Source organism: Leopardus geoffroyi, chromosome B1, assembly GCF_018350155.1.
Source record: "Leopardus geoffroyi isolate Oge1 chromosome B1, O.geoffroyi_Oge1_pat1.0, whole genome shotgun sequence".
NCBI classification, from domain to species: domain Eukaryota; kingdom Metazoa; phylum Chordata; class Mammalia; order Carnivora; family Felidae; genus Leopardus; species Leopardus geoffroyi.
This window is the reverse complement of record NC_059327.1, coordinates 119937387-120005029: the sequence shown is the minus strand read 5'-3', so window position 1 is coordinate 120005029 and position 67643 is coordinate 119937387. Positions and strand designations below refer to the sequence as shown.

Genomic DNA, 67643 nt, shown 5'->3' with positions numbered 1-67643 from the left:
ATGTTCTTTAAACGTGCAAGAATTCTCCTCTATTCATCTTGGGTTTTTTGATCCTCACTCATGCAACATCGAGCAATATTTACTGAGTCCCTAGGGGTCAGCAACTACGCTATATGACAGAGATACTGTATGTACAAGACTGAATCCCTTCCTCCCAATAGATATCTAGGAAGACAAATAAATAGAGAGGGAATTGCAAATGCAGCAATTTTCATTTCATTCTATAACTCAGGTGATGCTGACCAGCACATTCTGTGAAGTAATTATTCTTAAGCTCATTTCTGTCTTCTTTATAGTTAGCATTGTCCAGTCGAAATTTCTGTGATGATGGACATAATATATAGTTTCACTGTCCAATACAGTAGCCACTAGCCACATGTGTCTACTAAGCACTTGAAGTGTGGCTTAAGTGACAGAAAATTTAATTTTTTTAATGTTTATTTGTTTTTGAGAGAGCAAGAGAGCAAGTGAGAGCTGGGAGGGGCAGGCTCTGAGCTGACGGCAGACAGCCAGATGCGCGAAGCTCGAAGTCATGAACCGAACCATGAGATCACGACCTGAACCAATGTTAGACACTAAGCCAACTGAACCACCCAGGTGCCCTGAAAAATTAATTTTTAACTTAATTTCATTTTAACAAATTTTAATAGACTCCTGTGGCATGCGACCACCACATTAGACAGCGCATGAATCAAAAGACATCCTTGGTGCTATAATCATATTATCTGATTTAGTTAGAAATTAGCCTTTGAACTGTAGAAATCCCAGGGAACTAATCATTATAGGTACTGTGTAATACCAGGGAAGAAAATGCATCAGATGATTCACCAGGATCAAAGGCAGCCTCCTATCTGGATAGAATCTATAGATGTCTTCTGGTCTCAATCCATCAATCCATCATTGGGTTATACAGTATTGAAAGCATAATTCCTTTCCTGGATTCAGCTATGTTAAGGAAAAAGAACCTAGAATATACAAAAGTAAATAGTCTTTATTTTGCACATAATTCCTGCCATACCACCTCCAATATAATAGTAAATTGACGCAAGTCTGTACTCACTCGAAGTTATTGAGCAAAGAAATGTTTTATTAGGGAGCTGCTGAATGTTAAATGTGCTCTGAAAATAGAAACACAGGTCATCGGCCCAGGATTTCAACACGTAAACTACTCATAACCAAGGCACTGACTGACATGGTACCAAAAGAAAAAGACCAAAGGGACCTCAATAAAGGCAATGAATCAGCACAGGAGAGATAGGTAAAAATGCGTTATCTTGGGGGTGAGGTGATGGATTAACAGGCAGGGATGTAACAGGGGTATAGCCATTTAAGGTGGGTCTCGATTTGAATCCTTGCTCTGACGTTTATAGCTGGGTGCCCTTGGGAGATTTCCTTTAGTCTGCTCATCTGTAAAGTGAGTATATAGTATCTACCTCACAGATTGCTGAGAGGACCATAAATAATGTGTTCCAAATTCTTGGTGCATCTCAATAAACAGTATTTAATATTATTATGACAGACGTAACCTGAAGACTTATAGTCCCAACAGCCGGTGCCATTTGAATCCCATCAAGTCACTTTTAAGTTTAGGACTCAAGAACCTCTTTCCAATAAATGAGCATCTGTAAATAAAATCCCCCATCCACGCGTTTTATTTGTTATCATCAAAATTCCTTTTCCCAGCATTAAAACTCTCTCAAACTCAATACAGAATTATAAGAAGTTAAAGAAAGCAATGGGAAAAGTGACTGGCTAATCAAAGAACACTTGTTTTTATTTGAAATCCAAATCATATGCATTTTTTGGAGAGTATCATCTGACCTCAGAGAAATTATCTAGAAAAAAAGTAATGCTAGATTAACATTTAATGTGTTTGTTCCCACCATTTTTACCCTTTTGATTCTGACACTAGCTTGTCGCCAGACCCAGACATTGAGGAGCAGGACTGGAAAGCTGTTAACAGGACACACAGGTGACAGATGCATCTTCCTATTGACAAAGACAGGGAGACCTATAACCCTGCCCACAGCTCTTAGTTAGCAATCTTCCTTGTTTCAAATGTGGATCTTACATTTGTTTTACTAATAGAGAGTATTTCAGCAGGAACCAGGAAATGACAGTTTGCAGGGAAAGAGTAATGAGCACATAGGACCTCTGAACTACTTCTTCTGCACAGCCGTTCTCCAGACATTGCCTTATCTTCACAATTGTACCACGTTATTATCTTATTCTCAAAGCAGTTTGCATGAAACTCCCTCTGTTGGCACCCTCCCTGTCTCTCTGTCTCCACACACACTTATGAATACATGTGTGTAATTGTTTAAGTTGTAGGTAAATAAGATTCCCCCTTGAACAACAACAACAACAACAACAAAAAACTAAAGCATACATGTTTAGACTACTGATCAATTAAATACAAAGAAGTTGTCACAATGTATATGCAACTAGAGGTACAGGGTAACAAAGTGATATGAGAAAGATCTTGAGTTAAAAAAAAAAAAACTGGAATTAGATCCTGCCTTGGTTTCATTGTTTGTTAGCTAAGTGATCTTGGGTTAGTCATATAAGTGTCTTAAACTTCAATTCCTTCATCTCCTAAAAATGGAAACAACAATATTATCTATTTCATAAAGCCGTTGAAATGCCTAAAATATAATGCATGTAAAATTCTTTGCACAGAGGTTGCTGCCTGTGTTCTCCTCTAGGATTTTGACGGTTTCCTCCTGTCTCACATTAAGGTCTTCCATCCATTTTGAATTTATTTTTGTGTATGGTGTAAGAAAGTGGTCCAGTTTCATTCTTCTGCATACAGTTGGGCACTTGTGATGAGCACTGGGTGTTATATGTAAGTGATGAATCACAAATTCTACTCCTGAAACCAATATTACACTATATGTTAACTAACCAGAATTTAAATAAAAACTCAAGACATAAAAAAAAAAACCCTTGCACAGAGTCTAACATAATAACAACCAATAAATGGGTAGATATCATTGTTAATTATATGTAATCATTATTTCCTGCATGGTGAATAGGCAGATATGAAAAGTCATTCATGCTGGTTAATATATTTGGTATTATGTTTATGCAGCCAAACCACATCTTGTATTATTTCCCCAATATCTAAAATAAAGTGTGCCAAAGAAAATCAATAATAAAAAAATCCATATCCAAGTACATTATCATAAATTACAAGGGCATCAAAAACATAGTGAAAATTCTATAAGCTATGTCCTAGAGCGAAAGAACAGACAACCTAAAAAAGAACAATAATAAATTGATATCACGTGTCAGGGGCCCTGGATGCAAGACAAGGAAGTAATATATTCACACTGTGAAAAGAGTAGGTATTTGAACTTAGAATATATTCTGCTAAAATATTAATTTTTACTTTTTTAATGTTTATTTATTTATTTTTGAAAGAGAGCATAAGCAGGAAAGGGGAAAAGAGAGGGGGAGAGAGAGAATCCCAAGCACGCTCCACAATGAATTCACTTTTCAAATGCTCTTGAAGGAAGTACTCAGGAAAAAAGAGAAATCAACATAAAAATACTTTCATGAGATAAGAGAAGGATGAAAAAACAACGTAATACCTTTTTGGAGTGTAATGTAAATAAACAATTAGCAAACAAGAAGCAGAAGACCAAAAGATAGATTTTAAAAGAAGAGGAAATAGCCATAAAATCCAGCAAATCAAAGTCTAAAGGATAACAGCATCAAAAAAATGTACCTGAGTATGGAAACAGAACAAAGGCAGTAAGGACATGCAAGGATATGCCTTCTTTGGGGGGAAAAAATAAGCTGGTGTATTGTCCTTACTAACTTAGAGAAAACCAGTCAAAGAATAAACACAGAGTATGCAACTTTCAACTTACATAAGAAAAATTCACCTATTCAAGTGAAATGTTGAGAAAAAATATATATGACAAATAAACAATTATCAAATAAGATATCAGAAATAAGAACTAATGTAAAATTAATATAAGTAAACTAAATTTACAACTTAAAATTGTGACACTCAAAGTAGGCTAAAAAAGTAAGAAGCAGCAATGTATTATCTATATGATACAAATTTAAATGTAGAAGAATACAGAAAGGTTTACAATTAAGGGATTAATGAAGATATCTCAGCAAATTTGAACCAAATTTGAACCAAAAGACAGCTGTAAAGTAGGAATATTAAAAACAAGACATATGGACTGGCTGGGTGGCTCCATCGGTCGAGCATCCCACTCATTTTCAGCTCAGGTCATGATCCCAGGGTCGTGGGATCGAGCCTCACATCAGGCTCCCCTTGCGTGCTCTCTCTTTCTCCAAAATTAAAAACAAAACAAAAAACAGAAGACATGAAAAGCAAACAGCACCACAAAAATTATAATATACTGGAAGAGGAAATTTAAAATTTTATATATATTATATAATACATACTCCATACTATATTGTTATGTACTATATACTTATAATTCTATATTATACTGATAATATATAATGGTTGTAGACATATATGTATGTATGTTAGAAACAGGCCAGCAACAGCAGATGGAATTATGGGGAGAAATAGGCTAATTATCACTAACACAATCCTCTTCTTTCTGTCTAACACCACAATTTATTCTCTGTCTACTGAATCATCCCCATTATGTTACAAAATCTCTCTTTTTTTTAAGTTATTTATTTATTTTGAAAGAGAGTGCAAGTGGGGGAGGGGCAGAGAAAGAAAGAGACACAGAGAGACTCAGAGTCCGAAGCAGGCTCCAGGCTCAGAGCTGTCAGCACAGAGCCTGACGTGGGGCTCAAACTCAGGAACCGTGAGATCATGACCCGAGCTGAAGTCAGATGCTTAACCGACTGAGCCACCCAGGTGCCCCACGTTACAAAACCTCTTGATGCCACTTTCCTCTTTACCTTCTCTCTTCTCCCATTTACAGCAAAAAGGGGTTCCACACTCCCTGCCTCCCAACTCCTTCTTTGAATCACTCTTGAGCCTTCTCCAATCGAATTTACCCTCAACTCTCAGCCAAACAGTCCTTTCCCAGGTCCCCAATTACCTTCCTAGTGACATGTCAGGTGATCCAAATAGGATGCATCCTCATATTTGGCCAAAGTCGGTCACTCTTTCCTCCTTATAACAGTTATGTCCCTTGGCTTCCAGGGCCCTGCTCTTTCTCCTAGCTTTCTTTCCACTGCCCTGAGTGGTCTTTTCTCCATATCCTTTGCTGGTACCTCTCCTTCCCTCTATTAGCTAAACATTGGAAAGCCTAGGGCTCACTGCCTTGGCTTTCTTTTCTACCCTAGTTCTTGAGGTGATTTCATCTGGTCTCCTGACTATAAGTACCAGTGTTTGCTAAGAACTTCAGATTCCTGTTTCTACCGCAGACCTCTCCCTGGAGCTCCAGACTTCTACATCTGACTGCCTCCATGGAATCTCCACTTGCATCTCATCAACTTGGCCCAAATTAAATTCCTTATCTACAGCTCCAAAACCTGCTCCTCCAAGAGCTTTCCCCTTCCCCATCAATGTCAACTTCTATTTTCTTCCAGTAACTCAGACCCAAACTCTTGCTGCTTCCTTTACTCTTCTCATCCTCTCCCAACACACTCTCCTTATACCTGCACAATCTGTTTGCCTCACCTTCACAACAGATCCTGATTCCACTCACTCCTGTTCTCATCTAAGAAACCATCACATTGGGGCGCCTAGGTGGCTCAGTCGGTTGGGGTCCGACTTCGGCCCGGGTCATGATCTCACGGTTTGTGGGTTTGAGCCCCAAGTCGGGCTCCGTGCTGACAGCTCAGAGACTGGAGCCTGCTTTGAATTCTGTGTCCCCCTCTCTCTCTGCCCCTTCCCTACTCATGCTCTGTCTCTCTGTGTCTCTCAAAAATAAATAAACATTGAAAAAAAAAAAGAAACCATCACATCATCTCTCACCTCAAGTATTGAAATAGCACCCTAACTTACTCCCCTAAAATCTACTCTCACCATAATGGCCACAGAAATCCTTTTAAAATCTAAGTTAGATCATGTTACTCTTCCCCCTCAAAAATCCCCAATAGTTTCCTATATCTCTGAAAGTAAACCTCAATGTTCTTACAATGTTCTCTGGAATTCAATTCTCTTATTTCTTGCTCTGATTTTGACTATTACCACACTGGCTTTTTTGTTCTTCTGAACACATCCCTCCTGGTTCAGGACCTCTGCATTTGCTGTTCCCTTTGCCTGGAATGACTTTCCATTAGGTGCCCATATATCTTTGTGTTCTTCTGGTCTTTGCCCAAATGTCATCCTCCAGGGAGCCATTTTGCCTCAGGGAATTCTTCCAGATCAATTTATTGAAGAAAACACTGTACTCACCAGAGTGAATTCCTTACTCCTCAAACCACAGTTTCCTTATCAATATTCACTTCAAGACCTTTGCCTCACGGTGTTCATCAAACCTAAATCACATAACAAACTTTGTCCAATCTCAACCAGTCTCCCTCTTTGAAAGACCCATCTTAAACTGCTTCAGCCCAGACCCCTAAACCCTATAAATATCCCACCCCTGACTTCTCCTATGAAACACCAAGACTCTGTCAAAATGGCATTTTCTCCCTTACCACAGCAAGTTCAGGTAACCTTAGGGGGGTTTTTTGTTGTTTTTGTTGTTTTTTTGTTTTTTTGTTTTTTATGACAGGCTGTCTGGTAATATTTTGGAAATTCAAAACAGAGCCCAAAATTCTTATCCCAGGGCTCCTGGGTGGTTCAGTCAGTTAAGCATCCTACTCTTGATTTTGGCTCGGATGAGGATCTCATGGTTTGTGAGTTCAAGCTCCACATTGGGCTCTATGCTGGAAATACAGAGCCTGCTTGGGATTCTCTCTCTCTCTCTCTCTCTGCCCCTCCCCCACTTTCTCTCTGTCTCTGTCTCTCTTTCTTTCTCTCTCACTCAAAATAAATAAATAAAATTTTAAAAAAATTCTTATCCCATTCAAGTTGCTCCACCAAGCAGAAAAAGAAGGAAAGCTGCCCATCCATTTAAAAGGCCAATTCAGTGGGGCGCCTGGGTGGCTCCGTGTGTTAAGCATCTGACTTCGGCTCAGGTCATGTTCTCACCATTAGTGAGTTCAAGTCCTGCGTTGGGCTCTGTGCTGACAGCTCAGAGCCTGGAGCCTGCTTCAGATTCTGTGTCTCCCTCGCTCTCTGCCCCTTCCCTGCTCTCTCTCTCTCTCTCTCTCTCTCTCTATCAAAAATAAATAAACATTTAAAAAAAAATTAAAAGGCTAATTCAACTTTGATTCCAGAACCAAATGAGAATCTATATGAAAAAAGTAATATGCATCTAAATTGCTTATTAATATTGATACAAAATTGGTAGATAGAAATATCAAATGGATTCTAATAAAACGGAAAGAACTGTAAACAAATAAGGCTTATCCCAAACTGTTCTATTTTCATCTGCATATTTAAATCATATGTAAATATAATTTAACAACAGAAAATCCATCAGTAGAGTCATCACATCTCCAAAAGGAGAAAAATCACATAATTAACAATTGATCAGAAATGTTGTATGATTTTTTTTAATGTTTATTTATTTATTTTGAGAGAGAGACAGAGAGAGTGAGCAGAGGAGGGGCAGGGAGGGAGGGAGAAATCTCAGGGTCGCTGTCCATAGGGAGCCTGTCATGGGGCTTGATCTCAGGTATCATGAGATCATAACCTGAGCCAAAATCAAGAGTTGGATGCTTAACCGACTGAGCCACAGAGGCACCCAGAAATGTTCTATGATTAAAAACAACAATAACGGGGCGCCTGGGTGGCGCAGTCGGTTGGGCATCCGACTTCAGCCAGGTCACGATCTCGCGGTCCGGTCCGTGAGTTCGAGCCCCGCGTCAGGCTCTGGGCTGATGGCTCAGAGCCTGGAGCCTGTTTCCAATTCTGTGTCTCCCTCTCTCTCTGCCCCTCCCCTGTTCATGCTCTGTCTCTCTCTGTCCCCAAAATAAATAAACGTTGAAAAAAAAAATAAAAAAAAAACAATAACAACAAAGATATAAAACTAGGAATTGATCCTGAACTTGATTAGTCCTGTCCAAAAAAAATCACGTAAAATATTTATTTCCTTTCAGTTCAGAAAACAAGAATTCTCACTCTTATCTCTACTGTTCAACATTAGCTTGGAGAAAAAGTAAAAAGAAGTATTAGAATTGGAAAGGGAGAAAAACTGTCACTATTTGAAGATGATTTGACCATCTATAAAGAAAAGCAAACAAAAGCCAAAACTGCTAGAGGTAGTTAAAATTGATAAACAAGGTTGTTCGGTTCAAGGTCAACTTAGAAAACATTTCTTTTTACCAGCAATAACAAAACAGGGAACAAAACCGGAGTAAAAAACCATTTAAATAGCAACAAAGCTTATAAAGTGACCAGAAGTTACCTAACAAAGAATGCACATGGTTGTTATGAAGAAAAAGCAACTATATTTTGTTGCAAATATTAAGCAACATAGAAGAACAAATGGACAGCCACTCCATCGGTCTTGGATGAAAAAAACTTATTACTGTGAAGATGTCTTATTTCCCCCAATTAATCTTTAAAGACATTGCATTGTAAATAAAACATAAGCAGATGTTTTATACAGATTGACCAATTGGTTCTAAAACTTATTGGCCGGTGAATAGTTAAACAATTTTGAAAAGAAAGAGAGGAGGATTCATTGGTTCAGGAATCAGAGCATAGGATTTTGAAACCTGGCTCTGTTTTCCTGGTTGTATATCTTCAGGAAAATTGTTCAAACTCCTTAAGCCTTGGCTTTCTCATACACATGATAAGGTTAATAATACCACCTCCCTCAATGGTCTAATGTAAAGATTAAATGAAATCATGTATGTAAAGTGCCTGAAAAGCAGTGAGCACTCAATAAATTCAGGCAACTGTTAATATTATCTTAATGTATAGCTATTTGTGCATTGCAGCTTCCTTACAACTCCAGAATCCTTTAGCATGAGCACTAGCTACTATTCATTTTTCCCCCGTAGTGAATTGTCCTTACGTATGAGTCTGGTTTTGTTTTTTGTTTTGTTTTGTTTTGTTTTGTTAATGTATAAAAGGAAGAGGTGGGGGAAAGGAGAACTGTTTCTTCTTTACTTAACATAAAGGAACTGGAGTCAGAAATATTCTATTCTTTTTTAGCCTTGAGAATATAATCTCCAAAACCAAAAAGACAAAAGAACACCAAATACGCAAGGAGAGGGCTTTGCTGGGGTTAACGGATAGCAGAAATGGTAACCCAAAATTCTAAATACCCTGCCCCCATTAGAATTTGCTATGCTCATTTAGAAAGAGACAGCACAACCCGGTCAATAGGAAAATTCAATAAGCTTAATGACAAACCGGAAACTTTAAGGCTTAATAATGTGCTAAAATATTTATAACAAGTTACTTCCCTTCTCGTCTCTCGCTTTCAGTATCTGTAAAATGGGAATAACAATTCTCGTTTCCCAGCACAACTCCTGAAGGGATTAATGAAGATGACGGTGCTGTACAAATGCTTGTTTTAAGAGACAAATTGTGGTGGAACAGGGGTTTGGCAGAATTCCCGGTGCACTCTCAGGTCAAAAGGATTGCATATTGAAAAGTTATCATCTGAGTAGCTCCACCAGCAAATAACATCAAAAATCATGGATTTTTGCTCTTCTCTCATGGGTCAATTTGATCATTCCTACTTGTAGCCATCAGCTGCTAATGTCTTGGGTGATAGCTTTTCCATCCTTGGGGATTCACCCAGGAGAAAATAGAGTAAGACCCTTAGAAATTATATTGAGAGGTGTCTGGGTGGCTCAGTCAGTTAAGCGTCCGACTTCGCCACAGGTCATGATCTCGCGGTCTATGAGTTCGAGCCCCATGTCAGGCTCTGTGCTGACACCTCAGAGTCTAGAATCTGCTTGGGATTCTGTGTGTGTCTCTCTCTCTGCCCCTCCCCTGCTCATGCCCTGTCTCTCTGTGTCTCTCAAAAAATGAATAAACATTAAAGAAAAAAAAAGAAGAAATTATATTGAAACATGGGACACCTGATTGGCTCAGTCAGTTAAGCAGCCAACTTCAGGCTTGTTTCTTTTTTGTTTTTTTGTTTTTTTGTTTTTAATGTATAAAAGGAAGAGGTCATGATCTCAGTTTGTGACTTTGAGCCCCAAGTCAGGCTCTGTGCTGACAGCTCAGAGCCTGGAGCCTGCTTCAGATTCTGTGTCTCCCTCTCTCTCTGCCCCTCCCCTGCTCTCTCTCTCTCTCTCTCTCTCTCAAAAATAAATAAGCAATAAAAAAAGAAATTATATTGACACAAATGTATCCATTTGCTAAACAGTACATATCATGGGGGAAAAAACTGTAGTTATTTGAATAGCCACCAGGCATCATGGAAATTAAGCAACATAATCCAGCTTGATCTCCTTTAGTGATTTTCCCAACAGCCTGTATTTATGATGTTTCCTGGGTTTTTGTAAAATGTGTAGTTCGAGAGGGGTGCCAGAGGGAGTGGAAGCAGGCACTGAAAAGTGTGCAGGAGGGCTGTGCCAAGACTTCATAACATTATTACACCCACACTGACATTCAAAAAACACGACCCTTAGGCATTCAGGGTCCCCAGGGCCAAGTGTTCCCCATTTCACTCTTGTGAATGAGGTGATACCAAAGAGAAGCATGTGTTTACAAAGAGGAGCGCAAGCAACAGACAGAATGAAAGGGCAGCGAGTGAGAATAAATGCTTTCGGTGGAGGATGGAGCTCTGGCCCCCTGCTCAGGCAGTTCTAACTGTCCCTGTGGGGAGAGTGAGGAGATGCAGTGACGCAAAAGATCCCATCAGTTGCGGCCGCAATGACTGCTTTACAGCCAGAGAAACCCTCCCTGACATCAAGACAATCCCGGCTCCCAGCAGAGCATCTGCAGTCCTTCTCGCCCCTCAACACCCCACGGAGCCACCTGCGCTTCTTATGACACAGGCTGTCTTGTGTGTGGGTGTCCATGCTTGCTCTCACGTCTGCCTGCAGTTGCCGTCTCCACTCCCCAACCTCCCGGCTCTGCCCAACTTGTCCCTTTGGTCTCAACTAAACACCTCCATAGGGTACTTTTTACCGCCTATTCATACGGTTTCCCCCAGATGACCTGAATGCTCTAAGAGCTCGAAGGTCAAGCCCCGTTTTTCAGTCTTACACATAGCAGGTGCTCAATAAATAACTGGAACATTCAGTGTTAATAGGAGAAGAAGGCTGGGCAAATCTGTCTTTGTCCCCTCTGACACTTAAAAATTGTGTGACCTTGACCAAGATTAGTCCCCTTTCCTATAAGATAACACACAGAGTTGATGCACAGGTGAGCATTAGAAGGTAATATATGGAAAGCATTTAGCATGGTAGCTGACATACGCTAGAGTAAATGGTAGTTATTTTGATAGCAATATCATTAAAAAAGAACTAAAGTTGGACTTAAATGTATTTCTTTGTAAGCAGTGTTCATTTAAGTCCTAAATTTTAAGGGTTACTATAAATGCCTGGACCTGCTTTAAATTTTCCTCAAGGAAGGTCATTAGGCAGGTTTATGCTTTTTAATTTCATAACAGTATCTATTCTCTGGTTTCAATCAACAGCAACAAGTTACATGGAGTCTTGGTTAAAACAAAAACATACAAAATGGAAGGTAAAAGTAGGGTGAACAGAGAAATAGAATTCTCCATGGGGAGAGAAATCCAAAGAAATGCAGATTTTGAAGTGTATGTCCATGTTCACAGTTCCGGAAATCTTCAAGCTCCTTTTTCAAGATTTAAAGAGACAATTTTTTATCATGTGATAAAAATGGTAGCTTCTTAACATAGAATTTAAGCTTAAATTTAGAAATGGGAAGAAGCATATAACAAAGACAGCAATTTAAAATGACAGCCTCAAGGAAGGTCAAAGTGAAATTCCTTTTGGCATTTTCTGCCAAGTTGGTGGATTTACCCCTGACATAACATCTTTTTTTCTATCAATATTCAAGGAACAGAAATGCACTTTCTAAGGATCAGCTTACTGATCAGTTATTTAAAATGTTATGCTGGAGATATATATGTGTATATATATACATATACACACACATACACACACACACCACATATGTATGTTAATTTCAGTGAAGAAGTTTGGAGATTAAAATTATAGAATTCAATTTCAATTTGAATCCATATTAGACAGAGAAGCACTATGCTTTTCAAATGATTTGAAAATCAGTTTTATTTGTCCCTTTATTTTGATGGTGGTTTGATTTTTTTTCCTAAGTACAATCACTAAATTTGCACGATACTGGCATGGAAATTATCTGAGCTGTCTTGCATGGCTGTGCTTTAGCCAGGGTGCACATAGCTTAAATGACAAAAAAATAAGATTAAAGTACGAGGAAGTGTAAGTTCGCGCTGCCTCCTTAGAGAAGTTAGGGGCCCCTGAGCGGCTCAGTCGGTTAAGTGTCTGACTCTTGATTTCAGCTCAGGTCATGATCTCACGGTTCCTGAGATCAAACCCTGCATCAGGCTCCATGTTGACAGTGTGGGACCCGTCTGGGATTCTCTCCTTCCCTCTCTCTCTGCCCCTGCCTTGCTTGTGTTCGCTCTCTCTCTCTCTCTCCAAATAAATAAACTTTAAAAAAAAAAGAGAGAAGTTAGGTTCTTCATAAATACATAACATTATCATGCCACTGATTCATGAGGGGTTTAAATGAATTCTTTGGGGTGGGACACGAGAATTATTTGTGTTCATTTTCATCTAAGATCTTTGTTTCCCTAACATTCTTGGTCCTATTGAAACATTTCAGTATATAAAAATACTGCAAAGTTAATACCCAAGAAAAAAGCCATCATGATGTGTATGCTGGTCATTATGATGAGTGTGGCACAATTTTTTTTAAATAAACTATCATGCCCTTCAAAAAAATAAAATATTTTATGTCGGGACTTGCAGTTGAAAACATGTTTAAGGAAAGTTTTGCTTATATTCACTCTGGCATTTGTTCTGTTTTGTTGTTGTTATGTTTGCTTTTTTATTTTGTTGTTGTTGTTGTTGTTGTTGTTGTAAGGAAAAGCCATCTACCTCTATCCTGTCTTGTCCACAGTAAGTTATGTTCTATCGGAAAGCCCATAATTATATCAAGAATACCATGTTGAGGTCAGTGCAGTAACATGATCAAAGTACTACTTAATAGGTGTGCTTTTTCCATTACAGGGATTATAAATGATATGCTCAAAGGATAGAAATACAATTACATACATAGACAGTGATCTGTCATTGCTACAGGCATGCAACACACAGCAGAGTCCAACCGTCTTGGCTCATTAGATAACAAAGCCACGTTGGTCTTGTGCCCCTGCTAAATCCCTGTTCACAGCTCTGTGCCTGGCACAGAACTGATGTTTAATAAACATTTATGGAATTTGTCAAATGGGTTGTGTTGAGCAGGTTTTAAGTCTACCTGCACAACTTGCTAAAAGGTCTTGTCCAAGTTATTTAACTTCTCTGAGCCTCAGTTTCTTTACGGGTAATGTTAAAATAATACCAAATGCTCTACATAATCGTAGTGAGGATTAAAATGAGAAGGCATATAAAGCCCTTAGTGCAGGGTCTGGTGCACTAGGCGCTCAGTGTGTGATGCTATCTTTATTTTGATTCTTTCAGACATCAAGAATTAATCATGGAGCCCTTTGGACCTTGTTTTCAAACCATAGTAGGCAAATGAAACATATTAATAGTGGTAGACAGGCAATTATGACCACCTCAATCAGCCAAGATGGATGGATAATCTTGGAATAAAATAAGAAATACAGTGGTCAGCCTGCATTATATTTGAGAATTGGAGGACCTGTCCGCAGCTTGTGTAGAAATGGACCAGAACCCCAACTCTTGAAGTCCTACTTTGCTCATGAGCAGTCACCTCAGAGTTTGGATAAAGCTGCCTGATACATGGATAACTCTACTTTTTGTGGAACATTGTTTTACTGGTGACATCCTTCAGGAAAAAGAAAAACAACAATAACAAAAAACACTTCCGGTGTAACATTGCATACAGACTGAGATTATGAGCTTTGAAATAACCGACCAGAGTTCAGTCCTAGCTCTACTGCTAAATAGCGCAGGATACTATTAGGCAAGTTACTCTTCCTAAAACTCAAGTCTTTCATTTTTAAATTGGGAGTAATTGTTACACCCAGATTGTTGACAGCAGCAAATGAAATAATGTATGCAGTACATTTATGTAACAGATTGCCCTTTCTGCCTGCCAGATAGATAGTAAGTGCTCAACAAATATTTTATTGCTTAATAAATATTTTCCGTCTTCATCGTCTTCAGCATTGAGGAAGTATGAAATCTTGATTGGCAAGACACTTCAGTATTACTTGTTTCTAACAGAGTCTGGATGAAGTTGTAAAAGACTCATATTCATATAACTGGTTAAAAAAAAGAGAGAGACCAAAAAAAAAAAAAAAAAAAGGAGAGAAAGGGTGAGAATGTCTTGATCTTGGTGTATTCAGCTTAGTTTTGTCTGACATCTTAACCTTTATAACCCCAAATGGAGCAAAGTCCATCAGAAGTTTTCCTGTGCCTTAGAAATCGTCCCCAGAATTGTCCAGAAGTATCAAAGCAACAAGAAGAAAGCTAGTCCTTAGACATACCAGTTTGCATGTACACAAGAAGCCAATCCCACATATTGCTAAGAATGGTCTATATTTTCATACTCAAAATGTTTTCCATTATAAAATCATCACAAAATCAAAATATTACCACTTAAAAATGGCACGGCAAAACAAATGGAAAAGGAAACCACCATGAACAATAAACTGACCCCTGCTCACTGCACCCCACCCCCACCCCACATCACCAATTTCCACAGAATGACATTCCAGCCCCCAGAGCTCCTCTCCACCAACCTGGAGTCCTGCTCAGACTTTGTTCAATCAGACTTTCCTCCTCCTCCATCCCACCCACTCCTCCTCTCTCACAGACTGGCTGCCCAGATGAGTGAGGAATCACAGGGCCTTTTTTTTTTTACTTGACATTCAAAACAGAAAGAAAACAGAAGTATAGAAAATATATAGTAATGAGAATGGATGCCAAGAAGCTGACCATATCATCAGGAGATGGGACCTCACTAGGCAAGAATGAAGAAAACTTAAGGTCCTTAGAGGAACAAATGTTCAGCTGTAGAAAGAATTTGGGTTTAATCATGTCTGAAGAGTGAAGTCACATAGTATGTAAGGAGCAAAAGTTCGAAGTCATATGTTATCATCCGAAAAGGGATATCACAAGGGAAACTCTTGGCAGTTCACTTTATACAGTGTTTGGCTGAAAACGTTCAAAACCATTTGTTGCTGCCATTGCTGTATTTTTCCAAAGTCATTTCCTATTGATTCAGCACACTAGGAAACCATGGCTGGGTTCACCTTCCCAAATAGGAGTTTCTACTTTGCTGACTGGAGAGTATCCAAAAGCCACATTATACTGGAGATAATAAGCACCTGGTCTTTGAAAGGAATCATCTGTGTAGGCAAGGAGGGAATGTCTCACAGATTTCTCTTTAGTTCTGGGATTGAGCTATCACTTTCCATCACACACTGCCATTTGGACTGTTGGCTGTAGTACCTTGGGGACAAATCCTCTACTCTGGGATGGGATGACCCTATCTTGCTTGCTCTCCTCCCCCACAGGTTCACCTAAGCAATCCCAGTATCTTGGCAAACAAATTTGCCAAAACCTATACACTTTAGAAAGAGATCCTGGTGGAATGGGGGGCACTGGGTGGCTTAGTCAGTTAAGCGTCCGACTCCTGGTTTCAGCTCAGGTCATGATCTTGCAGTTCCTGGTTTCAAGCCCCACATTAGTCTCTGTCCTAAAGGTGTGGGGCCTGCTTGGGATTCTGTCTCTCCCTCTCTCTCTGCCCTTCCCCCACTCACACTGTCTCTGTCTCTCTAAAAATAAATAAAATTTAAAAAGAAAGGAAGAAAGAAAGAAAAGAAAGAAAGAAAGAAAGAAAGAAAGAAAGAAAGAAAGAAGATCCTGAATGGGAGAATAACACAGATATGCAATATTCAGACATCCCTTTTATACAAGAAGATGTTTGATAGCACAGTATGGCAGGAGATTAATACAATAGTCAGAGGAACCAAATATGATGTTAAAATGATTTCTGAGTTTCAAGATATTTATCGACAATATGAAGATAATAATGTTTGTTCTTTCTACTACATAGGGTTGTTGCAAAGAAGAAAGGAAAATGTACACAAAATCACTATGCAAGGTAGACAAATGGAGAGGATTATTTTGTTAGCCTAAAAAGATTTGCAAGGTTTGGTTTTTCCAATAAGAAATTTGTCCTTCAGGGACTAAATATTAGAATAAACAGCTTGTTCAAATGCATTTTCCCAGCTTGCTGCTTTCACAGGTAGAAAAAAAAAAGAATAACGTAATTTTTTATTTCATTTTACTTTTCACAAAAACAGGTAGACAGAGCTGAGTGGGCACTTAATTATCCCGTTGGGAAGTGTAGCAAAACCATATCAATCATTTGGAGGCTCCCAGATGACAAGGCCAGACTAATGACTCAACCTATTTGACAACTGGCAAATGACAGGCTTGCCAAAACGAAGGGCTTGAAACATCACAGAGGATCCAAAGTAAATCTTTGAGACAGTTCCAAATCCAAGTCCATCCATTACCAACCACACCTCCTAAAGCCACGGTATCTGCATTACGCCATTGTTGTTGCCAACAGTGCTGTGCTAGGAAAAGAAGGACAAATCACAGAGAATGTGTTACTGGAATGGAGCAGAATGGTTGTTTTCCAAGGCAAGTTTATTAGTAATTACAGTACACAACTCTACAATAGTTGTGTGCACAGGTCCACAACCTTACCTCCCTACCTCACTCATGTCTCTAGAAAAACTCCTGCATTTTTGTGTAGAGTTGACAATGAAGTATGTAATCTCCACTCACAAACTTTATTGTGGAAGGACTGTGTACTAAACATCACTAGCCCTCGCGTTACAAAGATGACTTCAAATCCTAGTGATGGAGACAGATCTTTGTCTACCACAAGATAGTGGCATCATGTGCAAGGTGCTATAGGAGTCAAAACCGTAGAATTTATTTCTCCTGGAAAATGATGGGAAGTCCATGAATGACTTCTTAAAGGAAATGCTGTGAGCTGAGTTGAAAGATGGGCAGAAGTTGGACAATAAGCAAAGGGGAAATGAATTGTAGACAAGCAACATGGACACTAGATCATCTGTGGTGGCTGTTAGAAAGTGAAGGTTGGTGGCCCCATGGTTGAGGAGCACAGACAGAATGTTTGTTGCTCAACTCTTTGAATCTTGCATGATATATCTCTTCTACGGCATTCCTCACACTTAAGCCTTTACCCGTCTCTTCCTGCATTGGCATCGGGGCTTCCCATTACAATTAAGCTCATCCTCTGGCCATCACCACCTAAATTATTGTTGAAAATGAAAGCAAATGACAAAACAGTCATCCAAGTGAAGAGACCCTCTAGAGCTATTGATGGTCTGTGTGTATTTGGTGGTAAGAGTGATCTGTCCTTTTACTTTCCAGTGGCCTATGAAACACTGACACAGCAGTGACAGTAAGCCATGAAATATTTCTTAGGAGAAAGGTAAAAAATAAAATAAAAAGTATTTAAATAGGGTTCAGTCATTGTAAGTGACTTTTGTCCCACCGAGTTCTGGTAAAAATAGTGAGATGCATCATAAAACAGAAATTAATTCCTTCTTGTGAGTTACTAGGTCTGTCTGATCCAAGTTTCTAAAGCACAACATTATCTGAAAAGAGTGATAAAATAATTTATTTCTAATTGATTTGTACCAAGGTTTTATGGGCCTCACTACATATGACCCTTATTAAAACTCCACCATATGAGGAAGTACAGACATACCCAAAATTACTAATTAAAAACTAGTGTTAGCATAAAAGTAAGGATTCTTCATTTCTCACAAAAATAAGATAGTTTGGCAGGTTTATATGTCAGGGGAACATCCAAAAATAATGAATTCATTGACTGATATTTACATGTTGTTTGCCTAAATCATTCCTTTGCCCATAAAACCTTTAAAATATTCCTAAGGAAAATAAACATCTAGCTCAAAAGGACCATCTTTGGAATTTGGGAATTAAAAAAAAAAAAAAAAAAGAAAGAAAGAACAGTTGTTTCCATGTTCAGAAAGGACTGGAGATACTTAAAGAACGAATTAGTGTTCCAAACGGTGACATTCCTCCAATCCAGACAAGCAAAACTGACCACACTATTTTATCTCTGACAAACGGCTAATAACTAGGATGCCCTTGATGGCTGCAGACTCATAAAGAGAGAATAGGGCTGTGTCTGAGCCCAGCAATGACTACCAGGGGCTGCAGGAAGCACAGGGCACATGTTTGCTGTCCCTAAGCTAACCCTAAGCTAGCATTTCCCCTTGCCTGTTTGTCTCCAGATTAATTCATTCTTTAGCTTCTCTCTCTGAGTTTTGCTGCCCATCAAATGGTAAGTCAGGTAACTAAGCTCCCAAGGGCACAGATGCTTTAGATGTCTGTGAGTTTGGTACAGTGTGTGCCATTTAGTAGGCACTGAAGGAAAATTATGCTTTCCACAAAAAGCCAACCATCCGACTCTGGAATATCATAGCAAGACTGTTATGATGCTAATAACAACCATTACAAGTAGGATACAGGCTGCAACACAGATGCCAACAGTTTATGATATAGAAGCCAGGTTAGCAAGGATCTGGACTTAAGCAAACAAATAAATAAAAGAATTAAATAAAATAATAAATAATTTGGTAAAGATTGAAAGAATTAAGAAAAGGAACTGGTGGTTGTTGAATGCCTTCAGGATTTTCATGTAAAGTATCTCACGTAATCATTGCATCAGTCCCATGTGTAGTAATAGCTAACACTTACCGACAGTTTACTGTGTGCCAGATGGCTATATTAAGGGCTTTATTATCATTAAGTCTTTTAAAAGGCAGTCACTTGGTTTCCACAACTCTGCAATAGTTCTTTTTTTTTAAGTTTATTTATTTTTTGAGAGAGAGAGAAAGCATGTGCACAAGCGGGGAGGGGCAGAGAGAGAAGGGGACAGAGATCTGAAGTGGGCTCTTCATGGACAGCAGAGAACCCGATGTGGGGTTCAAACTCACGAACCATGAGATCATGACCTGACCTGAAGCTGGACACTTAACTGACTGAGCCACCCAGGCACGCCTCTGTGCAGTAGTTCTATTACTATCCCATTTATGGATGATAACACTGAGTCACGAAACAACTAAATAATTTGCCCAAGATGGCTCAGTTAAGTGACAACCCTGGGTTGTGATTGCAGGCAATCCAAGATCAGAGTCCACACTCCCAAACACCCCACAGGACTATTTTTCCGATGAGGACCCTGAGGCTTGGAACAGTGACATATACTAGAGAACTACTGAGAAGTGTGCTCAGAATTGAAACTCAGGACTGCTGCCCTCCAAGACCAGTATCCGGTGCACCGCTCCACACTGCCAACCACCGAAACGAAAGTTGTTTAAGTATTTAATTGTATTAAGTTATACTACGGTTAAAAGAGGATGGAAATATAAAACCCTTATATTAGATTTTTTTCTTATTAAACTTACTTCTACAACTGATCAGATATAAAACAAGTAGCAGAAACTCTCCCAGTTCATAAAACTTTTATCAGCTGGAGGCCAAACCCTAAGTGGCTTTCTCTATGCCTTGAGCCAATTAAGTGTGCTTACAACAATAAAAAGAAATGAAAAAAAATAATAAACAGTTTCAAGAAATAAAATAAACACAATTGTTTTCTTTAACAAAAGGGATAGGGCAAGCTGAGCAGAGGATGAAGGAAAGAGGCTCAGTGGAGACCTTCATGGCTCTATTATTTTACCTTTGGTATAGAGAATGGAAAATGATTAAGGGCTTTTTCAACTCTACCTCTCAAACACAAGTAAACGCCAGGCAGCAGAGTCTGACAATAAGTGAAAGCCACAGACCAAACTAGAAGTAAGCAAGCAGAAAGGGACCAAATTAGAGGAAGAAGGGTTATTTAGGCAAATTGAACAGGTTCCCACATAACAGTACCCTGATGTATAATTTTCTTATTCAGAAGTGTTTTCATCAAAGCTGCAATATAAAGGAAAGTGCATTATTCTTTTAACAAGTGAGGCCAAGTTTCTACCCAACTAAATCCTTCCTCTATGTGCCAGGGTCACTAGAACATTCGGACACCCCCCAGTTCTCATTTCTTGACTGTGCAATCTGTAGTTCTGCCAAAATTTCATTTTCATAAACAATCAATAAACTAACAGTATAACCACGGGTAGTCACATCTGAATTTTGTTAATCATATGTTGTGAGTGTAGAAATACACATTAATTCAGCTCTCTCCCTTTCCTAGCTGAGCCTGAGCCTGTCAAGAACTATTCACAAGAGCAGAAATGCCAACACCATCCAGAAAAGAAACGTGTGTCATAGCTACCAATGTTTTCATTGTTGCCTATTGTTGTCAATGCAAAATGAACAAACTTTTTATTTTTTTTCTATTTTTTTTTATTTTTTTTTAACGTTTATTTATTTTTGAGACAGAGAGAGACAGAGCATGAACGGGGGAGGGTCAGAGAGAGAGGGAGACACAGAATCTGAAACAGGCTCCAGGCTCTGAGCCATCAGCACAGAGCCTGACGCGGGGCTGGAACTCACGGACCATGAGATCATGACCTGAGCCGAAGTCGGACGCTCAACTGACTGAGCCACCCAGGCGCCCCACAAACTTTTTAGAATTTCTTGAAAAAAAGGTGGGAGGGGGGCACCTGGGTGGCTCAGTCAGTTAAGCGTCTGACTTCGGCTCAGGTCATGATCTCACGGTTTGTGGGTTCAAGCCCCGCATCAGGCTCTGTGCTGACATCTCAGCCTGGAGCCTGCTTCAGATCCTGTGTCTCATTCTCTCTCTGCTCCTCCCCCGCTGTGCTCTGTCTCTCAAAAATAAATAAATAAAATAATAAAATAAAATAAATAAAATAAAAAAAGGAAGAGAGTTTTATTCAAGCCCAATTGAGGAGCGCTGCCTGGACATAAAATCTGCACAAAGAAGATCGTGCTCCTGAGAAGGAATGTTAGATATGAGTTTTTTTTGTACCATCAAGGGTTACAAATCATGATGAAGGACATTTCAGAATATTATAAACTCTATCTTATGCTGTTAGTATGTGCAAGGGTGCAGACTTCAGAGGTATGGGATCAGAACTTACGGGGATTTTTACTCTTATCTCTAGTTTGAAATGTTTCTTTTAGCTTATTTGGTAATGAAGCAGATGTACATTGTGTGTTCAGGCAGAAATAGAGCCCATGCTCTGAAGTTTGGTGAAGTCATTCTGACCCTGATAAGAGTATAGCCTCCCTGGGAGCCCAGGATCAGGCCCCAAAGCGTTAAATGTTGAAAATTTCCTTTACCAATGGATTCAGAAATTGAATCAGGAATTATCAGATTCAGGAATGATCAAGCAATTATTAAAACAAATAAGATTAATACCCAATAAAGATCACTAGACATGACCAATCTTTTTTTTTATTATTATATGAAATTTATTGTCAAATTGGTTTCCATACAACACCCAGTGCTCATCCCAAAAGGTGCCCTCCTCAATACCCATCACCCACCCTCTCCTCCCTCCCACCCCCCATCAACCCTCAGTTTGTTCTCAGTTTTTAACAGTCTCTTATGCTTTGGCTCTCTCCCACTCTAACCTCTTTTTTTCTTTTTTCCTCCCCCTCCCCCATGGGTTCCTGCCAGGTTTCTCAGGATCCACATAAGAGTGAAACCATATGGTATCTGTCTTTCTCTGTATGGCTTATTTCACTTAGCATCACACTCTCCAGTTCCATCCACGTTGCTACAAAAGGCCATATTTCATTTTTTCTCATTGCCACGTAGTATTCCATTGTGTATATAAACCACAATTTCTTTATCCATTCATCAGTTGATGGACATTTAGGCTCTTTCCATAATTTGGCTATTGTTGAGAGTGCTGCTATGAACATTGGGGTACAAGTGCCCCTATGCATCAGTACTCCTGTATCCCTTGGATAAATTCCCAGCAGTGCTATTGCTGGGTCATAGGGTAGGTCTATTTTTAATTTTCTGAGGAACCTCCACACTGCTTTCCAGAGCGGCTGCACCAATTTGCATTCCCACCAACAGTGCAAGAGGGTTCCCGTTTCTCCACATCCTCTCCAGCATCTATAGTCTCCTGATTTGTTCATTTTGGCCACTCTGACTGGCGTGAGGTGATACCTGAGTGTGGTTTTGATTTGTATTTCCCTGATAAGGAGCGACGCTCAACATCTTTTCATGTGCCTGTTGGCCATCCGGATATCTTCTTTAGAGAAGTGTCTATTCATGTTTTCTGCCCATTTCTTCACTGGGTTATTTGTTTTTCGGGTGTGGAGTTTGGTGAGCTCTTTATAGATTTTGGATACTAGCCCTTTGTCCGATATGTCATTTGCAAATATCTTTTCCCATTCCGTTGGTTGCCTTTTAGTTTTGTTGGTTGTTTCCTTTGCTGTGCAGAAGCTTTTTATCTTCATAAGGTCCCAGTAATTCACTTTTGCTTAGACATGACCAATCTTTTTACTCTTGCATTTTAAAATGAAGGTGTTGTTGGGTCCAAGGTATGGACTCTCATCCTAATATAGTACTGGGGAGATATTTTCAGATTGCATTTCATTCCTGGTGTCTCTCTAGTGGTTAGCTTCCTCAGCCCACTTAGTTGGTTGACTCCTGGATCAGTTGGTTGACACCTCATCATGGCTGCACCCCTCATCACAGCCACGCTGGCCTTTCAAGGTCAGCAACCCCATTAACTTTGAGTCTCTAGCATGTCTCTTAGCTCAGATTTCTGAATGACAGAAAAGTAAGGAGTGAACACCACACCCCCAACCCTGTATGCTGAGCCTCTGTCCTCTGGAAATGTCAAGAATATATACATATTTTTTTTAATTAATAATTTTTTTTAAATAAGATAGTTTTGGGGCACCTGGGTGGCTCAGTTGGTTGAGTGGCCAACTCTTGGTTTCGGCTCATGGTCGTGGGATCAAGCCCCTCAACTGAGCTCACAGCCTGCTTGGGATTCTCTCTCTCTCCCTATCTCTGCCCCTCCCCCACTCACACTCTCAGAAATAAATAAATAAATAAATATTTTTAAAAAATAAGATAGTTTGGGGGGCCTGGGTGGCGCAGTCGGTTAAGCGTCCGACTTCAGCCAGGTCACGATCTCGCCGTCCGTGAGTTCGAGCCCGGCGTCGGGCTCTGGGCTGATGGCTCGGAGCCTGGAGCCTGTTTCCGATTCTGTGTCTCCCTCTCTCTCTGCCCCTCCCCCGTTCATGCTCTGTCTCTCTCTGTCCCAAAAATAAATAAACGTTGAAAAAAAAATTAAAAAAAAAAAGAAGATAGTTTCATACTCTTTTTTTTACTACTGACATCATTAAAAACTGAAAATTAAGATATTCTAATTCTTGCTTAGCTTCCATAAAAGTCAGGGAGGAGTTGAAGACCTTGATTAAAATCAGGTGAAAATAATGATAAACCCTTAATTTAAAAACATTTTTTTCTGATACCAAAATAGTCTATATTAAAAGCAATCTGACACAGATTGTGATAACTTGGCTAAAATGCTCTGATGTGCTTCTTATACTTGGCAGTAAGAACATATGTGTGTTTTATGGACATTTGGAAATGTGGGCTATAAAAGATGTGTTATTCATTCATTCATTTATTCATTCATTAATTCTTAATCCCTTCTAAGTGCCAGACACTGCTCTAGGGGTATGGTACCACAGTGGATAAAACTAATTCTTTGGCTTCATGAAGTGTACATTCTAATGGGGAAAGACAGAAAATAATAAGATAAATAAGCAAAAAACACAGTATGCTAGATGAGTATAATTCCTAAGGAAAAAAGTAAAAGAGAAAGAGATATGGTGTATTGGAGGTGGTGATTTGAAATAGGAGTGTTTTCTTCCAAACAGTCACTAATTACATAAATTTATAGCATAATATTCATTTAGAAACATCCTCTAACAACCTGGCCATGTATTCTTTCTCTCTCCATGACATGTGCTGTGGGAAACTTTGAAGTCTCAGAAAGATCAAAGATGCAAAATAACTCTAAATTTATAAACATTAAGTTTATAAGCAGAAAGTCACATGCTCCAAAATGCTGAAGAATTATGAGACTATTGGAAAAAAAAAAAAAAAAGTTTTTCCTACTCACTTGGTCCCTGGATTCTACCAGGAGATAATCTGTCAAAGTCACAGGTAAATTTGCAAAGGATGAACCAACTGGGTTTAAGCTTTGGGAGAATTTTCAGACTTCCCATTAACTTTACCTGCTCAAGGAATTTTCACCACTAAGTACTTTGATAGCTAAAACTATCATCTGAGTTTCTCTCTGGATTAACAGCAAAAATCTGAAGAAACTCACTCCTTATGTAGACAGATGGTTTTAATATAAGAGATGTAGTGGGATCATGACAGGATATCTCTATTCTGTCCTTGAATTGTAACTAAGTCCTAGAACTGAAAATAGGGTGCAGTACACTACATTTTCTGAAGAGAACCACCAAAACTGAAGCCAGAGAGCTCCCTCAGGATTTTCTAAGAGATAGTGTAACCAAGTATAGTCACCTAACACTTCAACCCTCCACCCCTAAATCAATAAAATTAGAAGGCCAGGAAAAGGAGAAGCATGCCTTGGGGTCCTCAGAGGCCTGGAGGTTCTGTTGCCAGGTGAGAAAAAAATTCCTTTCTTCCCCAGGAGCTTCCTCCTCCTCCCTAAGGCTGAAACTGCAACGACTCTGAGTGATTCTATCAGAGTAAAATTGTCACCTCATTCCTCTGTTGGCTGTCTGCTAAGGCAGTATGACTCACTGATTTACCCCTGAATCTACCCAAAGGGAAAAAGAGTCAGAAAGAGAGGCAGCCACAGAGCAGCCCGTACCTCCCCTTCAGTTCTGGAAAGGATAGCTGGGCTTTAAAAGTCTTACTGGGGCTTCATCCAAGGAGGCCCAACTGTGGTGATCTCAGCAGCAGGAAGCTGTGAGGGAGACCATTTATGGAGAGGGTGGAAGAGGTTGGCCAGACCTGGATTCACCATGCCAAGAATTGTACACATGGAAAAGCCCCATGACTGCGCCCCGTGACTGAGGCAGGCTTTGAACCTTTACTCCACCAAGGGCACTAATGTTGGGTAGTGTTAATCACAGAAGCAATGACAACCAACTAGGAGAGAGCCACAAAATGGAGAAAGTTAAGTAATGAGATGCTTGCCCTATTACTTCTTCCTTCTTCCCACTCTAGCACAGTAAAGGAAGCCTAGAAGAAGCAGAAGGACAGAAGTTGGCATCAAGATATGTGGGTGGACTGAGTGTCAATAACTAAAAATAACTAAAGAATTACATGTCCAAGATGCCAATAAAAAACCCACCACTCAGTAGAAAAAGAGATTCAACATTTTATAATTAAAGTGGAGGCTTGGAAAAAAACAAACACATTCACCAATGAAAATGTGTAACCAGTTGCAAGAAGATATGAAATAGAGAAGTGTGCTTTGGCTTAAAAACCAGAGCAACATAAGTGCCTGACTCATAGTAGGTGCCCGTTGATTTAGTCTCAGTAAGAAATCAGTTAATGAACAACTGTAGTTGAATAAACATACTATAGACTCTCCAATTTATGATGTCTCTACAGTCTGATCTTTCCAACCACAATTCCAATAAATTGCAAATGCTGGCTGAGAAGTCACAGCTTTCTTTTTAATTGATGAATTTGATAGTTAAAGCATACCTCTTTCACAATGGCTATTAGTAGCTGGAAAACTATTGGTGGAATAAATCATCTTTTCCAATCAACCCTTAGATCATAACTAGCTATCTCTCTCATACCATAACTACTTTGGAGTTTTTTTCCAGTCAAGTGAGAGGAGTGTCTCTTTGTTAGTGTAAAGAGTGAGTGATACTTCTGAGTTTTCTGAAATGCTCTTTAATGCCTCTCATAATATTAAGCTCTTAATTTTAGTAGGGCATCTGCATTTGATAACACTATCTCTATAAAGAAACTTAGTTTAGGTATAATCTGATTCTACACTCATTATCTCATCATTCCAAACCATGAAACCCATAGAGCTATGTGATTTGCCTAAGATCACATAGATGGACAGTGATATAATTGGGACTATGTTACAACTAATAACTTCCCCTTCTCACTGCTACCTCCAATTCAGACTGGCCCCCCATTGTACAGAGCCAGCCCAAGAAACCTGTCCAAATCAAAGAGCTTATATGTTAAAGCTGCTAGTTAAATTCCCACCCTTCTGGGGTTCTTGAAACTCACTTACATAAGAAATCATTGCAGCTTTCTCAAGAGATATTAATCACAGATACTCACTTAGATGAATTGATATGAACAAAAATGAATATTCTGGTCCCCTTTTCCAATTTTAATAAAAATAAATTGTAGATGTTTTGTAGGCAACCACCCACAAGCCTCTCTTTTAGTTTTGACTTCATGATTTGATATTCCAGGATAAAAGATGCTCCCCCCAAAATCCAAATAATTACAATTAGTCCTTGACTGCAGCAAAAAAAAAAAAAAAAAAAAAAAAAAGTAATTGAGGCAATTGTGCCTTTTTTTTTAAAGCATGCAAAGAGAGTTTAGAGGAGAGTTTTGAAAGTTACTTATCATGCTCCTGTTACTATACTGATGAGTGGAGTAAAAAGGCCCAGTATGGAGCTATTCTTCTGGCTTCTCACACACAAAATCATCAGGTTGCTTTCACCTTGTTTTTCTAAGGTTTTAAAAGCAGATTTCATCAAGCTCTATGTAGTCCCAAATCCCCTGCAGCAGATACCAACATAAATAAACTCCTGCAGTTACCCACAGCCCAAGAAGAGAAAGGTTTGAATTAAAGCTTTGTCTTAAATCAAAGGCAGTCTTGCTGTAATTACTGCCACAGCTAAGATGAGAAAGTGCATCAACCACTCTGCTAATATAAGCTGTGTGCTTCCTCTGGCTGGTAACACTCTTGTCTTATTTCTCCTCTTGGCTTCTTTGGCCAAAGACAATGGCTTTGTAAAAGAAAAAACAATTTAGAAAGCCATGGTTACTATAACAACTAATCCAACAAGGTTTCCTTTCTAGTAGAAGGATATAATAATTTAACAAGCTCAAAACTCACCTTTAGACCCTAAAGCTAAAAGTTAAGGTCAAAGGGTATAAAAGTAAATAATGGTGAGGGCCTTAATCACAATTTACTCAGAAATCTTTTTAAGGCTAAATTCAACACTGGAAATGGCGGCCAGTTAGGTGAGAAACGGTGGCATTAAACAAGAAGACAGGTGCAGTTAGGAACAACCAGCAGCCTGAAAGAAGTCTTTCAACGTTCTGTAATCCATCCCAAGTATGACATGCACACGATGTACAGGAAGGAGCAGATTAAAGCAGATGTATGGCTGAAGCAAAGTTCTAGGGTTGGAATACTTTTATTCTAATGGAAAGATGGGGCTGTAAAGCCCATTATCATAGATTTCACAAATCCATTTAGAACTCAGTAAAGCAAAGAACATTGCCCACTGTAATGTAACAGCTTGTGATATATTATAGGAAGACTACAAAGTAATAAAAAAAGGTCACTTGCCTAAAAGAAATTTCAGTTTATGGGTTGGGAAATAAGGGAAGAATACATATAAAAATAAACACAAGCCCACAAGTGCTGGAAACATGTAAACATTTTCTTTTTTTCTTTCGCATTTACAATTTTTTTTCAGGAGTAGAATTTGGTGATTCATCAGTTACATGCAGCATCCAGTGCTCATCACAACAATTGCCCTTCTTAATACCAATCACCCAACTAACCCATTTCCCACTCACCTCCCTCCATCAACTCTCAGTTTGTTCTAACATTTCAATTAGACTCTAGGTTGATGCCTACTGGAGAAATCCTTTACAGTGGAAGCTGTCTTTTTCACTCTTGGTTTTATGTAGCAACCTTATTTGTATAACTGAGAGGAAGATGAGTGTCATAATCATGTGTTTGTATGACATATTCTGACTATAGACGGCAAACTCAAGTCATTAACATGTCTTCAAAAGTTGGAGATCTGAAAGGACATATGGTAAAACGGCACTTTCTTATTCCTAAAGATCTCTTTTTTTTAATTTTTTTTCTCAACGTTTATTTATTTTTGGGACAGAGAGAGACAGAGCATGAACGGGGGAGGGGCAGAGAGAGAGGGAGACACAGAATCGGAAACAGGCTCCAGGCTCTGAGCCATCAGCCCAGAGCCTGACGCGGGGCTCGAACTCACGGGCCGCGAGATCGTGACCTGGCTGAAGTCGGACGCTTAACCAACTGCGCCACCCAGGCGCCCCTAAAGATCTCTTTTTAAATCAACAACATAAGAATCTATGCAAACATATCCAAGAGTCTCAACTCTTTGACCCAAGAAAGGGAGTTGAAATCACTTCATTTTGACTACATTTGGCCCACTGGTAAGGTTCTGATATGGAAGTTTGTATTCAATTTTGGTAGAGTGCTGTTTTTAATTTTTTTATTGTATTTATTTATTTGTTTGTTTGTTTGTTTATTTATTTAATCCTTATTTGTTTTTGAGAGAGAGAACAGAAGAGGGGCAGAGAAGGGTGGGGGCAGAGGATCTGAGGCGGGATCCACACTGACAGCAGAGAGCCTGATGCAGAGCTGGAACCTATGAACCCATAAGATCATGACCTGGGTCGAAGTCAGATGCTTAACAGACTGAGCCACCCAGGTGTCCCTACAGTTTTTGAATTTTAAAGCCCTCAGATACAATATGATCTCTGCAGCCTGCAATGGACTCTACCACTACCAATTGTTTACAACTGCCTAATTCACACATTTATCTTTCACCTGCTAGCCTCGTGTAGCTATATGAAGTTGTGATTCCTATCTTGGAATTACCAACTTCCTTGTGTTCCAGTTTTAAAACTGTATACACGTACACACACACACACACACACACACACACACACACATATGCACAAGGTTTGGGGAAATTAGCTAATTAAAAGTTTTATGGGGTGTCTGGGTGGCTCAGTCTGTTAAGCATCTGACTTGGGCTCAGGTCATGATCTCGTGATTCATTAGTTCAAGTCCTGTGTCAGGCTCCGTGCTGACAGCTCAGAGCCTGAAGCCTGCTTTGGATTCTGTGTCTCCCTCTCTGTGCCCCTCCCCTGCTCACACACTCTCTCTCTCTCAAAAATAAGTAAATATTTAAAAAATCTTTAAAAAAAAGTTTTATATGATCCAACAATGTGGTATGTTCTTTAAAAAAGAAGTCAGTAAACTCTCAGTTTCCACGAAGAAATGTTCAATAGCCAGATTTCTAAACTGGAATAAACCATAATCTTCAATTCTGAATTCCAGAAATTAAAATTTAATTTTGACAAATATGAGTATGATATAGATATAGAAGGTCTATAAATCATGTTTTAAATAAACATTTAGCCAAATCATGGATAGTTACCTTTAGGAAAACAATGTAGTAAAAACAGCAAAAAATTGTCGTGAGGAAAAATCTATAGATTTGTTTTACTAGTTACTATATAAAAAGCAGAACTAGAACCAAAACTTGGTTATAAAAGTGTCAAATTTAAAAAGGTTTAAATCTGACTCAACACAACTTTTTGAGCATTATGGTTATTCCAATAAGTTGGTGGTCCTAGAAAGAATGCATTTCCTCCCCGTGCAGATATTTGAATGAGCCTGCATACACTGGGTGGGAGGTTACATCAATTCAGTACTTGAAAGGTCTATTCAACAAAATTATTTGGGGATCCTTTAAAATATATACAAATATACTCTTGGCCCCATTCCAAGCATATTAGGTTACATAACTGGGAGTAAAATCTGGGAGGTCTCTATTAAAAAAATAATCTTACCAGGATATATCTGATGATACTGGTCAAATCAGTGCTCGGGTCTCCAGCAGCAGAGCAACGCATCCATACTGCGTGACCTCTGTCATTATGTCTAGAATCACATAAAAAACATTCTTCTCAAGATCTGCCCTTCAAGAAAGAACAGCTTCTTCTGTAGATTTATTTTGAGTGACTCACAAAGTCATGCCATCCCTCCAAAACCTCACCTGTAGAATTAAACCATTGTTTAAATGATGTAATATCTATGAAACACCAATTATCTTCTAGCCTTTCCATCCCCCATACCAAGAGAGATTATTTTTCCCTAGGATCCAGGCTTCTCTCTCCAAAAAGTAATTTCACATGTCTAAATTAATCTAGATCAGTTCTCAAAATGTGATCACCAGACAAGAAACATCAGCATTACCTAGGAACTTACCCAGAGTAGAACCCAGCAACCTGTGTCTTAACAAGATTTCCAGGTGATTCTGATGCATGTTTAGGTTTAAGAACCACAGACCTAAATTAACAACAAGAGAAAGGGAGCAGGACGGGTCAGTGGGATGGAAAATTTTGCCCACTGACATTCAAAGTCCTGTAAAATGGTGGTCCAGTCTGGGCATGGACCTTCTAAATCTATTCTCCTCCCAGATATTCCAGCAACACAAGATGTGGGGCTGCTTATTCTCTTGATTACCCATCAAGAAATTCTGAACTCAGAATATATACAAGTACACACACACACACACACACACACACACCTTCTAAAGAAATAACTCTGAGAGACAGAATAAATAAACCCATGAAGACAATAGAAATGCTTTTCAGAATCCCCTCTAATTTGGAAAGACACAAATTGTAACAACAGAATCAGTACTTTAGTACTTCATGTTAATATGCATAAGAGTGTTTATTCCTTTCCTTCATCCCTTACTCTGATTTGTCAACCTCTCAGAACTAGTTGAAACTAATAAAAAGGCCATTACTTAATGGGCTCTCTCAAAATTACACAAAAACATGTTCTTCGACTATGAAATTCCAACTGGTTTAAAATTCTAGCCATGATTCATTCCCCACATCAGTCTCCAACAGCTGAGAAAAAGAGGAGAGGATCTTTATTTGGTCCTATTTTGGTTCATCATTTGAAGGAAGGAAGGAAGGAAGGAAGGAAGGAAGGAAGGAAGGAAGGAATTGAATAGTCATACTTCTCTGTGCACACTTAAATGCCAAAGAAGCCATTGTGTCTCTGTTATATTGCTTCCATTTTATAGAGAGCCTGCCTGCATACAAGAATATAGGCATCCATATTTAAGATAATAGTCATGGGCCATTGGGAAGGAGTTTCTTTCTCTGAATTTTTATGAAGCTTAAATACTTATTTTGATGGAGATTAATGTCCCCTCTATAATTAAGTACAAGCCAAGTATTCAATCACTGTACCTCCCCAATTATCAGTCCATACTTAACTCATCACCAGCTTTAGATGAGCATATTGATAAAGTGTCTTCTGAATTAAGATCTCACTTCCTCAGTGCTCTTAATTATATTTTCTGCTTACTATTTACTTCTTATGAATTATACTTTGACAACTTAAAATTTTTCTCTTGCAGTTAACTTGTGCCAAGCTGACTAGATATTACAAAGATAGAAGAATCTTTGTTTGTAATAAAGAGTAAAAGAAGAAAAACAATTAAAACACATATGCAATAAGTCTTTGAACCAGATGATTGCTAACATACCTTCCAGCTCTAAAAGTCTAAGGCCCAGTGATATCTAAATAAACATTGATAGTTACAATATAGCCTTTGGCAACTGGCATAAAGAGTAAGTAATATGTTTGAGAGACAATAACGTTGGCCACAAAACTGAATGACTGGTCAGCTGAAAGATAAGAAAGAGCACATGTACAAATAAAAGACAAATAAGGAAGCTCTGGGGCTTCCTTTGTGGAAAACCCTCATTATTCAATCCTAATGTCTTAATTCGATGATTTCTCTGAGTGTTGCTCCACACAATGATAAGAAAAATAGAGGGGAATTTGGAGTCTACATGAATATTAATTCAACCAAGTGGTTGAACTAAATAAAATTGCCACAACTGGCAAATAAGTTAGTTGAAGAACAGAAATCTGATGAAGGATATTTACCTTTTGCCATATTTCACGGACAACAAAAGGAGAGATTACCTTCTAGTAGCACTTAGTTTTGAGGCACTTTGCCCAGTTAGGGTTTCAAGGTTTGAGAGTAGCATGTGAGAAAGGATTAATGTATTAATTAGAAATAGGTTTGTCTGTGAATAACAAAAAGTGTAGGATAGTATTAGCTGTTAGAATAGTATTAAAAACAAAGAGAAGTTTATTTATCCCTCAAATAAAATACAATAAGATCCTTCTATTTTGTGGCCTACTTGGCATAGTTTCCATTGTCAAATTCACCTCATGTCCAAAATGGCTACTCAAGCCCCAGCCGCCATGTCTCCCCCTCCCTACTTTTCCAGTAAAGACTGGTAACAAAAAAGAAAGAGAAAGCCATACCTTCACCCACAAGAACACTTAAAATTTTTCATTAAGATCTTAAAATTTTTTATCACAAGAAAAAAACCTTTTTATAACTATATATGGTGATGTATATTAACTAGGACTTATTGTGGTGATTATTTCACAATATATACAAATATCAAATCATTATGTTGTGCAGCTGAAAATAGTATAATGGTATATCTCCATTATGCCTAAATTTAAAAAGAAAGAAATATGGGTCTATACTTCCTTAAAATTAAAAGCTTTTGTGTTTCAAAAGCCTGGGTGGCTTAGTCCAACTTTGGCGCAGGTCATGATCTCATAATTCATGGGTTTGAGCCCTGCGTCAGGCTCTGTGCTGACAGCTCAGAGCCTGAAGCCTGCTTCAGATTCTGTCTTCCTCACTCTCTGCCCCTCCCCCATTCATGCTCTGTCTCCCTCTCAAAAATAAACATTAAAAAAAATAAGTCTTTAAAAAAATGTTTAAAAAGCTTTCATGCTTCAAACTAAACTATCAAAAAAGTGAAAGCATAACCCATAGAATGGGAGAAAATACTTTCAAATCAGATATATGATAGTGGTCTAGTATCCAGAACATATAAAGAAATCTTACAATCCAACTATCAAGAAGCAAATAATACAACTAAAAACTGAGAAGAGATTTGAATCCAAATCTTTTGATACAGCAGTTTCTTATCAATAAACAGGAGAAAAGATGAGCAACATCATTAGCCATCAGAGAAATGCGATCAAAACCACTATGCGATACCACATCACACACACTTAGAAAGCTACAAGCAAAACAATGGACAGTAAATGAGTGCTGGAGAGTGAGAATGAGAGAAAGAATGTGGTACAGTGTTAACATTTGAGTAGGATTCTGGGTAGAATATACAGGAGTTCTTTGTACTGTTCTTACAAACTTTCTTGAAATTTAAAATTATATAAAAAAACAGAAGTGGAAGTAAATAAATAAATAAAATACTATGACTTTAAAAACAAAAAGAAAGAAAGAAACTTCCCAAAATTTTCCCAGCAGTCTCACTTATGTGTCGTTGGCCAAAATTTAGTCAAATAACCACTGGGCTACAAAAGAAGCCATAAAAATAATCTTCATTCTGGTTCGCCACATGCCAATCAAAATTTGGGAATTTCATTACTGAGAAAGAAGAGGAGATCTAGGGTGACCATGAAATTATCTTCCACACTGAAACCCTATTGAGCTGCAGGCACACAACATTAATAAGTATGTCAGGACAACACATAAAGACGGGGACATATGGTCACCCTAGGGAGATCAGATATTAAGGCACAGCAAGTCGTCTCTGCTACTCTTAATAATACTGGCTAGCATGTTTGAAAGCCAAAAATGTGTCAGCCATGTAGTATTCTCTTGGCTTTTTGCTTATTAATATATTAAATATCTTTATAACATTAATTCTCAAAACACCTGTATGAAGTCAATATTTTGCCTCATTTAATGGTTAAGAGATCAGTGTTCCAAGAAGTTAGTTAACTTGCCCACAGCCACACAGATAGTAAGTATCAAATGTAGGAATCAAATCATTGCCTTCTGAGTCCAGAGCTCTTGTTTTTTCAGTCCTTGTCCCAGATGCTATTGATTTGTATAAAAATAGGTTCTCTGGTCTCAAAGGCATTATGCTAAGTTAAAGAGGCCCGACATAAAAGAAAGTACATAATATGACTCTACATATATAAAAGTCAAGGAAAAGTAAAACTAGAGTGATAGCATGCAGATAGTGATCATGGAGAGAGGGATCAGAGAGGGGGTTATCTGCAAAGAGGCAGGAGGGCAGTTTTGGAGGTGATGTAAATGTTCTGTCATGATTGTGCCGGTAATTACCCAATTGAGTTCATTTATGAACATTAAAATTAAACTATACAATATACTGAAAAATGTTATTGTATATAAGTTATATTTCAATAAAACTGAAAAGAAATAGCCAGATACAAAGAGATGACAGATTATGATGGATAGATAGACGATAGATAGATAGATAGATAGATAGAGATAGATAGATAGAGATAGACCTCTTATAGAACCAAAACAAACAAACAAAAAAGTGGCCAAGGATACCAGAAGTGGGAGAAGTGTGAGTTTGCAAAAATGTACTCACAACCCAATATTCCCATTTGTATTACCAGAGGTGGAGCCTGAATAGCATACCCTCCATTTCAGAAATCCTGTGAAGAGATAGAGTCTCAACTGGGTCTCTTCTATTAACCCTAAGAGACCTCTTCTCTATTCCGATTCTTCTTCTGAGGTCCCACTTTCTTCCAACTAACCTGATCACATGGTTAATTCTGCAATTCTTTTTCTTCCTCCACCTGTTTGTTTCATCATCTGTGTGTCTAGAATTACTGAATGATCAAAACTACAGAACCTCTGGGCGCAAAGCAGCAAGCCCTGTAGTGACTGTAACACTTCCGGGAATAGGAATACTGGGACCTTCAGTAGCAAAGCTTCATGGTCTTGTGAAGCATCTTGTAGTCTGGTGAGAGGAGTTTTTATCCAATTTAGTCACCAAATGAAAGCTATTTGAAAGGATTTCTGTAGATATTGTGGAGAGTGATGCAGTAAAACCCATACTTCGGTAAAAATGAATCTGGCAAAGTCATATAGGATGGATTAAAGGAAGAGAGACTATAGGAGGTAAATTCTATTATGAAGCCTTCACAGTGGCCCAAGTAAAAGCAAATGAGGGCGTGAACAACATGGAGCAGTGGGTGCAGACAGACAAGGGTGAAATGAGACGAGGTGGTTATAAGCTACGGAGGATGGTGTAAAGCTACTGTTCTCTCTCCGCCCACCACCCTCTGGCCCAGACCCAGAAGCGCAATGGGGAGGAAAAACAATACAGTCTGACAAATAAAGGTGTGGGTGGCCTTGGAGCAACCTATTGAAACTGGAATGGTTAGTCTCTCCCTATAATTTATAGTTTTTCCATCCTACTCACAGTATTTAGGTATTTGTGTTTGTTTTTGTCTTTTTCTTACAACCATATACATTTCTGTTACAGAAAGGAAGAATTGACATTGAATGCGTTGCAAATTCTTCTTTATTAAATTAGGTTCTAATATAACTGCCTGCCATCAATAAAGCTGTCATTATCTCATTGTCCTCTTTCTGTAATTCCACTTCCTCCGTTGATTTTTTTTTTATTTCACCTGTGCATTTCCGGTTGTCCATATGGTTGATAAAACATATTTGTTTTATTTTTTCCTGACTAGCCATATTTTGTAGCAGGTTCATAAAATTTAACTCAGATGTGAAGAGGAGAGAATGAAAGTTCTTTATGGTTCTCTACTTAATCTGGTCCTCTGTTTAGACCCTTGCCCACTCATTAACAAGTCAACCTAATGAAGTTAACTTAGTCTCATCCCATAGTGCTAACTTCCCCTATGGAGGTCCCCGAGCTAGCCCTTCTCCCCATCATGACATACGGTGCATGGCAGTTGGAGTGGGGAGTAAGGCTTTTGAGTCCTCCTGGAGAAATAAAGAGTCAGAGTCTTTCATGCAATGTACTCTGCTTCCCCAGGTCTCCATGGCAACACCCCTGGCTCCTGGGTACTGTTTGTCCTGCTGTTGTGCTGCAGAGTTTCACTCTATGTCAGTGGGACTTGGGTTTCAGTCTCCTGGCTCTGTTGTCACCTAATACTATATCCCAGTTGACCCTGTCGATCTGTCTTCTGTGCCTACTGGCCACAGATCACTGAGTGATAGCCAGAACCTCCTTCCAGTCCATGAGCCTGGTGTGTGTGGACTCTGTATGCACCTGATTGGTCACCGGCTCTATTTAGCTTCTCATGTAGGGCCCTGAAAGCAGCTCAGAAAGGCCAGACTGTAAGAGCCCCCTCTTCTGACCACACCGGATAGCTACATTGCCTTGGCCGTGCCTGAAGGTGGTGCAAGATGAGGCTCAGAGGCGATTTCCTAGTCCTAAATAAGTAGCAGCAACAAAAAGTGCCTGCCCTCCTTGCCTTCCACATTACCCTCACTAACTCATCTCTTCTGGGGCAAGTGGAGCAAGACAGCCCAGTGCTGCTCTGCTACTCAGTAGACACATGATCTCAGATGAGTTTTTACTGGCCCTGTGCCCCAATTCCCAGAACTGCAGAAAATAAGAATTTACCTCATAGTGTCATCGTGAGGATAAAAAGAGTTAATACATATTTATATACCTATAAGCACCTACAGCAGCTAAATGCATAGAAGGTATTCAATAAGTTAATACTTTTCCTTCTTACAAGCTTCTTGGGATAGAAAAAGAGGAATGTTTTTATTCCCTTCCTTACTAATATCTCCTTCACAACTCCAGCCAGTTTTTAATGTCAGGCTGCTACACCTCCACTATCCCACAGAAAAACTCCATTAGCTGAACCCTCTGTACTTGGTTGTGGGTCTACTGAGGAAGGAGATCAAGAAAATTGGAAAAGTCTTTCTCAGGGCAGAAGGCTAGCACTGTGACCCTGCTACATGATCGAGTGATAGAATGATAAAGGCTGAACATTTTCTTGGTCTCTTCCTGGTATTCCTTCCCTAACAAATTATAATCTCTGCCCACCTCCCCACTCCCACCCTCCAGTTAGATGCCCAGGCAAATTAGGTCAGAGGTCTTGGAAGGCAAAAAAGAATAGCACAGTAAAAATTTTAAATGTTATTCCCTTTTATTTATATTCCCAGCCTTGCCTTCTCTACTGGAAGAGCTAACCAAATAATCAGAATTATGTTCAATTTCTCTGCCCTACCCATTTGGGCATTTGCATAATATGCCCTCCAGTTTAAAATTCAATAAATACAACTTCATCTGTTGCCAGTAATACATGCCAAAACATGCATATGTTACAAACTATCTCTTTTTTTTCCCCCAAGATATTGTCTCTGTATGATTAAATAAAGTTCATTAGAAGTGATCCATTCTGGACAAATTGTCATAGGATAGCAAAATACCTCAACAGGTAGCCTATAATATGACGATTTCACTTTTGCTAAAAGCAATAAGGATAATTACTTGTGGTATGAAATAGAAAGGGAACAGTAAAGAATCCCCATATTTAAAAAAAATCAATGTTTATTTTTGAGAGAGAGAGACAGACAGAGCATGAGCAGGGAAGGGGCAGAGAGAGAGGGAGACACAGAATCCGAAGCAGGATCCAAGCTCTGAGCCGTCAACACAGAGCCCGATGTGGAGCTCGAACTCACGGACCATGAATCATGGCCTGAGACGAAGTTGGACACTTAACTGACTGAGCCACCGAGGCGCCCCATGAATCACCATATTTTTAATATAACTGAAAACTCAGGAGTGAATTGTAGTGGGCAGTGACCATAACCACATATTGACCACAACTATTAATTTGCAAGAGTATGGATTGACCATCTATAACAGCAGCACTCTAAATCAAATCATGTTGTTTAGAACACTGAAGGTCAAACAGCAACTCGTGGGTGCTAAATGTTAAATTATTACATAAAGTGCATTATCCAAATAAACATGTTCAGTATCTCTTTTAGAAAGGACAGGCCATAAAGTGTGGTTGGCTTGCTTAGGAGCAGCTTATCCATCCATGAACCCTCGGGGTGCATTAAGCCACATCATAACAGCCTGTGCCAACCCCTGCCAACAGTGCCATGTTCCATTTACCCAGAGTCAATAGACTCAATCAGAATAGCTCGACAGAATGGTGACAGTAATTGTCACCCAAGGAGCAGATTTGGATTTATTTATTCAACACCGTAGTGTAGAAACCAGAGTGACATAGGGAGTTTGGGGAGAAAAAAAGATCCAGTAAAACCTTGAATTTGATGAAAGTTTTAAAAAATAAGGATTTAAAAGGAGATGTTATTCAGTCTGGAAAAAAGGACCCTGAAGGGATATTTATCAGCTGTAAATTTGAGAGTAATTTCGAGAATGAGCTTTAGAGCCACAAAAACCTGAGCTCAATTCTGGCACCTCTGCTTACCAGCTCTATGGGTTTGAGCAAATTGTGTAAAGTTGAGGAGCCCCAACTTCCTCATCTGTAAAACGGGAATACTGATCTTGTCAGAGAATTAAGTAAAATAATGTACGTGTAACAGCATGGTCCATGCCCCCATTATCCCAGCTTGGGGAGCATTTCTCAGTGTGCTGCTAGACGTATGGAGTCCGATTTGATCCTCCAGGGGAAGCCTGTGGCATATGTCTCATGGTACAGCTTGCCGATAGAACAGAGGACACTAGGGACACTGACCGGGCTCCAATCTCTCTTCCGGGGACTTAGCCGTAAAGGGCTTCTTAGTCACTGGGGAAACGCAAATTGAAACCACAATGAGACAGGTACTTCACATCTTCTAGATTGGTAAAAAAAAATTTTTTGAAAAAATGACAATATCAAATGATACCAAGAATGCAGAACAACTGGAATTCTCCTACACTGCTGGTGGGGTTATAAATGGTATTGCTTTTGGAAAACAGTTTGGCAATATCTTACCGAACTAAATTTACACTTACTGTATGATGTGCAAATTCTATTTATGGGTATTTCTCTAAGATTACTAAAAGAATATGCCAACAAATGACCTGTGTGCTAATGTTTATAGCCACTTTATTCATATAGCCCAGAACTGACAAAACTCCAAATGCCCATCAATTGAAGAAAGGATAAAAACATTGTGATATATCCATACAAAGCAATACTACTCAGTGATAAAAAAGAACTAATTCTTGATACATGTAACAATATGAGTGAATCTTGAAAGCATTATGGTAAATGATGGGAGCCAGAAACAAAAGGCTACATTCTATATGATTCCATGTACACGACATTCAGAAAAATGCAAAGTCAGAAATCAGGTAAGTAGTTACCAGAGTCTAAAGGGCTGGAGAAGAGATTGACTGCAATGAGACACAGCAAAGCATCTTTTAACTATGATGGAAATGTCTTATATGTGAATTGTGGCAGTTATATGGATGTATTCATTCATCAAAAGACACCAAACTCTGCATTTAAAATTGTACAGTTTTGCCTTATATAACTTTTGTCTCTACAAACCTTACTTTAAAAAAAATCTTGAAGTTAACAAAGGCAAGTAAAAGAAGGAAAAGAGAAAGGAAAAAATATGTTGTAGACTAAACCCAAATTTTTTTTTGTAAAATTCTTTGTTATATGAGGTTTATGAAAGATATATCTAAAACATAATCTACAGGAGCTTCAAAATGAAAAGGATGAGAAACAAGATATATGATGCAAACACCAAAAAGAACACAATGAAAAAGTAGACATCACTAGAGATCTTGCAATCAATATCAAGGGAGGATACTGTAAACAACTTTAGGCTAATAAATTCAACATGTACATAGGTCAAGTTTCTTGAAAACATAACTTACCAACATTCCCCCCTCCAAAAAATAAGTTATATTCCCTTAACTATTAATTAACTATTAAAGATGCTGAATCCAAATTGCCCCACAATTTAAAAACATTAACATTAAACTCTATTGTACCAAATAACTTGAAATACAGGGGAAGAAATAACAGAAATCTTACACACAATTTTCCAAAAAATAGAAATGGATGGTGTTTTAGGAAGCTTCTGAAATGATTCGCAACAATCCCTCCCTGCTGGAATCCTTGCTTTGTGTAATCCCCTCCCCTTGAGTATGTATTGAACCTAGTGACTTGCTTATAATGAGCAAAATATAGTAAAATGATGGGCTATCAATTCCAAGATTACTCACCAAAAACTGTGGCTTCTGTTTTGCTAGCAGTCTTTCTCTGTCTGGCACTCTCTCCTTCCTTATTCACTTGGATGAAGCCAGCTGTTTCATTGTGAGTTGCCCTATAGAGAGGCTCCCATAACAAGGAATTGAGAGTGGTCTTGGGCCAGCAGCTTATGAGAAAATGAAGCCTTAATCCAACAACCAGCAAGGCACTGAATCTTGCCAACAATTTGTGAGTGAACCTAAAGCGGATCTTTCCCAGCCAAATCTTACATGATGGCAGACCTATGACAGTCTGAAAGCCAGAGGACACAGGTAAGCCTTTGTTGATGCACAGAAACTGTGAGAAAATAAATGTGGTTGTTTTAAAATACTATGTTTGGGACTTACTTGTTACACAGCAATAGATAACTAACACAGAGAGAAACATGTGCAATTTTGTTTGGGGGGCTACCAGGCATTTAATCTCTTATACCACACAATCCTGGAATGTAGGGCATGTCCCAAGGAGACTCAGTCGAGCACCATGAACTTTGACATTCCCAGAAGATAAGGAAGCAAGTGCTCTCTCTAGTCCCAGAAGAAGGAGCTGGGGGGTGTACCGTGGCACCCACTACCAATGGTATGTGCCATTAACATCATAAGTCTAACAAAACATGTGGAAGCTCTCAATGCAGAAAGCTATACAATGTTACTGAAAGAAAACAATAAATGAGAAAACATACCATGAATATCAATTAAGGCTGGATGTTACAAAGATGTCAGATCGCCCCAGTTTGATCTATAGATTTGATATAATCCTAATAACAATTCAAATGTTGTATATGTGTGTAAATAGGACTTGACAAGCCAGTACTAAAATATATGTGGAAAGGTACAAATGTAAAGGGCTAAGAAAAAGAAATGGATGGAAGAATTTGCTCCACTGAATATTAGTTGTTGTTATAAAGGTACAGTAATTAAAACAGTAAGGTGCTGGCACAAGAATAGAAATAGCTCAAAAGAATGTAAGAGAAATACAAGAAATAAACTCATGCAGAGATGAACATATGACTTACTGCAAATATAGCACTGCAGAGCAGTAGAGAAAGAATACTTTTTTCAAAAAATGGTCTGGAACAATTAGATAGCTATATGGATACCTATAGGGACAAAAATGAACCTCTTACCAAACACGAAAATCAACTACAGGTAGATTACTTAGCCAAATGTAAAGGACAAAAGACAGGAAATTTTCGACAAAGTAATAAAAGAGAATATCTTTATACCCTTAAAGGAGGACAAGACTTCTTAAACAGGACACAGAAAGTTTCAACCACCAGAAAATATTGATAGATCTGACTATATTAAAGTTTGCTGTCAAATGTCACTGCTAACAGAGTAAAAAAGCAAACTGCAGAATGAGAAAAAGTATTTGCAACACACTGAGCCAGAAGAAGATTCACATCTTGAATTTATATTTTAAAAAAAATTCTAAGAATCAGAAGAGAAAAGCAAACAATCCAATGGAAAAAAAATGCTCTTGAGTTTGAATAGGCAGGCTGAACCAGAGGTTATTCAAATTGCGAATAAAAACATCACGGATAATGATGGAAATAAAAATTATTTCCACAGTCATGATCTCACAGTTCATGAGTTCAAGCCCCACGTCAGGCTCTGTGCTGACAGCATAGAGCCTGGAGCCCACTTCGAGTTCTGTGTCTCTCCCTCAATCTCTCTCTCCCCCCCTCCCCTGCCCTTGCTCACACTGTGTCTCTTTCTCTCTCTCTTGAAAATAAATAAACATTTAAAAAAAATTTTTTTAAAGCACAAAGTGATATCCCCACACTCCCATTAACACATCATGGAAAAAATTTAAATGACAATACCAAGTGCTGGAAAGACTGAGCCGCAAAAGGGATTCTACTGTGTGTGGGAGCCAGACATTTTCTCATCGTCTACTTAACCTGAAACTACCCAACCCCTATTACTCAGCAAGTCTGCTACCAGAGGTGTGCTCAGCAGAAATGCATGCACGTGGGCACCAAGCACTATGTACAAGAATTTATAGCAGTGTTATTCATGACAGCCCATAACTGGAAAGAAACCAAAGTCCATTAATAGTAGGATGGAAAAATGAATTGTGGTACATTCATACATAGAATAGAATATAAAAATAAATTGCTACCTTACAGTTTGATGGTGTACAAGATAAGTAAGATCTGAGGATCTAACGTATAACATGGTGACTATAGTTAATTATATAATTAACTACATTATATGTGTTGTTATATAATTGAAAATTGCTAAGGGAGTAGAACTTAAATGTTCTCTCTCTCTCTCTCTCTCTCTCACACACACACACACACACACACACACACACACACACACAAAGGCAGGGATAGAGAGGGATAATAAAAGCTGTGCACCCTGCAATATGGATGGATTTTTTTATACATAATAGTGAAGCAAAGAAGTCAACACAACACAATTTATATTGGATAATTCAATTTATATGATGTTCCCAAACGGGCAGGACTATACTACAGTGTGTAAAAATGCAGGCTCTGTTTGTAGACTTTACAGAAAAGCAAGAATGCAGTGACCACAAAAGTCAGAACAGTTTTTAACTTTGGATCAGTTAAAATAGGAAGTAGGAGGTAGGACTGCACCCTCGCCCCAGTATTCGCCTAGGCTACTGACAATTTGTATTTCTTTTTTTTTTTATGTCTATTTATTTTTGAGAGAAAGAACATGAGCACGGGGAGAGGCAGAGAGAGGGAGACACAGAATCAGAACAGGCTCCAGGCTCTGAGCTGTCAGCACAGAGCCCAACGCGGGGCTCGAACTCACAGCAGTGAGTTCATGACCTGAGCCAAAGTCAGAGCTTAATCCACTAGGTGCCCTTGTACTTCCTGATCCAAGAGTTGGTCTCATGCTGGTTTGGGATCTGATCAATCTCTACTTCAAGGTTTGTTCACTTTTATTTATAGATTATATTTTACAAGAAAAAGGTTCAAGAAACTTATATAGCTTTGAAAAGAAATGCAACTTTCTTTTTACCTAGAGAAATGAAAGTTCAACCTTGCCAATTCCAACCCCTAAGAACTTGTGTTGGGTACTTCTCTTCCTATGTATGTACATACATGTATCTCTGTGTACATCACAGCTTTTTAACTTTTAAAATAAATTTTACTATTCATACTAATACATGATAATCTCTTCACTTAGTATTAATATGTTACAATCTCTTCATTAAAAAATAATACATCTTAAATGTATTTCCTGGTTAGTATATGTTTATGAACCTAATTTTTTAAGGCTGCATAGCATTCCATTGAATGGATATGCCATAATTTATTTAATCATTCACTTATTGAAGGATGTTTAGATTGGCTCTTCTTTTTTGCTCTTCGAGACAAGACTTCACTGGATGTTCTGGAATATACATTCATATCATTGTTTTGTTTCATCTTAATGAATCATTCTATTACTCTCACTGAGTCCTTGAAGTTTTTAGCTTCTGTTTCTCCAGCACAATTCAGTCATAAGTTTTGGAGATGCCAGTATCAATGTGTATGAACCTTCCAACGCCCTGCCTCGCTCCTCCTCTCTTCCAATGACCACATCTTCCTAGCCTGGTGTTAGGAAGGCTCTCTCCCACTATCATGCCTTAGAGTACAACTTGTCCTGACCAGTACCATGTATCACGCTTTCTGACCATCACACCTATATCCAACACTTCCTGACTTCACCAAGATCTAAAAGTCATGAATCAAACCCATCATGTACTGTCCTTCTCCTTCATGTCTACTTCCTTACCTGCTTATAAGCTATCATTATAGCCTCCCTTGCTTAGATCTGTTTCTCTCTCACTCATGTCTCACTTTATCATACTCAACTGGCAAAACCCCAAACCTCACAACAGCCATATTTTCTTTATACTGTGCCTGCCCCATGTACTTAATATATATTGGGGAAATGTATTTTAAAAATGCTAACTTGGGGCACCTGGGCGTCTTAGTGGATTGAGTGGACTGACTCTTGATTTCGGCTCAGGTAATGATTTCATGATTGTGAGATCGAGCCCCATGTTGGACTCTGCACTGAGTGTGGAACCAACTTGGGATTCTCTCTCTCCCATTCTCTCTGCCTCTCCCCTGCTGAGCATGAAACTTGCTTGGTATTCTCTCTCTTTCTGTCTCTCTCTCACACACAGACAGTGAATAAATAAAAAACATTTTTAAAATGCTGACTTGCTTCACTTTAAATTATCTAAAAAAAAAAATGATAAAACTCCATGTGACAGATTAGAAAACAGCAAGCAAGTGGTCAGCCCTTAGTGCAGACTGGTTAGCTTCCCATATTTCTGTAGCCCTCTCACTCTTGCAGCCTCCTGGAAAACTACATGCCACCATCTCCTCTCTCTCAAGCCTCCAATACCTCCTCCCCACTCCTCACTCTCAGCTGAAGAATGTGTTTCCTATTTCACTGAGAAAATTAACGAGAAAAGAATTTCCAGATGCGCCCACACCACATTTATTCCTGTACCGGCTTCTGCCCCCACATGGTCTGCCTTCGCACCCATTACTTCAGATGGATTATCCCTGCTCCTGTCTAAAGGCAATCTCTCTTGTGCACTGGATCCCATTGCCTCTCGCCTACACAAACTCATCAGTTCAGCAATGCCTCCATCTTTTTTTCTTCCATCATTAATTTTCTACTTTCCACTGTGACATTCCTGCCAGTGTACAAACAAAAATGGCTATAATTTCTACCATCTAAAAACCATGAAAAAAAATCTCTCCTTGACCTCACATCTCCTTCCAATTATTTCTCATGTATCTGCATCTATATTCCTACAAAACCCCTTTAAAATTTGCTTATACCTGCTATCTTCAATACATTCCCATTTTTTTGGAACCCACTAAAATATAAGGCTTTTACCCTCTCCCACCACTCCACTCAAAACTCCTCTTATTAAAGTCACCAACCAAATCACTGGTCAACAACTTGACCAGTCAGCCATGCTCCCTTGGAAAACGTCCATCCTTGGTTTCTGGAATAACACACTCTCCTGATTTTTCTCCAGGTTCACTGTTCACTTCTTATCTTTTCTGGTTCAGGCATAGCCCCCAAATCTAAATGTTAGAGTCCCTTATGATTTTTTTATCCCTGTTCACTTCCAGGATATATATATACATATACATATGTTTCTGGTTCCCAAATTTGTATTAATAGCCAAAATCTGTCTCCAGAACTCCAGATTCACACATCAACTTCCTGCTGGACAGATCCACCTGAATGTCTGATAGGCTGCTCGTACTTAACACATCCAAAGCAGAACTTCCTTTTAACCTGCCCCTCCCACTGCCTGCCCAATTTCAGTAAAGGGCACTTCCATCCTTCCTGTTCTTCAGACCAAAACCCTTAGAGTCATCCTTAAGTCCTCTTTTTCTGATTCCATGTCCAATGCATTCGGAAATCTTATTGGATCCATCTTTAAAATATATCCACTCACATTACCCTAACCACTACCACTCTGCTCAGAGCCATCATCATCTTTTATCAGGATTATTGATTGCCATGGACCCCTAACTGGTCTTCTTTTATCTCATAGGTAGTCTGTCCTCAACCCAGAAACCAGAGTGATCCTTTCAAAACTAGAGTGAAGTTCACATCATGCAACTACTCAGTATCTTCCAGTGGTTTTCATTCTACTCAGAGTAAAAGCTTCATTCATTGCCATGGCCCTTAAGGTCTTATGTAATCTGCATCCTTGCAACCTTTCTGTCCTCATTTATTACCACTTTCTTTCTTTGTCTCCTCTAGCCATACTGGTCTCTTTAATAACCACCAACCAAAACATGCACTTGCTTCTCCTTCTGTGTAGAAACCTCTTCTACCAGTTATTGCCATGTCTAGCACCTTCACTTCCTGCAGATATTTATTCAGTTACCTAGTTGATGAGGAATTCCAGGACTATCCTATTGAAAATAGCTTTCTTTTTCCTGCCCTCCATTTCCTGGTTATATGTACTCCATAGAACTCATCACTGTGTGTCTACAAAAAATTCACATATGCATATAATTTATTATATGTATTATCTACCTCAGCACTTTAGAATGTAAACTACATGAATAGAGACTTTTTTGTACATTTTCTTCATATTTCCAGCACCTACAACAGTCCCTAGCAGTAGCCAAAAAATCATGAGTTGAACGAATTAATGTACACATTCATGTTTTTAATAGATACACAGTCTTCATCATTTAATACACCAATTCTGCTTTACCTTTGCATTTCAACAAAGCCTCCTCCTTCACTTTGACTCTTTACACTTAGATTTAGGAAGAAAAAAAATCTTTCATTATTTTCTAAAGTTAGTGGTTCAATTAATGTCCTCCATGTAGTTGACTCATTTTAAAGCTACATTATTTCCTTATCTAATCAGTGACTGGGACAGGAAGTGGAATTAATGGCTAATCTTTCAGGATTCCCCCGAAGCACTATTACATGAGGCAATAGAGCTTTTTCCTTAGTAGGACACATTTTCATGTTCTAGTGTATATTTAGACACTGAATCTCTTTAAAACTAATGGGAGGTCTGTGGGCCAAACACATTTATAGGATATGAAAGTAAATGGCACAGTAAAAGCCAGCTGTGAAAAAAGATCTTCTAGGTCGCTGTTACCTAATCTGTCACATGAAAGACTTATTTTAACATTTGTGTTAGATAAAATGAACAGGAAAATGCCATGGACACTACGCATTCAGTATTCTTGCTCTTCCTTCTATGAATTCCTCCTCTTCATTTGAGTCATGTCTTGGGGTAAGAAAAAAAGCGTGGAATATGATTTTCCCCCTAATTCAGAAATGTCATCCTATACTTAATGACTTATTGCAAAAAAAAAGTCTTTTTTAAAATTGCAAAACCATTTTAGTAAAGTTTAAAGTTGCAAACTATCAATGAATAACCAAGTTATCCAAATTTTCAATGAAAAATAGCATTTGGTTAGATTGATCATTTTTGGTTTTGTTTATTACTTGTTTTGTTTTTAATAGACCTAGAGATTTATCCTAATGTTGAGTGTTCTCTTAACTTCAAAATATTCTTAGTAGTGGATCTACTACTCCATATTGCTGCCAGAGTCACATTTTCATTCTTTATTTCTTGACACATTCTTACCTATACAACAGTTTGTCAAAAGGAGTAAACTTCTTTACTTTTTTTCTCCAACCACTGCCAACCAGTACTGTCTGCTGCAAACTACCTTCTCTGCTCCAAGAAAATATCCCAGGCATATTCCATACCTTTCCAGTCTCTTCCAGTATCAAAAACAATTTTCATCTAAGTAACTGTGATTCATACAGCACATTTGTGCTCTCTTTGGGAGCCCCACTAAGGGATCTCCAGCCTATAAGTTTCCCATATAAGAGTGATGCATATCCAGTTGACTTGTTCCAACTGTCCTCAGTTTCTTGCCCTCTTTAATGTACCTCTTGGCCTCTTACCAGGAGTTCCCCTCTCCCCAGAAGGTTTCTTTCTTGCATAAGAGTTCATTGAGACAGGTGACCTTCCATGGCAGCTACTTGGACCATGGGAGGTTGTGTATTCTTAACCCACCAATGGTAGAATACCATTGGCTAGGGCTTTGTCTTCTCTACTTTTCTTGCCACAGCAAGCTGGTCCAGCCAGCTTCATGGCTTGAGAATTCTCTAGGCTGGAAGCAGAGAGGAAGCAAGGACCAGTTTCTCTGTTTATGTATGTGTCTCTGTTCTAGGGGACCTGTCAAGATCTCTGAAGAACTTTCCTGCCAGACTTCACTCTGGTGGGAACACTAGGCAAGCTTATTAAGTTTCTGAAGCTACATAAGTATCCAGCCAGGAAATAAGAGTCTACACTCTCCAAATTCCCAGTATGCTCAGTCTCTTGGAGACCCATCATGTGTTTTATGGTAAGTGCCAGAATTCTATTCTTATTTATTTACTTACGAGGGATCAGAGAATCCCTTAGTACTCTTAATTAATTCAGTTGCACACCTATTTTAACTACTCTCTCCAATCACTCTTTAAAGTTTATGTTCTTTTATGTCAATTGGCAGCTTAGCTGATTGTTCCCATAGAGGTTCTGTTATCATTTAGTAATTTAGTTATGGATGTGTTTGGCATCTCTTTAAAATGCGAGTGCAGTTACCTTTCTCAGGTTCCTGACCTCAGTTGAAAGTCTAAGACAGCAGGAAAAATCCTAGTCAACGACATGTGTCACCTCTCTTACTACTGAAGAATCTCTGTCATGCTGCCTTAAAGTCAAAAGCATTGAGTAGTAAGCTAAATTAATGTCCCTCAAAGTTATTCATATCCTAACACCTAGGACCCATGAATATGTTACCCTGAGAGATAATTTTACCATCCGAAAACCATGAACTGGAATCAACTGATGGAAATTGACTGAATGAAGACTTTTATTCACATCTACACCATTTCCTCTCTCATCAAGTGCCTTCTGTTATGCATTTGGCCTTTCAGGTGATTGTTATAAACAGCAGAGGAGAAATTATTTTGGGACGCAAAAATACTCAATAAGAGAATACACTCAACATCAAAGACTGAAGATAACACTATTGGAGAACCTATATTAGTTCTAATGATAAAAGTTTGATATGATCCCAGGGGTCTATTGCCCTACATGTGATTGAGAGAGCCTCCTTAAGAGGAGTGTGTCAGTGTGCCAGGTGTAAAATAGCTTTGCTCTGTTCTTTACTGCCCATTTTCCAGGCCTAGAGGAGTTCATAACTGTACTAAGTTCCAAGAGGGTCAGTTAAAGGTCAAAGGACCACAGTGGTTTATGGAAAAGTGAAGGAGATGAAGGAAATTAATGGCACCATGATCAATTATCCATGACAAAGATATCTGTAAATCCGACTATTCTAGTAACTGTTTTGGCTCCTTTGTCCTTTATAGTAATCATTCCTATATTGCCTCTGCCAATTAAATGCCATCATTAACTCCCTGCCACCTCAGAACTCCATTTCCCATTGACTTGAGGGAGCTCATTCCAATGGCAGAATCACCACTGTCATTCTTGGCCTAGAGAGAACAGATACCACAGAGTTCCTCTGTGATGCTACTGAGGTATTCCTCATAAATACATTTCTCACAAATTTGGTGAAACAAGTGTCCTCTACACTGTCTTAGGAAACTAATTAAGGAGGGAATGAGCATATTCTACAGGATAAATCCACTCTAACATTTTAACCCGGTTGAGCCTTTATCCAAAGACTTTCTCATCAGTATTTCATGGAAGTTCTGACACGTTAACTTCAATTTCATGTAGGGCATCTTGGATTCAGGTTTTAGTCAACTAATTAAAAAAAAAAATCTTAGAGCTACTCTTAGCTGCTCATGTTAATATATTGAATTGAGAATCTCTGCTCAATGTGTCCATATCAGTGAATTCAGTCTGATCTGTTTCCTGAAGTTCTATTCTGATATTCTCAGGTTTCTATCATTATGAATTGGCAAAATTCTACCATTATTTTAGTGTATATTATAACTCCTCATGGAAAACTCTCTTTCCTCACCCTCTTAGATATTCTTGAACTTAATGATTATGGTTCTAGAAGCAGTAACAGATGTTAAGAGTAGGTCCTGAGGAGTATCAGCAATCTCTTACAATGCAGCTATCTCCATGGAGGCAGGAAAGGAGAGGAGAAGAAAGGTTGCTTCTACTGAAAAGCAGGCTTGTTGAAATATATGGCTTCATCAGAACCTGTCCATATTTCTCCATCCCAATTTTCAGGATTCTACTCTTTCCCAAACAATGCTCCAACTTTTATGCAAGAGAAACTTTAAGGTTAGAAATTCAATGTGCATATATACATAATATATAATACATAATATAATAAAATGATATAGTACAGCCACCCTTATAATTAGATTTTGGGCCTGATTTTCAGAAAACTCAGCTCCCAGAAGAAAAGCTAGAATCTTTATGGGGAAAAGATTAATGACAAACCAGACCCCACAAGAACACACAGGATAAACAGAATTCTGTGTCTGTCACTGTCTCTATCCTTGATGGCCTTGGTAGTCTGCAGGAAAAGTTGGTATCCTTCACCCTTGAGATGTACAGGCACTTGGCCCAGGACTTGGAGAAGCTGAAGGAGGAGCACCTCAGGAGTCAGACTCCCCGCCGATGCCCCCAAATGGGTGAGTAGATGAGCCACAAGGTGTGTGAACATCATCTGTTTTCCTATACCAACGTTTCTAATGTAATGGCCACTGCTTTACTACCAGCTTCCGTATCCCTCTCAAGTTTCTCTTGCGGCCAGCCCTAACTCTGAGCTATACAGGAGAGGAATTCTGGGGAATAGAGTTCCAGCTTAGCTAAATTGACATAGTACCAAGCCACCATATTATCCCTCCAATATTTGTTCCTTCTGTCTTTTCTCTGTCCCAGTTGCCCTTCTATCAGCATCCTTTCTCCTTCAGCCAAGTATACAAATGTCTGTATGCATTCAACTTACTCAAATAATTATCTTGGGGGTGGGGGCAAGGGGATACAGGATCTCCCCTGTAGCCTTAAGCTCATCTAGGTCACCCTAGTGTGTGTGTGTGTGTGTGTGTGTGTGTGTGTGTGTGTACGCACAGATATAAATGTATATTATGCATGCACAAATACGTATACAGTATACATGTGTATGTGTGTGTCTGTAGGTATTTGTATATGTTTATGTGTGTGTGTATAGATATATATGTATGGTATGTGTATGCAAATATATATATATATAGTGTGTAGGAGCACACGTGTGTATGTATATGTAAAATCAAGGCCCTTGCTTTTTACTTTGAAATAGTGCATTTATATTTCTATGATAAAGTTTTTGAAGAAATGAATAAACTGATACCATAATCTTGAATTAACATAAAAATAATAAAAGGTTGTTCCATTACAATAATGTAGACATTAGGATGCATTTCTGCCAGTATGAATCAATCAAATTAGAACCGAGGTCAAAAGATTCCATATTATATTTTATTTTTCTTTCTTTTCCCTGACTCAGTTTAATTATATGAAGTAGAATTCCAAGATGATGACTGCCAGGAAAGTTTTATTATCAGCCTCTTCTGATGTCTCTTTGTTAAATAGCTTCTAATGTGAAACCCTTATTCATTACCTGGATTCTATTTTATTAAAGACTGATTTTAAAAAAGGTTTCATATTCTTATAACTTCCCATCTTTGGTAATTTCACCTGCAATTGACATTTTATTAAGGAGAACCAATTTCTCTTCTTGATGATTCACTAATCTCCTCACATCAAACATTCCTTTGTAGGAATTTGTTTATAATATGAACTCATGTCCCCACACACCCGAACACATGCAAAAAAAATTTTTTTAATTCACAAATAAATGTGGTCTCTTTAACCCTCCACTCTGCATACCCCCATTGGAGACAAGCCTGGCAAAAATCAAAACCCCAGTATAATTATAGAGCTCCCACCACTCCTTGTCTGTACCCCTACTTGATTTTCTCCCACCTTCCCTGCCTGCCTCACACACTCGTTCTGACTTCCTACCAAAAACACACTATATCTTCTTTATGTATGTCTCTGTGCTCAGCTAAATGAAGTCTTCAGCCTTCTGAAGTTATATGATATAGATTCCTAGTGTTACTGACATTTGAATTGTGAGCTCTTAAGGAATAATCAAATTCAGAACTGAAAAGTATTAGACCTCCAAATACATTTGGCTCTCAGGCCATGTGACAAAAACATCACAGGGCTTTAAATTACAGGTACACAAGTGCTGCCTTCCCATCTACTCATAAAGATGACTCTTCTTATTGTGGCTAGAGGAATGGGAGAACACAACGGCATATCCAGTACACAATTTTCTCAGAGTATAAAGGAAAAATAGGGCTATTACCTCCTTCTCTACTCTCTCAAATGCAATAATCCCTGCCAACTACAGTTTTACATATAAATATCAAAAGTCTACTTCCATTATCTTTTTCAAAGATGCATGATTTAGATCAATATCCTTAAACGTGTTCATATGATAACAACAATGCATAACCATGAAGAGCACAGAGATAGGTTTATGCTCTACCTTTTCAACATATAATAGAAGAACAAGTCATTACTGGGAAAAGTACCCACGATGATAATTTGTGAAAAGGTCTGGCGGCCCAGCCAGCTTTGCTGAGAATTGCAAAATTGAATCAAGAGAGATTGCAAGGACAAAAGGAAATTTAAATTTCAACCCAGTAAGGGCTGATTTCACATCTTTTAACATAAAACTTGTGGGAGACTTTACCTCAGCAGATCAGAACACCAGCAAAGCTTCCTGAATAATTAAAGCAGAGTATTCAAGGTGAGCATTAACTATTAGATTTGGGGGGGGGGGGGGTTTAATGTAAATTAATCTAGTTTGTTTGGGGAGCTGCAGATTTCCAGGTCATTTATATCCTGCATTAGAAATATGTATTTAATTCATTTTTCACCATTCTTTCCTCCATTCTGCATTGTATAGAAAATTTTGATTTTGAAAGTCAGTTTTATTCTACATACCACAGTTGCAGAATTAAGTGCACCTAGCGTTGCTAAAAAAGAATCAAAATACCAGAAGGATTCTCTAAAGACAGAACCAAAGGAGGGGGTTCTTTCATCATTTCCAAAACTGGGCTATTTCTAGGGGCTTGGCAATCCAAACATTCCTCAAGCATCCTTATAGACTGAATCAAGATGTTTCACATCTAGGCACTACTACTGTTGCACAAATGTATGTAGCAGTTTTATTTACTTACATCCTGGTCACCACCTCCCTTACTCCATTCTTTGAGGGTTTTACCTTCTGATACGTTTTCTCTTTCTCCATCATTATTTTCTCTCCATGCTACCAGTGATTCTCAATTCTGGCTACAAACCAAATCTCATGAGAAACCTTTAACTTTTTTTAATTATTATTTTAGAGAGAGGGGCAGAGTGGAGAGGGGCAGAAAGAGAGAGAATCTTAAGCAGACTCAACGTGCAGCAGGGAGCTCGACAGGGTGCTTGATTTCACGACCCTGAGGTCATGACCTGAGCCAAAATCAAGAGTAGGACGCTTCACCTACTGAGCCACCCAGGCATCCCTCGCAAGGAACTTTGAAAAATTCTACTCCCAGAAATTCTGGTGTTATTGGTTTGATATGGAAACTAGATTTCATACTTTTTTTTTAAATTATTCAGGTGATTTTAGTGAGCACCCAGGATTGAGAATCACTGAAGTTGACCATCCCCTCTACTCTGAACTCCTGTTACTAATTTGCCCTCCTCCAGATATCATGTCCCCCACTTCACTCCAGCCACCCACTCCCATGGTTATACAATAAAATTTACCGATACCTTCAGTCCTCCATAGTGTCAATTTTAAGCATGCAACTCCTTCTGCTATTCCTTTTCCAAATATTCTCTCATCTCCCTTTAGCTTCACCCACTGGCCACCTTTTTTTTTCTTTCTTTTTTTAATTTAAATCCAAGTTATAATGATTTCAGGAATAGAATTTAGTGATTCATCACTTACATATAACACCCAGTGCTCATCCCAGCAAGTGTCCTTCTTAATGCCCCTTGCCCATGTAGCCCATCCTCCCACCTGACATCCCTCCGACATCCCTCAGTTTGTTCTTTGTATTTGAAGAGTCTATTATGGTTTGTCTCCCTCCTTGTTTTTATATTATTTTTGCTTCCCTTCCTTTATGTTCGTCTGTCTTGTATCTTAAATTTCACATATGAGTGAAATCATGTGGTATTTGTCTTTCTCTGACTGACTTCTTTGGCTTAGCATAATACACTCTAGTTCCATCCATGTTGTTGCAAATGGCAAGATTTTATTCTTTTTGATCACCAAGTAGTATTCCATTATATATATATACACACATCCTCTTTATCCATCCATCGGTGGATGGACATTTGGGGTCTTTCCATACTTTGGCTATTGTCGATAGTGCTGCCTTAAACATTGGGATGCATGTGCCCCTTTGAATCAGCACTCCTGTATCCTTTGGATAAATACCTAGTAGTACAATTGCTGGGTTATAGGGTAGCTCTATTTTTAATTTTTGAAAATTAAAATTACTGTTTTCCAGAGTGGCTGCAGCAGTTTGCATTCCCACCAGCAGTGCAAAAGAGTTCCTCTTTCTCCACGTCCTCACCAAAATCTGTTGTTGCCTGAGTTGTTAATGTTAGCAATTCTGACAGGTGTAAGGTGGTATCTCATTGTGATTTTGATCTGTGTTTTCCTGCTAATGAGTGATGTTGAGCATTTTTTCATGTGTCTGTTAGCCACAGGGATGGATCAATGTTGTGTGCATGTGCCTGAGAGATGGAAATTGCTTCACCCAGCTCCCTAGTCTCTGGCACAGGAACTTCGCACTCTCACCGACCAGTGATCAAGAAACCCTCCTTTGTCTCAGGCCTCCATCCACTCCCCACCTCTACCCTCTCCATGTCCAAGCTGACCGCTTGCCAGGCGGCACCTCCTTCTAAAATTTTATCTCAGATGGGGTTGTGTTTCAAACCCCAAACTTCAGAGACCCCTGCAGCTTAAACCCATGTAGACTTTTTGGGAGAGGGTCTTGCTAGGCAATGGCCATGTGCTGGCTGTGAGAGTAAGATGGTTCATTTTCAGAAATACCAAATAAAAGCTGTGCTGTCTAGTTAACAATAGTTTTACAACTGATTGAAAATATGTTCAACATCCCTCACTTCCCACAATGGAGTCCCAAACCCTTAGACACTTCACTTCCTGGTTCTTCTATCTCTCTCCATTTCGCGGGCTTATTTTTTGCAAGCTTTGCAATAAGCATGCATCAAAGAACTAATTCTCTGTATCACCACAAGGAATGTATATTTTTTCTAATCAGACTACTTTTTGCCTTACATCGGCATAGGTGACTTTCCAGGTAAGGCTGTAACCTCTGTAGTACTCAGCCAATGAGGAATCAGAGAGAGACTTCCACTCTAGGAGATAAATTGTCTGCTGTAACAGTCTCGAGTGTGTCTGTCCATCAGACACCTGCTCTTGCAAGAACATTGATTAAAGCCTTGCTTCACCATGTTCCAAGTCTTCACGTCCCTCCTTTGATTGGGTCAGTGGGCTTATTTCTCACACCAACTTACCCCAGAAAACATTCATGCAATCATGCAGTGGCAGAGGTTCAGAGATTATAGCAAGTCACAACACACAGCCAGAGCCAGGTTTCAAAGCCCTTTGGTGCCTTTGTACCAATACCAGCAAACGTGGCTGCTCCTGGGTTCCACTGGGACCTTTGCTGTGGGAAGGCCGTATGGCCTCCACCAAATGCACTCCGTGCAGGGGAACTGCTTCTCCCTGTGTGGTACAAAGACCCCTCAGACTCCTCTGCCTGCTCTTAGGGACTCACCTACTTCCTCACCAGAGCACTTCCAGGCACTGAGCTCCAGAACTGCAGACTCTGTACTCCACTGTTTATAGAATCCTGGTGGTATTGAAAACCCTCTCCTTTCTTCCCATCAGTGGTTTTGGGGAACAAATTTCTTGTTCAGTCCCCTGTGAGTGTTTTCATTCTTTCTCTCCAGCAACTTTTGGGGGTGTGTTTTTCCTTCACTCTCCCAATTTGTCACACTCTCCCATTTCTCTGACCTCTCTCCGCAAAAATACCTCCCTACCCTGCGTAGCTTTTTTCTCCCCAAGTTCACTCTCTGCACTGCATACCTCTTGAGTTCTGTTGTTCAGGTTATGTAGATTGTTGTGTTAATCCTCAGATCAATTTCCTAGGTATGCAAAATGGTTTGGTCCTGATCTAGTTATGTTTCAGGGACGAGACAAGCTGAGAATCTCCATGCTGTTCCACCATCTTAATTCCCTCTCCCCTGGCCACCTTTAACTTAAACTCACCTCCTCATATCCTCACTTGCCTCCATTTTTACCTGGAACTCCGTGCCCATCATTATACTAACTCTTCTGCATAAGCCATAACTTTCTTGTTCTTCTCACATTCCCTTGTTTATGACTGACCATGACCCAGCACAGGATAAATACAATTCCCTGCACGCCCTGTACCTGGTATGCTAGACATGCTAGACTTGGTGTTATGACTGGACTCACTATATCACTTGAATACTAACCGCAAATATTTCTTAGAACTTTCTAGAATCCAATCATATTTCTCTTTCTAACTCAGTCTTCTAGTCTCCCAGATAACTATTTTATACTTTCTATTCTCCTCAAACTCTACCACCATTTCCATTTTCTTCACTCTCTGGTAATGGCTGTGTTTCCCATTTAATTTAAAAAAAAATTGGAAACCATGAGAAAAAGAATTTCCACAAGCTTCCACCACAAAATTCCCATGTACCTGTACCTTGTCTACATGTATCACATTGATAGTGCGGCATCAAAATCATAATAATCCTCAAGACAAGTCTATACAGATTGTTGAGACAAAGTTCAGGAAGAAAATAGGGAAGTCAAGTAAAGGAAAAGAGACACTCTACAATAGAAATAAACAAGGATATATATACCGCATTCACTGATTCAAAAAATATTTATTGATCTGCTATTATATCTCAGTTAATATTCATTGTGCTGGGGAAACAACAATAAACAAAAAAACCTTTAACACCCCAGATGGACTCTTATCTTAGGGCTTTTAAACTATTTAAATGGAAAAGTCCCCAGGGGAATCTAAATGGCTAATTCCTCACCTCCTTCAAATCTTGGCTCAAATGTCATTTTGTCAACAAAGTCTACTTTTTCCACACTATTGTAAATTGCAACCTTATCCCCCTCCCACACACATACATACTCCTTATACCTTATCCTATTTTATTCTTTATTCCTTCTGTAGCACATTTGCTATTTACTGTATTCTATGATGTATGTATGTATGTATGTATGTATGTATTATACCCATAGATATATATTTAATTTTCTGTCATCTGTGCTAGAATGTGAACAACATGAGTGTAAGTATCCTTATTTGCTTTCTTCACTGATGTATCCGAAGTACCTAGAATAATACTTGTACAGAGGAGGCTTTCAGTATTTGTTTAACCCTTCTCACTCATTCTCTCAATTTTCTAAGGTCCTATTAAAGTATTTTTGATATTTTTGTAATATCTGGCATATTGTTCAACTTATCTTTCATATCTTCTGTCGCTTTAACCCTTGTTTTGCCTCTGGCTAATTTCCTCAGATCTATGTTTCTATTTTCTAGTTCACTCTTCAGCTATATCTATTTAACCTCTCCATTGTACTTTTAATAGTTTTTTTCTTTTCATTTCTGCAATTTCATTATTTTCCTTTTAAACATACGTTTTATTCATAATTCTCTCTTTTGTTTTGATTTTAATTCATCTTTGTATCCTGAAACTATAGCTCATAGTGTCTGCTAATAATTCTTATATGTAAAGCCCTTAAGCATCTGATCCTACTGTTTGTCTGTCTGTTGATACTAACCACAAGTAGATTTTCCTTGTTTATTTTGAGTTTTGGATTGTGAGGGGCTCTATCTGTGACCATCTTGTGCAGACTAAGTTTAGGGTTCAGCTATTCGAAAGAGTACACATTTACTTCTGCCAGCCACTCTCAGACTAGCTGAGCATTTTTTTATGCAAAACTTCTCAGCTTGGTTATTTATATATAATGCAGTTTGTATAAATGCAAACCTCACACATAAGTGGCGGAAACATGATTACAAGTTATTAAGAGAGTTTTTTCCACTCAAGGAACTAAATAGACATATCGGACAAAGGGCTAGTATCCAAAATCTATAAAGAGCTCACCAAACTCCACACCCAAAAAACAAATAATCCAGTGAAGAAATGGACAGAAAACATGAATAGACACTTCTCTAAAGAAGACATCCAGATGGCCAACAGGTACATGAAAAGATGCTCAACATCGCTCTTCATCAGGGAAATACAAATCAAAACCACACTCAGATATCACCTCACTCCAGTCAGAGTGGCCAAAATGAACAAATCAGGAGACTATAGATGCTGGAGAGGATGTGGAGAAGTGGGAATCCTCTTGCAAAGTTGGTGGGAATGCAAACTGGTGCAGCCACTCTGGAAAGCAGTGTGGAGGTTCCTCAGAAAATTAAAAATAGACCTACCCTATGACCCAGCAATAGCACTGCTAGGAATTTACCCAAGGGATACAGGAGTACTGATGCATAGGGCACTTGTACCCCAATGTTTATAGCAGCACTCTCAACAATAGCCAAATTATGGAAAGAGCCTAAATGTCCATCAACTGATGAATGCATAAAGAAATTGTGGTCTATATACACAATGGAATACTACGTGGCAATGAGAAAGAATGAAATACGGCCCTTTGTAGCAACGTGGATGGAACTGGAGAGTGCTATGCTAAGTGAAATAAGCCATACAGAGAAAGACAGATACCATATGGTTTCACTCTTATGTGGATCCTGAGAAACTTAACAGAAACCCATGGGGGAGGGGAAGGAAAAAAAAAAAGAGGTTAGAGTGGGAGACAACCAAAGCATAAGAGACTCTTAAAAACTGAGAACGAACTGAGGGTTGATGGGGGGTGGGAGGGAGGGGAGGGTAGATGATGGGTATTAAAGAGGGCATCTTTTGGGATGAGCTCTGGGTGTTGTATGGAAACCAATTTGACAATAAATTTCATATATTAAAAAAAAGGAACTAAATAGAAATAAACATCCTCATTATCTCCACCCTTTGTAAGCAGCTTTTTTTTTCTTGTTCATACTTGAGTAGGGATGCAGTAGAGAGGTCTCAGTTCCTACTCTCTGTGCTGGTAAGGTCCAAGTCTAATTCCCTGCCTCATGTGACCATTGAGTCCAGCTCTTTTAGTCACTTTGGCACCACGAAATTAGCTGTATATTAGTTCATTCTTTGTTTTGGTCATGTTGGTATCACTAAATTTCCTATAAATTCAGCTATACATTCAAAAGAATGTTTATTGTACCCTCACTGATTTTTTTTTTTTTTTTTTTTGAGAGAGAGAGAGAGAACACGCAAAGGTGGGAGGGGCAGAAGGAAAGAGAGACAGAGAAAGAAAGAATCTCATGCAGGCTCCACACTCAGCATGGAGCCTGACATGGTGCTCTATCCCACGACACTGGGATCATGACCTGAGCCAAAACCAAGAGTCAAACATTCAACCAACTGAACCACCCAGGAACCCCTGTCAATTATACCTTAATCATAATTTCTAATTGTTTTCTTGTAGGCAAGTTTGCAAGTTACACTTTATGAAAATCAAGTTAAAAATAAAATCAATGGTCATACATGTAACGTTAGCAAATTATAAGAATCTCCCTTACAGTCTTCTCCAATATCGTTTCATTTCCAGCTTTTCAAGATAATGTTATGTGCGTTATTTAGTGACATGGTTTATGTCAGTTTGTGTGAGTTAAATGTATGATTATTTTTAGTTTTCAGTGTCATTCAAAAAAGAGTAACAAAAACACTTTTCAGTTCTAATTCAAACTGTATAATGAATGATTACAAACTAAGGGCACTTTCCTAAGTATACTTACATGTTATTAATAACTTAAATCCTTATAGTCCTGTGAGATAAGTGCTGTTATTAGCTTCCATTTTAAACAGAAGGAAACTCACACGCAAAATGGTTAGAGGATTTGCTCAAGGTTACACAGTAAGTGTTTTAGCTGAGAATGTTTCTAGTAATTCTGATATCTGATATCAGATATTGATGTAGCAATAACCACATCAATGCATTAGTTAATTAATTACCACATTAAATACAATTAATAACTACATTAAATACAATTTAATCTTGTAAATTAAGTAACTACAAAAATCGTAGGCTTTGATGAGTTAAGTGAGGAAAAAGTAAATTGCTTTTGGATTTCAGAGAATTTTAGGTTGGAGGAGAGGGCCAAGAACAGTAAAACAGTCTCCACGTGATAGTACTTAAAAAACAACAGAATAGGGGCGCCTGGGTGGCGCAGTCGGTTAAGCGTCCGACTTCAGCCAGGTCACGATCTCGCGGTCCGGGAGTTCGAGCCCCGTGTCAGGCTCTGGGCTGATGGCTCAGAGCCTGGAGCCTGTTTCCGATTCTGTGTCTCCCTCTCTCTCTGCCCCTCCCCCGTTCATGCTCTGTCTCTCTCTGTCCCGAAAATAAATAAACGTTGAAAAAAAAAATTAAAAGAAAAAACAAAACAAAAAAAAAAACAACAACAGAATATCTCAGATTCACTAGCATCATTGACCATCAGGTATAACATATTGCTATAATATTAAGTGTGCCATATTATCATATTATGCACTGCATAGACTAAGTTTCTTGCAGCTCTGAACAAATATTTGTTAATGAATTTATTTGCCTCTGTATTTGTCTTCCCTTGATATTTCTTCTCACTCCTTGACAGTAACTTTGCACATAGTAGCCACTTAATAACCTTTTGAATTGAATTCAGTTGAAACAAGCTTACCTACAGTTTCCTTTCCTTGGGCACATAGTCCCTGGATAGTGAGGTGAGGGCAACCTGGAAATTGAGTTTCTAGGGAAACTCATGGGAATCCAAGCAAAGGCTTGCAGTTTTTGATAGCTGGAAGAATTAAAAAGGCAGATAATTGTTTGTTTGTTTGTTTTTGTTCATCAACAATATTATAGTTTGTATATAAACAAACACACATGTGGTATGTTAAACTATCCCAATTTCTTATTAGTAATAGGAGGACAGATTCAAAATAACATTATCTAATTTTTAGATAGTTCCTGGCAATTAAGAACGCCAAGCTCTTGGATATCAGTATTGTTTGATAGACTTATACAAAACCAACTTTAGTGTTTTGAGATTTAGAACTTACTCTTCCAGGTAAAAATACTGTGATTACCTTACTAAAGTCTCAGGCATCTATTTCTGATCATCAGGGTGCCTTCTTACAATACAATTTATTTCAATATTGGTAAAAATTTTCAATCCTGTATTCTTCAGAACTCTGGGGTTAAAAGAGTCCACTTCCCTCAGAATGTCTCCTTCTTATTTTAGAGTAAATAATCTGGCTTAAACCTTTAAGAAAAATTCCCATTGCTAAAATTTGAACCACTCATCCCAATGATATTGACCAGCATTTGAAAGCGTTAATCCAATCCTGTCAACAATCTTATGAGGCAGGCATTATTACTATCACCATTCCCATAGTATAAATAATAAAACTGAGAAGCATAAATTATCTAATGTGTCCAACGTTGTACAACCAGTGACCGGTGACTTACAGCTAAACCCAGATAGTTTAGCCCCAGAGATGTCACACTTAATGTCTACGTTCACCCTAGCATCACTCACAGGAGAAATGTGTACCAGAGGCCAATTAGGACCTATACCTTTAGTATTTTAAAAGATGGACTGAGAGCAGCTATGGAAATCATCTTTGGGAAATGCTACCTGCCACTTTACATAAGTATCGAGAAAATTATTGTCACTTGTTTTATGGAGACGCTAAATCTGGCTGAGCAATTGCTCTGTCTTTAATGCCAGGTAGGTCTCCAAAGATGCTCTTGAGTTGGAGAATCAGATCCCAAATGAAAAGAGAATGTTGCAGCCTGTGCTAAGTCAGCAGGATAGCCACTGGGATGCATAAATGTAAGAGCAGAGGTCATAATTCCTGCCTTTTCTGTGAGTCCTTCGGGCCTATATTGCTTAATGTAGAAAGTATTCTAAAATGGAGGAAGAGTAACTGATGTGCCTAATAGGAGTCCTTTTTCTCTCTCCCTCCTGACTGTTCCTTCAAATTCATTTCCTAAATTTTAGGATCTTCTCTACTTTGCCTTTATTTGTTTGTTTGTTTGTTTGTTTGTTTGTTTATTATTGTTTCTATTCCTGAAGGTTTTCTCAGTGGTGTTTTATTTCAGAGGGCCCACGTCATCCTCTTTCTCTCCTTTGATAGATCTCTTTGGAGAAGAGACAAAAAATAGTTAAGGGCCATCATTGGGGGCAGAGAGTGTGTTCTCGTCAATATTCTAAGAAACATTACGATTGATTTGGGAAGTTCCAGTGTGCAAGCTGCCATAGCAATTCATTTTGAATATTTCTGTTAAAAAAAAAAAAACCAACACCATGAAGAAAACTTTGCAAAGATAGCTAAAGAATAGCAAGGAAATTTTTTCTAGAATATGTATCTCAAACAAACATCCCCAACAGGGTGCAAGAAGGAGGAAGAAATTAATCAGAACCAGCAACTAGAAACACAAACTTTTTTAGTAATAAAGAAGCATTCAAGATACTAATGCAAAATCACCGTATCAGTTGATGCGTTGATGCAGGAAGTTTGACGTGATCTCTACCCAGGCTGCAAATTTTACTTTTCTCCTTCATTTTTATGGGAGATCAAATTGACAATTTAATCAAAAGCAGTCTTCTCTGTAATTAAAAATTATTTTAGTGTATCAAATTTAGCCTAGTACTATTACTCTGGTCAGGAACTATCAGGTATTTGGGATGTATATAAAGGAATGCATAAAATATTTGTGGGTTGATGTCTGCCTGTCTAAATAATCAGGATATAGTGCTCCCAGTCTCTTATTCAAACCACTAAAAGTAAGTGTTAATACAGTTTGATAAAGTGAGTATAATCTAAATCCAGGTATATCTGCATCTACCTTGACCAGAAACATATTCAGAACATTTTTGTATTTGGCCAGTCATGGAAAGCAATTTGAAATGCTGCTATAATTTTTAAAGCCAGATGACTTTCCTTTCTTCTTAAAGAATGAAACATCTTAGAAACTAAGATTGAAGAAATTTGTACTTGATAGTGCATTTATCCAGGAATCTATAAGGTATATAAAGCATATGATAAAAGTATGAAGATTTTGCCTGCATGTAAAAAAGCAGATTCTTCAATTTTGTACATCATGCTTCTGAGTACAGTGTTCCTTATTACAAGACAACCTCCACCAGTGTTATGTAGGTCTTGAGGTCCTGAAAATAGTTTATAGACCAAAATGATAGCAGTTAAGGTGTTGAGAAGTGATGAATTCTGAATATATTTTAAAGGCACAGCCACAAGATTTTCCAACAGAAGGGATATGGGGTATGAAGAAAAGAAGAACTCAAGGAAAACTATAAGATTTTTATTCTAAGATCCTGGGATTATACAGTTGACATCAACTGAGATAAAGCAAATCACAAATGGGACAGGTTTTAATGGGAAGACCAGGAATTCAGTTATGAGTATGTTGGCTTTGAAATGTTTGTTAGACTTTCACATAAAGATGTAAAGGAAGTAGCTGAATACAGAAGTCTGGAATTTGAGAGGTCTAAATATAGCGATAAAAGTATGGAAATTGTCAGCTTATGAGTGATATTAAAGCCTTAAGAGTCCGTGAGGTTGCCAAGGAAGTGAGTATAAATACTGAAAAGCAGTGGACAAAGAACTCTTTGGGGCACTCTATCATTATGTGCTCAGAGAAAATGGGGACACCCAGCAAGGGAGACTTAGAAGTAGTCCATGAGACAGAGGGACAGCTGTGAGGGTGTAATGCCAGGTGAAGAATGGGCATTAGAGAGAAGTAAATCATTCATGAATCAAAGGTTAAGTTGCAAACTGAGAGCTCTCCATTGTACTTTGCCTCATGAAAGTTATTAATTACCTTGATGCAATTACATTTGAAAAACGGAAGACGAGCACCTGGGTGGCTCAGTTGGTTAAGAGTCGGACTTGGGCTCAGGTCATAATCTCACAGTTTGTGAGTTCAAGCCCCATGTCAGGCTCAGTGCTGACCGCTCAGAACCTGGAGCCTGCTTTGGATTCTGTGTGTCCCTCTCTCTCTGTCCTTCCCACAATTCACATTCTGTCTCTTTCTCTCAAAAATAAACATTAAAAAAATTTTTTTGTTTAACTTTAAAAATTAAAAAAAAAAAAAAACAGAAGAAAAACCTTGACAATTAAAATGCTGTTTAATGGGATTTCATAAGCCTGGTATTCAGAATAATGATCCACCCACACACCCAAGACACCCATGCCCTAATCCCTGGAATCTGAGTGTGTTATGTAAGTGGCAAATGGGAATTAAGGTTGCAAATGGAATTAAGGTTACTAATACTTAATCTGACCTTAAAATAGAGAGGTTATCATAGACTATTCAACTAGGCCCGATGTAATCACAAGAGTCTGCAAAAATGGGAAGAGGAGAAAGTAGAAGAGGTCAGAGTTATACAGTGGACTTGGCCCACAACTGATGGCTTTGAAGATAGAAGAAGGGGACCTGAGTCAAGAAATACAGGTGTCTCAGTTGGTTGAGTGTCCAACTCTTGATCTAGGCCCAGGTCATGAACTCACGGTTCATGGGTTTGAACCCCACGTTGGGCTTTGTGCTGACAGCGTGAAGCCTGCTTCAGATTCTCTGTCCCCTCTCTCTCTGCCCCTCTCCTGCTCATGCTCTCCTTCTCTCTCAAAAATAAATGAACATTAGAAAAATAGAAGAAAGAAGAAAGAAAGAAAGAAAGAAAGAAAGAAAGAAAGAAAGAAAGAAAGAAAGGTAGTTTCTAGAAGCTTGAAAAGGAAAAAAAACTATAAAACTATAAACTTACATTGTTTTAAGCCTCTAAATTTGTGGTGATTTGTTAAAGTAGCAATAGGAAACTAACACAATAAGAAAGTTGGTAATTGTGTCAAGGCTTTCACTCAGTTTTCAGCCTTTAAGGCCTCAATGTTGTCACAAGTAAATGACAAGAGTATTTGCGGTTGAGTGTAGCCGATGCTAATCTTTCACAATCAATCTAAAAACAAATTTTCAAGCAACTGATGCATCATGGCAATAAAGAGCTCAATAAGAAGACAATTATTGCTAAGTACCTCAAAGTCCTAAATGGATTAGAAATGCAAATTTAAAGTAGAGATCTGAGAGAGAGCACTGAGGGAGCCGTTGGTAACAGTTTTCTCATGCTCCTGGGGCATCTGAAAACTTAACAGAGTTGGGGCTGACAACAAAAATTTTGACCAGCAATATCCTTTAATGAAGTAAAAACAAAACATATCCCAATAAGGGGCACCTGGGTGGCTCAATCTGTTGAGCATCCAATTCTTGATTTCGGCTCAGATCATGATCCCAGGGTTGTGGGATCGAGCCCCATATGGGACTCTACACTGAGCGTAGAGCCTGCTTAGGATTCTCTCTCTCTCTTTCTCTCTCTCTCTCTCTCTCTGTCTCTCTTCCCCTCCCCCCTTCTAAAATTAAACTAAATTGAATTACATTACATTACATTGCAGCAATAAAAGTGAAAACATATCCCAATGAGAGACAGGGAAAATAGACAAAATAATGGGGGAAGTCTTGTAATGAGAACCAAACTGTGGAATGTGAAGGAGGAACAGTAAGAATCCCTGAAATAGAAGGCAGCTCAGGCACAATGGCAAACATACAATGCTGTTTAAAACCTCTCGTGAGATGAAAGGCTCCTTTTGATTTTCCCCGTCTCCAAGAATATCATCATCCACCAGTTGCCCAAATCACAAATTCTGGCAATCAGCTTTAACTTCTCTTTCTTCCCTTATGTCTGACCAGTCATCAACTCCAATCATCCCTTCTCCCTCTCATGTTTCCATTCACTCATCTACTTATATGAATTGAACCACCTCTATTTCTTACCTGGTTTACACTATAGTATCCCAATTCCTGGTCTGGCCCCCCAGGTTCCTCCTTTCCAGGCCATTCTTCAAACTTCTTCCAAAATGACCTTCTTAAAGTGCAAATAACCTTATATCCCTAGTTAACCCCTCCACTGGCTTCTGGAGCCTTTGTCATGAAGTTCAAACTCCCTACCTTGGATTACAGAGTAGTTCTTAATGATATCTCTTTTCTCCCCTTCCTCCAACCTGATGCTCTATTCCTGAATTATAATGAATTCCTTATAGTTGCTTGGATGAACCACTGTGTTTCTAGCAACTGAACCTTGCACAGGCTGTTTTCTCTGCCTGGAATACACTTCCACACCTGCTACCTACCCCCACCAGCCTTCATGCTTTGGATGCTTTGGCTAATCTTTGCATGCTTTGGATTTCAGCTAACAATTGCACTTTTCCAAGCAGCCATCCTTGGTAGCTGCAATTGGGTCAAGTGGCACTCCTATGGGCTCCCAAAACATCTTAGAACCATATGCCATATTGTAATATCCTATTCATTTCCCTGTCTTCACACTAAAATGTTAACTCCTTGAATGATGGGACTTTATTCTAACCAGAGTTAACTAATGCACCAAGCAAAATGCCTGACATATACTAGGTTTTTAATAAATACTTCTTAAATGACAAAAAATATATTACATATGTATGTAAAGAAAGAAGATACAGAACTTGCTCTAATTGTTTTCATCTCTGATTTAACGCTGATATTGTTTACTAGAAAAAGGCAACCAAAATTTAGCCTAATTAGGAAGCCAGAGCTGTTAGAAATTTTGTAGTTACTTATGAGCAGCCTAATGTCAAGTAAGTGTGCTGCACTTAAAGCTACCATTTTTCAAATAAGTCTCAGCAATATTACCAGTAATCACAAGGTTTCCTGCTGTGTCCTGGGTAAACAATGCTAAAATGCCAGTAGTAGAACAAAGAGGACCTCATTATTGCTCTCCTCCTTCCTATTTTCCTTAAGGTTTAACTCACTGGATGCTCTGCCCTCATCAGCCAATCTATTTCCTCTCTTCAGTCCTTCCCATTGCCCTGGGCTCAATCTAACTCACGATTGGACACAAGATATTGACTATATAGCTGAATCTAACATATTTGGCTTCCAAATTCTTCTAAGCAGACACAGATAGTATGTCTTTCTTTTGGCATGTTTAGTGCATTAGCCAAAAGGAATAGCTTTATCCGGCTTCTAGTTTAATGTCCTTTGTAAAGCAACCAAAACTAATTTCCTCCCATTTCTCTAGCTATAAATTTTCATGACATTGGAATATTTGGAGGTTTAACAATTTTGTTGTAGAAAACATTTGTAGATGAACAAGGTACTGAAATGGTTACTATTACAATACGACTATTCCCTGAATGTTATCATTCTCTCCCATTCCAGTCCAGGTGCAGCAAAGCAGTGGAAATTTTGTAATTCTCCAGTGTAAACATTCTTAGATATTAAACAACATTGTGAAGGACCACAGTGGTGATCAATCTCAGTAATATTGTTTAGAATGATTTTTGTTTCACCAACTCCAAAAAAATAGAATGTACCATGTGTATGACTTCACGTTTTGTCACTAAGATGCATTTTTGGAGTAGGTGCTTATTGTTTGTGAAAATTAATAATTCTTCTCCAGTCTCATATTACCCATTGTGGGTTTCAATTCTTTTGTGTGATTTTTAATCATAGAAACAGGAGAAAATTTCACTTCCTACCATCTGGAACAAAACTACATCATATTCAGTAGTTTGCAACTTAACGAC

General features: G+C 38.6%; 1 long non-coding RNA gene across 1 annotated transcript; it reads right to left on the bottom strand.

Moving 5' to 3' along the window:
* Window positions 1–16415: 16415 nt before the first annotated feature.
* LOC123583190 lies at window positions 16416–66141 on the bottom strand. Its single transcript, XR_006704770.1, has 4 exons — window positions 65857–66141; window positions 30435–30515; window positions 30017–30107; window positions 16416–16763 (listed from the first exon to the last, which is right to left on the bottom strand). It is a non-coding gene; the product is annotated as an uncharacterized LOC123583190 (long non-coding RNA).
* Between the last annotated feature and the right edge of the window lie 1502 nt (window positions 66142–67643).